The sequence below is a fragment of the Triturus cristatus genome, chromosome 2_2 (assembly GCF_964204655.1).
Source record: "Triturus cristatus chromosome 2_2, aTriCri1.1, whole genome shotgun sequence".
In the NCBI taxonomy this organism is placed as follows: Eukaryota; Metazoa; Chordata; class Amphibia; order Caudata; family Salamandridae; genus Triturus; species Triturus cristatus.
In genome coordinates, this window is record NC_140582.1 from 26,522,821 (window position 1) to 26,594,909 (window position 72,089).

A 72,089-nucleotide genomic window follows, 5' to 3' on the forward strand; every position below is an offset into this window, starting at 1 on the left:
TTTGCTGCTAATCTTTTTGCGCATTTTGCATGATTTTAGAAATCTTTTAATGAATGTTGTGACTTAATCTGTCTTTTAAACGAAACTTCCGTTTTTCACTGCTGCCTGAAAACTGTTTCCGCTCATTTTTAAATACTTTCTTTGTATTCCTGACTTGTAGGAACTGGGGAATTTCGTTTTTATGCTGGGGAATTGTTTGGAGAGGGTGGGGGAATCGAACCCTGACCTGTGAGGCTGCTAGTATTGACCACCGCTATTTTTCCTCGACGGTGCGGTCTAGTTCTTTTCACCCTGGCCTCATTTAAATGGGACGCTGCGCAAGCGCGCCAGATCCCGTAATTGCCCAGAACGCTATACTCTCCCTGCCAAATTTGGTGCTAATCCTTTTGCGCATTTTGCACGATTTTAGAAATCTTTTAATGAATGTTGTGACTTAATCTGTCTTTTAAATGAAACTTCCGTTTTTCACTGCTGCCTGAAAACTGTTTCCGCTCATTTTTAAATACTTTCTTTGTATTTCTGACTTGTGGGAACTGGGGAATTTCGTTTTTATGCTGGGGAATTGTTTGGAGAGGGTGGGGGAATCGAACCCTGACCTGTGAGGCTGCTAATACCGACCACCGCCATTTATCCCTGACAGTGCGTTCTAGTTCTTTTCACCCTGGCCTCATTTAAACGGGATGCTACGCAAGCGCGCGGCAGATGCGCACAGCGGGCGCGCCGCTGGTGCGCCAAAGGCGCGCCTAAGGCAAGCCCGTCAGCGTCCCAGAGGCGACCGGCGCCCGGAATGCTGCTTGCGTACCATCAGGTCAGGATACATTTGTCTCCTACAGTAGAGATAGTCTCTACTCCATTGGTAGGAGTTTAAGCTGCAGGCCCCACTTTCTTGTGCAGGGGAAACATAACCGCCTGTCTTGCGATCAGTGGTGGCTGGTGACATTTGAAAGTGGTGGGGCGTAAAAAAAGGGTCTAAATGTGTTTTGTGTCATAGCGAGCCTGATTGACTAAAGGGGAACTGCAGGACCCTCACGCCAAGGAAATTTTGAAGAACAAAAAAAAAAGGCCCAAAGGATGCAGGTTAAACCACATTTCAGAAAGCAAGAATATTTATAAAAGTAGGTAGGATATGTAGACTTGAAATAATTAAACACATTTAAAACTGTCCCATATCGTGCTTCATTCCTGCTTGCACCCGTGCCATCCATTTAGCCTGACTGCATTATTTTAAAAGAATAGGGAACATTGGCGTTAGCCGCCTGACCTTATTGCCAAAGAAAGATGAACTATATGTCACCTCAAGTCTCCATTAGGGCCAAAGATTGGGTGGCGAAAACAGTGACCAAGTCTCCATAACCACACTCTCTCAGATGCATTGAATTAGTTATATAGCGCCACTCATACCAGTGCAGGGTGTCTGAGCACTTTGCATCACACGCATATTACACACAGACATTCAATCATACATGTGTAAATCACTGTGTAGGAAATGTTACGTAAGCCAAAGGACTAAAAGTGTAGGAGTCACATGTCATCCATACTGGTAGGCAGCATAGTTTAAGAGTGCTTGGTGTGGAGAAGCACAAACTCAGAGTCGAAAAAGAAACAGCATAGTTGGGAGTTTTCTTTAATATTAAGAATCGATTTCTAGCCAAATTAACCCTTTTTGCAACATTGTTTCTGCCTTCTCGCACTGCGAGAAAGCAGGGGGGCGGCGCCCAAACGCCCGTATGCAGGAGCCGCCACTGCACGAGTTATCTTGACATTTATGTGAGGCCTGGTAATTGCGGGGTGAAAGAAACGCTGCAGCAGGTGCTTCAAAGGCATAATAAACTTTCAAACACGGCGCCCCCAGGATTCCAGCACCCGGTGCGGTGGCACCGATCGCACCGCCCTAAAGCCGGCCCTGACTGGCATTGATACGGCACCGGAGGGTCTAAAATAGTAATGAATGTACATAACTATTTTAGGCCTAAGGAGGGCCTAAAATAGTTTTGTACATTCATAACTTCACTGTAACGGCCGGCATGATGGGGGTGGGGGTCGTCACGGGGGGTGGAGGCGGGTGGGTAAATGAAAGAATATTATAAAACTTACCATCCTCGTCCTGCAACATCTTCTGGATGCGTTCCAACTCCTGCTCCGTCCTGCAACACCGCAGCTTCTGGATGCGTCCAAACTGCCGCTCCCGCCGTCCTGAAGCTCTCGTCGTCATGTCGTCATGAATGAAAGGCAGCCTCCCTCCCTCCGCTCTGCCAATCACAACGCTGAGGCGCAGTAGAGAGCGCCCCAGCCGGGACCATTTTCGCTATGTAGAGTGGGCGCCGTGGGCGGTGCTGCTCGAGGGCATGGGGGGAGTGGCTTGCCCAGTGTTGTGCATACGGACTGTTTGATCGGCCCCAGGGCCGGCCAAACAGTCCCTATGCACAACACTGGGCAAGCCACTCCCCCCTGCCCTCAAGCAGGACCGCCCACCCCCGATCAGGCACTTCTGCTTTCTCGCAGTGCGAGAAGGCAGAAACATAAATGGTAGTTATTACCATTTATGTTTCTGCCTTCTCGCACTGCGAGAAAGCAGGGGGGCGGCGCCCAAACGCCCGTATGCAGGAGCCGCCACTGCTTGCGATCACTGTGAGTGGAGACCCCCTCCTTATTCCAGGAAACACAGCACTACCCTTAACATGTGCACTTACAGCACTAGGCGGGACGGTGTTGGCAGTTATGTGAAGGCATTCCTACTAAATACTCGCTCGGTTAAACAACATGAACTTCAACTCCATGACCTCTTAGTTGATTCTACCCCTGATCTGCTGATCCTAACGGAGACGTGGCTGACTGAAGCATCCAATCCTACGATTGCCAGTGCAAACCCCCTGGTTACCTTATTCTGAGAAAAGACCAAGTCGAAGGTAGAGGAGGGGGGGTAGCCTTGATTTACCGGAGTTCCTTTAACTGTGCTGTGTTACCCACTCTGGAGTTAGTAGGAGCTGAGAGCTTGGGCTTTCTTCTAACTATCTCAACACAATAGTCTATTGCTGGCCTAGTTATCTATCGTCCTCCGGGGCCAGCCAGAAAATTTCTAGAATCACTCAGCCATGTTATTTCCCCCATAGCTGCTAAATATAGCCATTGTCTAGTTCTGGGGGACTTCAATATACACATGGATAATAATTCTGATCCAGAGTCAGTAAGCTTGTATGAATGTATGGAGATACTGAATATGACCCCGTATGTCTATCTCCCTACCCATGAGAAGGGGCATACGTTAGATCAGATTTTTTCATCTAAACAAATTGAAATTGACGCTCCCCTTCCCTTAGTCTAGTCAGACCATTGCTTGTTAGGTTTTAGAGTTTACAGAGAGCCTGACAAACATCTCTCTTTAGGCCAGGCCCATGTTAACAACTACAGACCTTTCCAATTAATTTCCCCAGAGGCTATGCAGAAAGCACTAAGTCAATATCCTATTCTTCTGACTGGGAACCTAGAGGATGATGTGCTCGCCTTAGAACATTGGCTCCAACTACGCGCCTTGGAAATGGCTCCCCCTACTATGAGGCCAACTAAAACTAACCGAGTCACTGCCCCTTGGTTCTTGGCGGCCCTGAAGGCAAGTAAAAGTGGGTGCAAACGCCTTGAAAGGAAATGGCGGGCGAATTATAATTCCATAGACAAAGGCATTTACAAGCAGGCCCTGAGAGAGCATTACAGAAATGTTCACGAGGGAAGGAAACTTTTCTTCTCCACTAAAATCAATGATGCTAGTAATAAAAGCAGAGAACTGTTTAACATCGTAAAACATTTTGCAGCTCCTAAGTCCACAGGCAGCCTGTTTACGCCGACTAACAAATGGACTGATTTGTTGGCATGTTTCTTCCATGCTAAAATCAAAACTATCCAAGACTTTTTTGAAACAGAGCCACTAGCTCCCGTTGCGGCCACTGTTCTAGCGCCTGTAGCTAGGCGTTGCACTGACACATCTTGGTCGCAGTTCCCTGCTATTTCTCTGGATAACTCCCTCTCAATTATGAAGTCCCTCAAATCTGGTTCACCCTCTAACCCCTGCACGGCTAAAATACTATCGTCGACTCCAGAGGTACTCAACCCTGCAGTAAATTCTATTCTTAATACTGCTCTTCGAGAGGGCCTTATGCCTCAGTCCTGGAAACACGCCAAAATACTCCCGCTGCTGAAAAAACCATTGGCGGACCCTGCTGCAGCCTGCAATTACAGGCCCATTTCTCTGCTGCCTTTTTTCTCCAAGGTCTTGGAGAAATATGTCAATATGATCACCACAGAGTATGTGGAGTCCAATCATCTACTTCATTCCAGTCAGAACGGTTTCAGGGCTAACTTCAGCACAAAAATTGCACTATTGGAAGTTGCTGAAGCTATTAAAACCCAATTGGATAAAGGAGGCAATGTGGTACTGGTGTTGTTGGACCTCTCTGCTGCCTTCGACACCGTACCCCATAACAGACTGCTAAGCAGACTTGAGGAGTGCGGTGTCGGAGGCACTGTATTGAGCTGGTTCACCTCCTTTCTTAAAAAACATAAACAAAGTATTTGGTCCCCTCCTTTCACCACCGATATACTGCCTATGAACGTCAGAGTTCCTCAGGGCTCAATTTTGAGCCCTACTCTGTTTAATTTGTATATGGCCCCTCTCGCACTCATAGCCGAGAAGCATAGTGCTAAAATAATTTCATATGCGTACGATACCCAACTGTTGTTCACATGTGAGAAGGGGTCCGAGTTCAATGGCATGCTATTAAAAACTGTTTATCCGAGGTTTTTTCCTGGCTCAGAATTAACCAACTGAAATGTAACTCAGACAAATCTGAGATTATCTTCTTTGGCTCCAGTCCCTGCGATGCTTGGCTTTATTGGTGGCCGCAAGATATGTCCCCCCCTTCAGCACCAGTGACTACGGCTAAACATGTAGGGGTTAAACTGGATTCTACCCTCTCAATGAAGTCCCAGATACAATCAGTGGCTGTAACCTGCTTTGGGTTGTTGACAATGCTGCGAAACTTCCTCCCCCTACTTCCTGTCTCGCACAGAAAGACGGTCGTACAGGCCTTGGTGATCTCTAGGCTGGATTATGTCAACTCCCTCTACCTAGGCCTTCCTGCGTATCTGGTCGGCCGTCTTCAAATGATCCAAAACGATGAGGCCAGAGCCATTTTTCTGCTAGGTCCCAGGACACACACGACCCTTTTGCTGGTCTCCCTGCATTGGATCCCGGTTCAGAAACTGATCCATTTTAAATCATTGGTGCTGGTCTTTAAAGCCTTCCATAAGATTGGGGCTCCTTATCTCAATGAAAGATTTCAACATTACATTCCCCAACGCACTCTGAGGTCTTCCGCTCAGCTTCTGACCTTCACTCCTAAGGTCAGGCTGTTGAGGATTGGGGGCAGATCCTTTCAAGTGGCAGCTTCTTGTTTATGGAACTCTCTGCCACTCGGTCTCAGACAGGCCAAAGACCTCCTCATGTTTAGGCGGAAATTAAAGACCTGGCTGTTTCCACTGTAAATCTTTCGGATTACTTTTCGCAAGCAAAGTTTCTCTTTCTGTTAGTTGTTGCATGGTCTTTGTTTCAGCGCCGGGACACTCCTGGGAGTAGCCGCGCGCTTTATAAGTGCCATATAACATAACATAACATTGGTAAGTTAGCTGCACCATACTATGACATGCAGTAACTTACCCTAAAACCATTTCATCTTCTCTAGATATGTTAAAGGAATGTTAAACAGAATTTCATGAAGCTATACATTGGTCTGCCTTTGGGTGCCCCTGCCTGCTTCTTTTGTAGCACCCTTTGCCTTCAATGCCTCCTTGTTCACATTTAGGCTGATTTCTTGAAGTCTGGCATGACTAGAGGACATAATTGTATGTGAGTGACTCTAAACTATTCCCAATACACTATTACATAGCCCAATACCACTTTGTATATTGTTCAAGCCACCCAGCTATACCACATATGCCCCCAGTGCCGTTACCTGTTATCTAGTGTGCTACCTTGCGCCTTAGCAGTTTCTCAACTCTGCATGTATCACCTTTTGCTTCCCTTACTCCTTGTCACTTTGATGCTTGATCCTGTGTCTGTGTCCTGGCTTGTGTCTCCACTGCACTTTTTATGTCCTCACTACACCCCCTGCGTCCTCCTGTGCCTTTCAACTCCTGATTCTACTAGGCCTCAATGCCTTTGCCTCCTCAACCTCTCTATCTATGCCACTGTCTTCCACCATGCCTCTGCACTGTTTTTCTCATTGTCAATAATTGTGGCTCCCTGTTGCCACGTATTACTTTCAGTCAAAGCCTCCTAGCCACCATATAACCCTGAACCCAGCTGCAATATGATCCTAACCCACTACATGTGTCTAATACCTCTTTGTAACCTGTCCTGTCTATTAAGTTTAGCCCCTGTGCATTTTTGTCCTCTTCCTCTCGATTTGGTGCTATAGATATGACTTCTCAAGTTCCTGTGCTTCAGTCTTGGGATCATGGATATAATATCAATGCATACAATATTGAAACGCAAAAATATCAGAAAATAAAGACTTTTAACAAAAATATCAACTTCCTGTACTTAACTAATAAAACCACAAATTTAGAGAACACAAATATCGTTGTTAAATATATAAATTTTTATTTATTTAGAAAACACAAACATCCGGACCAGAAATATCACCACCTTCAAAAAAATAGATAAAGTGTCACAAATAATAATTCATAAAATATTGCCTACAATATCACCAAAATAATTACATTTCATGAATAAATATTAAAAAACACTTTTCACATAAAACAATTATTTAAAATAAAACTAAAACATTTTATACAAATGTTTCATTTAAAAATAAATATATCACGCCACCGAAATCTTTCCAATTCACCCCAATAAATACATAACTAAAATCATAACAACATAACCAAAAAATATTAGAATTAACTACAAACATTTAGATAGCAAGCTAAATATCAATAAACATAAATATTTTAAATAACATGATATTAACACTATATATCATATATTATAAATAAAACCTAAATTAGGGGGTCATTAGGGTGGCGATCCACTCGCCATCGCAACTTGATTTACCCCCCCCGCCAAATTATTATGGCAGGGGGTATCGCGACGGACCCAAAGTGTGTCCGCCGCTTTTCCGCCGGTTGGCAATCGTTCCGATTGCCGGCCAGAGGAGCTGGGGAAAGAATATGGTGGTGGTGTCTAGAAGGCACCGCCATCCATATTATGATGCCTGGTGTCAAAGGCCTTTCAATGGCGGCGATACCGCCATGGAAAGGCTGGCGGGGATGTGCTTTGAGGGGGCGTGGGGGTGCACTTGGGCGGTACCCATGGTACCCACCTGCATTCCCAAGCACAAACTGGCATTGCCGCGGGTGCTGCTTACAAATGTCAAATATGCAGAATATCGCATCCTAATCAGTGGTGCGGGACCGCCGCATATCTGGCGGCCGGGCCAAGCACCGCGAGGATGGCGGGCGGACTGCAGTCCGCCCGCCTTCCTAATGGGCCCCTTAGTAATTACCCTAAAATGACATACATGATTAAAAAAAATCAAACCAAAACTAAGCTTACCAATAAAATCAATCTATCTATAAATAACCTTAAGTAATAAAATCAGACAAACAATTAAATTATTAATATAAAAGGCATACTAATTTTATTAACTAAATAGCTCAAAAACCAAACCTAACAACTTCAATCTCTACAAACTACCAACAGACATTTTAAATGAAACTGATGCTTTTTTTCCAACAGAAAAGAAAGCATCTGCTCCACATTAGAACAGCCCCAACAGAAAAGCAGTGAAAGTGTGAAACTTTTAAAAAGAACATAAATGTAAGTATATAAAGTAGAAGTAATTACATAATTTTAAATGTAAATAACAAACTTATAAAAAAATACAAAATGTATATATTTATACTCTTACACTACTTTCAGAAACAATTACAGAGACAAATATATAGCATCCCAGAAAGGAAACCAGTTACTGTCACATGGGCTACATCTACAACCAAGAAGGTTAATCGACAGAAAATGTAAATTGGAAATGCACCAAATATTATTGTAATGCATGCTATGTGAAAGCCACTAAAAATATGATGTAATTCATGCAAGAGATCACAACCATCCCCCAAAGTGACAGAAATGGAAGTAAGGGAGCTAGTGTAGAATATAAGAGAGGCAATTACTTGCTCCCAGCAACCCACAACCAAAATCCTAAAAGATATGCTGCCTAAAGTCCCCAAGCACATCACCAGTCAACTTCCACCTATAACCACTTTTAAAATGTTTAATTGCACAAACAAAAAAGCCAACAGTTATACTCCTCCTGCACCTAAATTATACTAAGACATAGAAATACAAAACCATTTAACAGTGACACATAATGAGGAACCTTTCCTTTTATAGGAGAACCTAAACAATGATAAACAAATCCTCATATTCTTTACAGCAAATAAACTACTAAGCCATTGTCAAAACTGGATGATGCATGGGACCTTCAAAATGTGTACAAAACCATTCACTCGGATATACATCATACATGGTGAAAATAAAAAGTCATATATCCCTTTAATATAAGCTCTGCTACCAAATAAACAAAGCAGCACTCACTACGCCCTCTTAGACCACTTTAAACATAAAACAAATAATTACTACCCGCAAAAAATAATCATAGGTTTTGAGCAAGCCATGATTCAAAAATTACTTCTTTTTTTACCCCAACACAGTCATACAAGGCTGCTACTAATATTTCAATTAAAGCATCCAGAGACACCTCCAAGAATCTGCACTGAGGGCCTCCTTACGAGTTTAGCAGAACACTGTTGCGGACCGAGTGCAGTGAGCTTAGCAGTCCAACCGTTGTATTACAAGTTGGGCAGATTGGCTTTGCGAAGAACACCGCTGAACTGCCAAACGCTCTAGCAGACCGCCGGGTTCACGGTTGAGTAAAGGCAGCCGCCAGCTAGCAGTATGGGGAGCTGCATCGCCATCCGTATTACGAGTTGCCTGGTCCATGAGTGGACCACAGCGGTCCAACCGCCTACTTCAAAGTGGCAGCGATAAAGAATTTGGGGTGCGTACTCACCCCTTTCTTGTTCTTCCAGGTTGATTCCAGCGTGAATCCTTTTCTCTGGGTCCCCCTTCAAAGCAGGATCTTCACACCAAGGATTACGAACCTTTTTGCAGTGATCTACAGGTGGGCCCTTTTCGAACCATATGCCCATTGCCAGACTGCCCACATATAGGCTGAACCCCGGTAATGGGTATATGGTATTTTCCCACATATATAATGCAAATATGTGCATTTTACACATCTGCAGTCGAAATTCAGACACAGGCATCAATATATCTATGAAAAGTACTCACCACCACTGCAAGATCCCTGCCTCCATTCCACCGGCCCTGTGGTCAACTCGTAATAAAGTGGTCTTGGGACCACTAGCACTGTGGGCTGCTTGCGGGAGTGGACGCAGTTGTCTGGCAGTCGGACCGCCAAACTCATATTAAGGCCCTGAGTGTAGAATATTCTACAAACAGCCAATTTACCTTTGAAATAAAAAAAATAATAGCATTAGCCTGTGTCCCTGTCACATAATTTACTAATAGAAAGCCCTTTCTGGCAACAAAATGAAGACAAACGAATCCCCCTAATACACTTGGTTTCACAAACTTCATTGCTCTGGGCACAGACACCAACCCAAATTCCAAATACCATTGTAGAATGTCTGTGACAGCACCTTGACACAGGAAGGCAAAAAAAAGAAGTGAAGTATATATGAAGGATAGACCAATGCCTTCCTGTCCACTCTAGGTAGAATCTACCATACACTCCGGTATGCATTACAAAAAGAGCGAAGCTACCAACATCTACGAGTGGAGCAATCTGTTACCCAAAGTGCACCTACACTTAGCGAACAAACCAAAAGAATGTACAACATGCTACAATTAAAGTCAAACTCTTCACAAACAACAAATGAGAGGCTTAATTAGATTTAATAGTCAAAAGCACATTATAAAATAAATAGTAATGTATTGCAGCTCTCAAACTGTCACAAAATCTAAGGTAACATGACATATCATGTCTCGCCCTATTCACTGATAATTTCTTTACAATTCCCCTAAGCCAAGCCTTATATAGGTCCCATACAACATGCATGGGAGCTGATGTCAGATTCCAGGATCTATCAAGATTATTATCAAATACGATTTTAAAATCCCCACTTAAAATGATGGGAGCCTCAAAGTCTACCAGATTAGAGTTGAGTCAGCCGAGTAACATCATCAATATTTGGGCCATAATAGGTTTCTAGTGTATAGGGAGTATGGATGACTTTTATTTCAGCAATTATCCAACGACCTCCCTTATCGGCTCTCTACCTAACTAGCTCCACCCCTGATTTTGATCTCAATAAGACTATGTCTTTAGTACAGTGCATTTGATCTGTGGTGACCCATCTCTCTATCCATCTTTGTTTTAAGAAGAGATCCTTGCATTCTTGTCTAAAAAGATGAGTTTCTTGATGCATGATTATTTGGGAGTTATGGTCTTTCAAATATTGTAGGATTCCTCGCTGCCTCTTTTTTACCTGTAACCCGTTTACATTCCAACATAAAATGGCTAAAGACTCCTTTTTATTCATATTTCCTGCTCCCTCTGCTTCTGAGCTCCTCATTTAAAGCATACTTAATATTTCTGGTTGGTGCTTTCCTTATAAGTTTTACTTTTTGACTTGATGACATAACTTTTTTTTCCCCTATGCTCCCCACCACAAGGAGCTTTTGAGTAAACTTATCACAAAAGATTTAATATCTGACCCTTCCAACCCTTATGCCCCTCCCAAAATTCTGATGTTCCTCCTAGCATTATTTTCCAACTTTTCAAGTTTTTCCGTTACTGCCTTTTCTCTGTGCTTCAGATGTACCACCTCTTGGGTATTCTCTTGGACTTTTACCCGTAAATCTTGCATTCCGCATTCTAGCTCCTCTGTACCCTGGGTTAGGTCTTCTATCCAGACCCCCCAGGATTTCGCGATTTGCAAAAAAATCCAGCAGCAGACAGCAGATCACGCGCCTCTCTTCCTCTTCTATTGTTCTATTGGGCCAGTGGCTCTTTCCACGGGTCCAATAGACCAATAGAAGGGGGTTAAGGGGGGGTCCTCACAGCAGGCAGTGCTGACGACTGGATGACGACGCGACTCACCTGGTCTGGAGCGGCGCTGCTGGTCTGGATCGTCATTGTATCGTTGTCTGGCTGGTTGTGGATCGTCGGATCGTCGTCGTCGTCTCGGGAGGCCCAGAGGCCCAGGTAAGCTGCTGTGAGCTGGGAGGCGTCTCTCGCCCTTAACATTTGCTTCCACAGGCAATAAAAGTGAAGGATCGACCCGTGCTGGCCGCCGCAGCAGAAGGGCTATAGATTGTATATAGTTATACGTTGCACTCTGATTCAGGGCCGGCTTTAGGGTGCTGGCTTCCTGGGGGCTCCGTCAATTAAAGTTTATAATAAATTATTAAGCTTTTGAAGCACCTGCCGTAGCGTTTCTTTCCGCGGGCAATGGCCAGGCCTCACATAAATGTCAAGATAACTCCTGTGATTAATTATCTTCCCGGATAGAGATCAGCATTTTGTGTAGTTCAGGGTTTGACTTGGGTGAAGTTAGTGCAGAGGGTTAATGTGCCTGCTGCAAAGAACGTGTACCAAGTAGATTACAGAATGCGTAGGATGTAAAGAGATCAGCAGGTTACTGCTTTCAAAAGAGACATCCTTTTGTTACTTGCAATTTATAACTTAAAGTCCTAATATAGAACAGCGAGCTATTACCTTTCATCCCAGAACTGCATACACACCGCAAAGTATACATTATTAGAACATTGATTGATCCACTTATTTTAACTTTACAAATATCTTTAAAATATCTGTGTGTATATAAACATGGACCTGACCCATTAAGGCTACCTGACCAGCATGTAAACCCCCCACTTTTAATCAGCATCACCACAAAAGGCCCTAAGCCATGCCCATTTCTTATAGCCATTTACAAAAACCTAAGGCCTACCAACAGGTCTGGCTCGCTACCCACCTTTCGCTGAAGAGGCCCTATATCCTCTTGGCCTAGCCCTAAATGTCACTTTACCCTGCCCCGTCTTAAACCACAACCAATCAAACCCTGTTTTAATCTGGCACCCAGGGCCGGCTCTAGGGCGGTGCGAGCGGTGCCACCGCACCGGGTGCTGGCTTCCTGGGGGCACCATACTTGCAAGTTTATTATGTTTTTAAAGCACCTGCTGCCGGGTTCCTTTTCTCCGGCAATTACCAGGCCTCACAAAAATGTAAAGTTAACTCTTGTGATTAATGTTCTTCGTGGAGAGAGATTAAAGTTTTGTATAGTTAATGTTTTGACTTATGTGAAGGTAGTGCAGAGTGTTAATATGCCTGCTGCAGAAACGTGTACCATGTAGATTACAGAGTGCATATAACGTAAATAGATCAGCAGGTTTTCTGCTTTTAAAAGAGATGTCCTTTTGTTCTTTGCAATTGTTAACTTAAAGTCCTAATATAGAACAACGAGGTATTAACTTTAATCAAAGAGCTGCATACACACTGCAAAGCAAACATTAGAGCATAGATTAATGTTGCAAAAAGGGTTTCTTTGGGTAGAAATCGATTCTTTTTATTAAAGAAAACTCCCAACTATGCTGTTTCATTTTCGACTCTGCGTTTGTGCTTCTCCGCACCAAGCACTCTTAAACTATACTGCCTACGAGTATGGATGACATGTGACTCCTACACTTTTAGTCCTTTGGCTTATGTAACATTTCTTATACACTGATTTACACACGTATGATTGATTGTCTCTGTGTGATGTAAAGTGCTCGGACACCCTACACTGGTATGAGTGGCGCTATATAACTAATTCAATGCATCTGAGAGAGTGTGGTTATGGTGACTTGATCACTGTTAAAGGGTGCTAGTGAAATAATCTTACACATTTTATGATTTTATAATATATAATTCCACTTATATCTCTCTCTTTTTTTTCATTTTTATCCCTTATGCCCACACAGGGAGGGCAGGTAGGATAATGTTAGCCTCGGTGTCTTAAATAGAATTCAGATTCTCATGGCACTTTATTTGGAAAATCGCCATTTCATTACAAGACGGAGATTATCATGCATGCTGGTAGCCCCGCATTCTTTTAGAGCATAATTTAACAATGGAATTGGGCCCTTCAGCAGATGGTTCGTTGTCTCTTTCTACAGGTTTACGCATCCACAGATTGTAGGCTATCGCAAAATAACTATTCACTAACTTCCTAAAACGCTGCACGAAAATGTAACCTTGACTTAAATTTTCAACTTTCTCCTATTTAATTTATTTTGAATGGCTCTCTCCTTCCCTTCTACATGCCTTCTACCTAACAATATCTATTAATTTGTATACACCATTTGTTAAGAAACTGGAAGAGATGCATGGAATGGTTTCTTTGAGAGCATAAAACGAATCCCAATATAAGCAATGAATGGACTAACCGCTACATTTTGGATCTGGAGTAGCTTGGTACTTGCCGCAAAGCACTTAAATGCCTGGTATGGGGCAGTAAGCGCTGTATACATGCAATTTCAATTTCAAGGAGAAAAAATAATCAGGAAAGAGAGAAGCTGCCCTAAACGGGCTGCGCCTTTTCAAAACTTAAATTTTAATTAATACAGTATAATAAGACTAATGGCCCTCTTGCACCCTACGCTGACTTATGACTTCCATGATGAAGTTTCACTTGGCTTGTGTTTTTATGACCTGGGAGTGTTTTTGCCCTCTCTGACGCAGGTGCAGGAGACAGCGAGGAGCGAGTGAGGTCGTGTGAGAACAAAGACGGACAGAAGCAGCCGCAGGTGAGATAAGATGCGACCTCTTTTTAGAACATTTCAAATGATGACTAGTTTTTCTCTTTCCTATATTCATAATAAATCATGTTTATATATTTATGTGCTTATGCAGTTATGTATATAGATGTCAGTAAAAAGTCACCAGTGGTCACGGTCGGTGGCGGCTGGTGACATTTGAAAGTGGTGTGGCGTAAAACAATTGTTGTATTTTATTGCGGCCAGCGAGAATAGCGAGCGCGCCTGACCCACCTAAGGAGGGCTGGGGGGGGAGAAGTGGGTATTTTTGTCGTTGGGGGCCCGCCGCGCACAAGGTGTGCGGCAGGTCCAGGTGCCATTCTTTTGAGGCCAGCTGGTTATGCGGGCCCAGGGGCACAAGGGGGTGCTGTGGTTTTCAGAGCAGCGTAGTGGGGGGTGTGCCATGGGAAGGGCTAGCAAATCCAGCTGTAACTCCCTTTTCTTCTTTTGTAGAGTCCCGGAGGCAAGGAGCTGCTGGTTCAAGAGTCATTGGGCAGTCTGGCAACTAACATCTGCTTCCTGCTGCACAGAACTGGTAAGACTACGTTTTGGTTTCTGTATACTTCCGGGGAGATGCTCCTGCAACTAAACTTGTACAAATTTGTTTCGCGCGGTTAGGTTTCACTTTCTTTGCAGGTGGCTCCTTCCCCTTCTTCCCATTTTTGCCCAACAGTGATACTTATGTTTTTTATGTTTACCTCGCACCCCCACTGCCCTCCACAGACTAAAAGTTGCCGAGCGGGACCACACAAGTGTGCCATTTCCCTTCGAAGGACCTCTGCCTACCTGTATGTTAACGCGCCATGTATGCAACTTTGCTTCAGAGTCCCATGCATTTCTAACCACGTTTACCCTATGCTTGCTTAACTTTCCACCCAACAACTGCAATGTCGTTTTCCCCTTGGGGACACATCTAGTAACAACAAATATATTTGTAGGTGAGTAACGCGAGTGTGCCACAAGCCAGAGATCTTTTGCATTCCAAGCGGCCAGGAAGCCACCACAACAAAAGCCCGATGGAGAAGTTTATGCAGCCTTTGAAGAATGTGAAGCACCGATCACATCTACCCACCCATATAACTGCAGCAGATCGGGCCAAAGAGTACAGCGCTGTGATGCATGCGGATGGTGGTGTGCTGTTTTGCAGTGTGTGCAATGTGGCGGTGGATCACATCCGGAAACACACTGTTGATATGCATGTGAAGTCCCAAAAACACTTGAAGCGCTGTTCAGATGATCCAGACCCTCACTCTTCGCCTAAACGTGCCCGTCAGATGACTGTCAATGCACTTTTCACAAAGAGTACAGCTGCCGGTGCCTCAAACCAGGAAATTATAGGTGAGTGGGTCAATGTCTGCACAGCGCTGAACATTCCGCTGAGCAAAACCGACCACCCTGTGCTGCGCAAGTTTCTCCATGAGCGAGTGCGAAATGGTGGAGCAATACCTGGAAGTCATCAGCTTCAAGAGCGGTATCTCCCAGAGAGATATATAGTAGCCAAGAACGAGCTGAAAGAACACTTGCAAGATCAGAAGATCAGTGTTATATTTGATGAAACACCTGATGTTGAAGGGCGGTGTGTATTGAATGTGTTATTTGCAGTGGTCTCTGCGCAGGGTGGCCGTAAGATCCACACCCACCTAGCAGACACAGTGTTCCTCTCACAGTGCAACCATGGGACTGTAGCGCAAGCAGTTGTGAAGGTGCTCACAGAGTACAACATAGCCTTTCAGGACATTATTTCCTTTAACACTGACAATGCGGCATACATGCTCAAGGCATACAACACTGTTTTGAGAAATCTGTACACAAACTCCATACATATCACCTGCTTGGCACACATAATGAACCTTATTGGAGAGTCATTTAGGAAGCCTTTTGTGGAGCTAAATGCTTTCCTCCTGTACTTCTCGCGCATCTTTTACATGGCCGGGAGCAGAAAGAGAAGGTACCTGCACCATCTTGCTGAGAACCATGGGATGAAACCACGGATGGCGCCTGATCCTTGCAGTACCCGGTGGAATTCTTGGTTTGCTGCTGTCCAGTACCATTGCAAGCATTTTGAGGCCTATGCTGGGTTTGTTGAGTCTGAGATGCAACTCAGCAAGTCCCCCCCAGATTCCCTTGAAAATCTGCAAAGGATTTTGAACAGCGACGAAAGAAACTGCATAAAAGTGCAATTGGACATTGTGGCCGAAAAATGCCAAAACATTTTGCATTTGATGGACTTATTCCAGAGTCAGACACCAGTGACAATGAAGGTGTATGATTATTTGGAGGACCTTCACATAGACCTAACAAACAATTCAGTCCTCACTTTGGAGTCACTACAACCATTTCTGCAGACGACTGCAGGGGCTAAATTAACTCTGACACAGAAAAAAAAGATAACAGCCCAGCTCAATGAAGCTTTTGAAAATTCTCTGGAAAAGGCGGGCAAATACATGGGGGAGGCCCAACCGGGCATTGGGTTCTTGAAGCAAGTGCGCCTTTTCAATCCTGCACGACTCTGCATCCTGCCTAAGGACAAGAGTGCATATTCTGCCATCCCTGGTTTCAGCGAAGTCCCCGATCAGGAGCTTTGCCTCTACTTTGAACATGCAGGCCCAGAAGCAGTACAGGCATCTGTTTCTGGGGTGATTGACACTGACCTTTTTTGGTGTGGGATGGCTGACCGCATTCCAGTCCTTTCACAGCTTGCAGCTGTGTACAAGGACTGTGTGACCAGTTCTGCAGATGCTGAAAGGAGCAACAGCATCTACAAAATTATTTTGTCAGCCAGACGACGGTCCCTCTCAGAGCAATCCATCCGGGCATTATTGTTCCTGCATTATAATCAGCAGCACAATATTGGGCTGCATTTGGACTGCTCAGAAGAACTGCAAGATTAACACGACAAGCATACAGGTACCCTGGGCATTTATTCAGTAACAGGTTTATGTCCTATTCGTAGTCTTGAAGACAAACAAAGTCTCTACATTGTAAATAAACCAAATATACATAGCTTCATGGTGTTAAATAACTCAAAAAACAAAGAGATCTGTGTTTGTTGTAGGATAAACTGCCAAATAAAACGCCGCTAAATTGCCGCTAAATTCCCATATTTGTGCCGCTAAATTTCCATATGTGTGCCGCTAAATTTGCTAATCCATGCCGCTATATCCTGGGGGGTCTGTCTATCTTCCCTTCCAAGCTAGAACAAGCTAGAATTTCTTTTTGATTTGCCTCAGAGGTTGAAAAGCACTCTGCTTTTCTGAGTTAGTTGGCCATGCATCTCCTGCAGCACATAAAACCCTTTAGAGCTGCTAGCTCCCAGACCGACACCCTCTGAAATAGGAGTACCGTCTAATCTGCTGGCCCCCAGTGGCTCCTCCTGCCCCCATATTTGGCTCTTTAACAGTCAGGCCCAAAAATCTATTTTGTATAGGAACAGCAGGGTGCACTGAGGGGACACCAAGGTCTCCCAAGTCTGCGCTCCTTCTTTCACTCATTGTACTAACCCTACCTTCTAAAGACATTTGTTTTGAGGTAACACTGCTGTCTTCCATAACTTCCTCCAAACTTTTCCTTGAGTCAGTCCTGACTTTAAAGTATGATCTCTGTGAAGGTGTAATTTTGTTTGCTGAGAAACCTTGTTTCTCCTATGACAGATACATTTGCTTGCTTTGTTAGCGGTTTTCTAGAGTGAGGTTCTTTAACCCCTTCAGTGCCACGCCCTTTCCCCGCCCTGTGCCGGGCGTTACATTAGCGGGCGGGGTTCATGACGAGATAGTCTCGTCATGGGCACAGCGCAACCGTGCTCCATGACGAGACCATCTCGTCATGGGCACTGAAGAGGTTAACCGGGCAGGTATTGCCTCGGGTCTTATTCTGCTTAACTTGCAACTTCACTGGTAACTGAGAGCTCTTTTTACCACCTACACAACTGTCCTCCTCTACCACGCAAAGGGGGCAAATATGGGATTGTAATGTATACCGGTTACCAGTCCGCAACTGCTCCTCTGCCCTTCCTATACTTTTCACTCTAGATTGTCTGTACCCCTCAAGTGATCCTCTGTGACTCTTGCGCCTTGAGAAACAGCTCACCCTTATCCTTCTCCTGAGATCCTGTCTACTGGCTGTCAAAATCCATCAAAACGCCATGCATACTGTATTCTTCCTGGTTTTTCACTTTGCTGTTGGCCGCCGTCTCCAGCTTTCTCAGTTTCCCCTCCTGGCCCCCCTCCTGATAAGGCTAAAGTACTGTGCTGAGCAATAATGGACTGGTCCAGGTCTGCTGACAGGAAGACTAAGACTTAAACATCGTTCTCCGACCTCTATGGCTGAAGGTACATCATGTAAAGAGAACAATCCTTCAACAGATGCACCCGATGAGATGTCATAACATTTATTTTGCTCACACACCAATGTATGCTTTCCACATGAGACTTTCAAGGATCAAGCAATAAGCAGGAATAGGGATTATCTCAGCAGGATTCAAGTCACTGAGAGCTCCCCACTCTATTGAGAGAGCACTGCGGCAGAATGCAGCCACCGCATATATGCGGCTGTGCACATCCAGAAATTATAACTGCAAGTAAAGAATCTAATAATATAGCTACTGTTTCTCTAAATAAACTGGAAAAAATGCACTAACGGTCTGCATTTTTGTCAACTCATGAAATTAATTCTCTGAGAGATGAGTTTTTGATAAAACACGTTCTTTGCTGTTTTCTTAGGTCAGAAGAATGTTCCTGACTTTCCAGTGATATGTTCATCATAAGAAGACAAGGTAATGTCAAAGGTACATGGAAGCTGCAAATTCACTACCGCAGGTATTCTGCCAATTCTTAATGCCACATAAAACCAGATGTCAATATTGTCTGTGATATGTGATTAAGAAGCAGAAGACAAACAATTTATAATAGGGTTGTGGTTAGGCTGCAGGTCTGGTCTCTGTGCCTCTTACTCCAAATCTCAGATTTAAGAGTCATCACACAGATTTATGCTCATGTGCCTAATTCTCAAACCTACCCTTATTATGAGTGGTCAGACCCCACTGGCCTTTATGAGAGGTCCCCACATCAGCAAAGCTCATGGTCTGCTTTTCTAAGTGCCGAAGAGATTTCAGAAAGGACTTAAGCCCCACAGCTTCAATGAGAGGAGAAAAAACACCCTCTGATGTTCTTAAAAACCACACTCCCGGGGGGCGTGGCTTGGCGCCGAACCGGATGGACGGACGCGGGTGAAGCTCCGCGATCCGATCGGGAGACTCGGCGTTTGGAGGCGGCATACAGACTTTTTGAAGACATGCCTGGGCCCATGAAGGCTTCAGGAGAGCTTGGAGGCTCTTAAGGACTTTCTTTCTGATGGCAAATTTGCTTTTTCACTCTGTGGTGAGTTCTTTTGCGGCTCGTTTTTATTGCGGCCGCCATTTTGAATTTATTGCGCGAATGCGCGTTATTGTGGAATGATGCTGCAACAATATTGGAACACTCCCCCCTTCTTGTAATGCTAATTTTTATTTACATCTACGCTGGAGCTTCTTTTTTAATGCCTTTTGAGCAATTAATACTGCAGTCTTACGAGCTACTTAGTGAGCAGGTTCCTATCTGAAGTTTCCTCACAGCATTCCCTGCAGCGGCCATTTTGTGCTCTACTACCATCTCTACAACGTTCCTCTGCTCTGTGGTGCTCCCTATTTTTGGACTGCCTTGTTCATTTATGCTCACATTAACCGGCAATTTTCTGCAACTATATTATTTAATGCTGCACTTCTTCAATTGTATCCTGTTCAGCAAGGTCTAATTAAATGTAGTACCATCATTTGGGACTTACAGTGCCTCTCAGACTCACATTCTGCTTTGCCGACGCCTCACTTATACGCACTTTCGCTCTGGCGTGAAGTGTACTGCTGTGATTTATGGGCAGAACTAAGCCAATACACATTTCATCGTCCCAGTCTAGGAACAATTTTGTAAAAAATTCTAAGATTTTTTCTGCGCTGTCCAGGCTTGAAGATTCTTTGACATCCTCCTCTATGTGTTTAACAATGGAGCCCTCTCCTGCAGCTTCAGGAAAATCCAACACTAAACGTCTTAAAAAGGACCCTCCGTCTCCTCCAAAGTCCACATCACCGGTGTCGATGGAACTATTATTGGAAGAAATTAGGGCTCTCAGACCTTTCATGGAAGAGACTAACACTAAATTGCAGGTCCTGACGGATAATTGGTCTCAACTTGAAACCAGAGTCTCATCAGTCAAACAGAATGTTTCCTCTTTAACGGAGACCTGTGCCGGCGTTTCTCACCTTCATTCTCAAATTTCCACGCTTCAGCAACAGGTTGAGGATTTGGAAAACCGCAACAGGCGAAACAATTTGCGTATTTACGGCCTGGAGGAGGGCCTTGAAGGGAATGACTCGCTGGCTTTTTTCAAGTCCTTTCTTCCTAAACTACTTCACATGCCAGAGGGAACGGTACTTAATATTCAACGAGCACATCGGTTAGGTCGCGCTCCATACTTTTTAGAATACACGGACTTATTGAAAGTTCTCTCAGCGGTCAAAGCTTCTCCAAGGCTCACATGGTCCGGCTCCTCTCTTTTCTTTGCATAAGATTATGCTAAGGCTACTGCTAACCGGCGAAAGGCTTTTTTAAATATGCGAGCGGTTCTTCGTTCCATCGGTGCCAGATATGGTCTGTTCCATCCTTGTCTTTTTAAGGTCACTTATAACAACAGAACGACCACATATGACAATCCTATGCGTCTTCAAAGCTTTATTAACTCCTGCAAGCCATCTGCAATGGACTCCTCACACCCCTCTTCTTCTTTTAATGGTTGATATTGTTGTTCATTGATTCTGCTGTCTGAGTTTGTTTGAGTCATGCTCACTTTATTATTATATGGTTAAGCAATTTATTACCTGTTTTTCTTGTTCTCGTTCTGTCTATTTTTATTTCTTAATAGAACTTATTCTTGTAAATCTGTTTACTGTCCTATTTGGCTATCATTGTCGTTCTTATTTTACATGATTTTAATGTCTTGTTTTGCTTCCCTCCTGCAGCGTCGTTATTCTTCTTTCATGATGTCTTCCTGGTCTTTCGCTCGGTTGACCCTGACTGTCTTGTCCATTCCATGTGGTGCCACACTCTCTCTCATGTTCACTTGGTCCCCCTTCATATAGGTATGTTATCTTCCCATCTTTCTGTCCTTTTGCTGTTCCTTTTCCCTTTCCTCCCTTCCTTTTTGCACATTTCCCCTTCTCTCTCTCTGAGTGTTGTTTATTTCCTTTCCCTTAATGCATTTGTTTATTCACAAATGTTTACTTCTTGGTCATTGTTCTTTTCTCCTATTGAGCTTCTTAATGTTCTTATCTTTTATCTTTTCTTCTTTTACCTTCTCTTCTTTTACCTTCTTATTGGCACGCTCCTAAATTTTCATTTACTTATTCGTTTTAATTTTATAACTGTTTCTCGCATTGTATGTTCATGGTTTAATGATTTTATTCATATTCAGTCAAGTTCAGAGTTACTACATGGAACGTTAAGGGATTGAACAACCCTATTAAAAGACAACGAGTTTTATCCCATTTAGCTAGATTAAAAACGGATGTTGCTTTTCTTCAAGAAACCCACCTATCTGATGCTGAAGCATCTAAATTAAAGAAATGTTGGGTGGGCAATGTTTTTTCTTCCCCAGCTTTGGGTAAGAGGAATGGTGTTCTTATTCTTTCTCACAAAAAATTTAATGTCTCGATTATTTCTCAAGAAACTGACTCTGAAGGTCGTTGGGTTATTGTCAAATTACTTATTGATAAAATACCGTTGGTTTTCTTTAATGTTTATGATCCAGTCTCTGTTGATAATATGTTTTGGCTGCAAATCTCTAATAAGTTACTTTCATTGGATGATGAGTATATTGTTTTTGGTGGTGACTGTAATCAAATTTGTGATCCCATTTTGGACAGGAACTCCCCAGTCAGATTTGTTAATCATAAAATGCACTCACAATTTACTCCTGCCATTTGTCAAAAATATTTAGTTGATGTTTGGAGACTGTGTCATCCTGATCTTTGAGAATACAGCTTTTTCTCTCCCTCACACAAATCACAATCTCGCATTGATTATCTCTTTTTAAGTAAATCTTTAACGCAGCATGTACTCCACTCCGAGATAGTGTCCATTTTAATTTCTGAGCATGCCCCGGTTTTTGTTGATTTTGACCTACTTCCTTATAGCCCGTCTACTGGACGTTGGCGTTTCAATAATTCATTGCTTCTGGATCCTAATTTCTCTAGCCAATTTAGTTCTTTTACTTCGGAATTTTTTAACATAAACACAACTCGTGATTCTTCTCCTGTTATAATTTGGGATTCTTTCAAGGCGGCGGCCAGAGGCTTCATTATCAATTTTGTTTCTCAGAAGAAAAAACATTTTGAGAAACACTCGGCTCAATTGCTTGCCCAAATTAAAAAACTAGAATATGCTTATTATCATTCTTATTCTGAACCTTCTTTGAAAGATCTTATTACCGCTAAGATTACTTTTAATAAATTATCCACGGAAGCGGCCTCTTCTTATCTTCTGAAGAGTAGTGCTCGTTACTATGGGGGTCAGAATAAAATGGGGAAATTATTGGCTAATTACTTAAAAACACGTCGGGACAGAATTGGGATAGATTCTCTGACTGATTCTAATGGTGACACTCTTCTTAAAGATGAAGAAATTTTAACTGAATTTGTCACCTTTTATACAAATCTTTACACTCCAGAAACTCAGCCACTTCATTCTGATCTATCTTCTTACTTTCAATCCATAAGTCCCCCCCCTTCACAACACATTGACGCCGATTCGCTGCAGGTAGATATTACATTGACAGAAATTTCCCATGCTGTGTCGGTTTTGCGACGAGGTAAGACCCCTGGCCCTGATGGATTTACTATTGAATTTTATGAGCATTTTTCGACGCTTCTTCTCCCACAACTTCTTCTCTTATTTACCTCTTTTATTGAGAGTGGATCGTCTAAGGGCACCTTTCAAGATGCTATGATTTGCTTAATTCCTAAGGAAGGTCATATCCACATCTGTTTGTGACAAAATTAGTTGAAAATTCTCTGCTACAAGTCAAGAATAGAGTATTGAAATTCGAAAGTACCTGGCAAGGTAATACCCCATCACAGATGCTACAGATGTTACAATATCACCACAATAGAATTAGAGAAGAACAAGAACACGAACAAAGACGTATGAAAGATACGAAAATGAAAATGCTTGTTGCACAATCAGTTCCAGCCGATAGTCATCAAAAGGGTGATCCCGCAAGTCCTGCGAAAGGGACATGCAACTATTGTAAACAACCAGGTCATTATATACACGATTGTCCAGTCCTGAAACATAATATTGCCACAGGTAGAACGCATGAAAGACCACGTCCACCTAGACAGGATCAGAATCAACAACAAATCCCTCAGAATGCACAACCTAGGTTAGCTCCGCAACAATTAGCTCCGCAACAGGCAGCTCCACAACAGATCGTAGCACCACCACAAGCGCAGCCTATTGCTGCAACTCAAGCAACAACACAACAAATGTATCAGTATGCACAAACAGATTATCCCGATTATCAGCGATACTCATGAGATAGCCTAGAGAGGGAAGTTGGCTTACCCCTTATAGAGGTTCCTGTAGACCAAGAGGGACCTTATGTACATAGTGAACTATTAGGGGAAGACAGAAAGTTTTTACTTGATACAGGGGCAAGCAGAACAACTATAAGACGCAGTGAAGTTCCAGGGGCACCCCTCTCAGGCTCACAAAATATTTCCCTTGGATTCTCAGGAAAACCGATAATAAATGACGTAACACAACCTCTTCCACTTACAGTCGGTCCATTAACACGTACTACAGATTTATTGCTTACTAAATCATGTCCAGAAAACTTGTTAGGTATAAAAACATTGAAAGCTCTAGGAGCCATAATATGTTGCTCTCCGGAAGGAGTACGACTATTTTTACGTGACTTTAAAGGTCACTACGTATCCAGAGACATAGATTACCGGCTGCAGAATTTACCTACACATTTATGGGCACAAGGCCCCACTGATGTTGGTTGCATGAACATTACACCATATCGAGTCACACTAAAGACAGGAGTGGTACTACCACGAATGCGACAATACAAGTTACCTCCAGATGCTGTAGTGGCTTTACTGCAAATCATTGACGAGCTTATTGCCCAAGGAGTGGTTGTGGAAACTGACTCCAATGTATGTAAGTCCCCGATAATTCCGATCCTTAAAAGAACGGATCCAAAAGCACCACCAGTATATCGATTAGTTATTGATCTGCGCGAATTAAATAAATGTATTGTACCACAATACCCTGTGGTCCCAGATATCTCCTCATTACTCACAGCTATTGACTCAGAAGCAACGTTTTTCACTGTAATTGATCTCAAGAATGCTTTCTTTAGTGTCCCAATTGATCCGGAAAGTCAATATCTTTTCGGTTTTAGTTTAAATGGACGAAGTTTTAAATTCAACCGCGCACCTCAAGGATTTACAGAAAGCCCCAGCATCTATAGCCAAGCACTGAAACGAGAACTTGACAGTATACACATGCCAGCTAACACTGCCTTGCTTCAATATGTCGATGATCTGCTGATCACTGCCCGAAGCGAACATGAATGTGAAACAGCGTCACTGACGGTTTTGAAATTTCTGGCTGACAAGGGGCACAAGGTGTCCCCTTCCAAGCTGCAATTCTGTGTCCAACGAGTTGTTTATCTTGGGCACTCGCTGTCCAAGGAGGGAAGGCAGCTTACACCCGATCGCATCCAGTTAATTGCTAACATGCCACCACCCAAGACACAAAAGGAGGTGCGGGCTTTTATAGGCCTCACTTCATACTGTAGGCAGTGGATCCCTCAATATGCATTTATAGCAAAACCACTCATCCAGTTGACAACACAGGAGGCAGCCACATCGACTGTCCTCCCTTGGACTCCAGAACATACACATGCCTTTGAAAGCTTAAAGAAAGCTTTATGTCAAGCACCTGTCCTAGCAACACCATGTTACAGTAAACAGTTTACACTCTTTGTTACAGAACGCGAAGGTACTGCTTTGTCAGTACTCACTCAGGAACAAGCAGGATCACACAAACCATGTGCTTATTTCTCTAGTACATTAGATCCAGTAGCTCAGGCTCTTCCAGCGTGCCTGAAATCAGTGGCAGCAACAGCTTTAGCAATCAGACAAAGCGATGCCATAGTGTTAGGACATCAATTGACAGTACAAGTACCACACGCAGTAGAGGTTCTCTTGAACCGCACACAAACACAACACTTGACTATAGCAAGACTCACCGGTTACGAATTAACATTGTTTCAGCCACATATAGAAATCAGACGTTGTAATACGTTAAATCCTGCCACACTGTTACCAGTAGGCGGAACAGATCCATTGGCACATGATTGTGTCGAAGTCATTACTATCACGACGAAACCCAGACAAGACTTGACAGACATCCCTTTGTCAGATCCAGACTTGACATTATATGTAGATGGGTCATGTATGAGAACAAGTACAGGAGAGTTAGTGGCCGCTTACGCAGTCACAACAGACACTGAAGTCATTGAAACAAATTGTATTAACACTTTGTCAGCTCAAGCAGCAGAGCTCATCGCTCTGACACAAGCCTGTATTCAAGCCACAAATAAAAAAGTCAACATATACACAGATTCACGTTATGCATTCGGAGTCGTCCATGACTTCGGCGTACTGTGGCGAGAGAGAGGTTATTTGACTTCTCACGGTGCCCACATCCAACACGGACCCCTCATTCAAGCCCTATTAGACGCCATTCATTTACCTACTGCAATATCGATTATGAAATGCAAAGCCCACACAAAAGTTACCGATATCATTTCTCAGGGTAATGACCTAGCTGACAGAACAGCTAAACAGACTGCTCAGAATCAGACTCACACAACTGACATGACAAAGACAATAGTCCTGACACCAACACATTGCATGACAGTTAAGGATCCCGCCCTTGATGTAATTGACATACAGACACATGCTACACCAGAAGAAATAAAGAAATGGACTGAATTAGGAGGGATCCAAACAGATCAAGGATGGATGACGAAGGAAAAATCTATATGGTTTCTTCCCGACTCAATGGTCCAAGTCATCATTAACACTATACATAGTCCAGCGCACCTAGGAGAAAAAGCTATGCTAGACAGCATTCAACACATTTGGTTTAACAAACACTTGCGAGCCGCAGCGAAACAAAAAGTTCGTACCTGTATGATATGTTGTCAGTTCAATCCAGGTAAAAGCATCCCTGTAGAACAGGGTGGATTCCAAACTCCCGATCATGCTTTTGAAGTCCTCCAGATGGATTATATCCAGATGGAACGATGTCGAGGATTCAAATATGTTCTCGTAGTTGTCTGTGCCCTTTCCCGTTGGACAGAAGCATACCCGGTTTCAGATTACACTGCCCCGACTACTGCCAAACAGTTAGTTCGAGAATTCTTCCCACGGTACGGTTTACCACGTGTTGTCTACTCAGATAACGGTCAGCCGTTCTCATCCGAACTAATGAAACACGTTTCCCTTCTATTAGGCTACCAATGGAAATTCCACTGTGTCCGACATCCCGAGGCGGCAGGTCTCGTGGAACGTCATAATCAAACTCTGAAAATTAGATTGTCCAAAATATGTAGAGAAAAAGGAGTTGATTGGATAGTAGCCTTACCAGTTGCGCTCTTTTACATGAGAATGGTAGCACATTCTCGAACAGGGCTATCCCCGTATGAGGTGATCTTCGGTAGACCACCAAATATGTGGGGGACGCCTATACCTCGTAAAATCACTGATGTTGACTGTAATATGCTGACAGATTACCTGGCTTCCTTGATGTCTGCACTACAATCTTGTCGTTCACAGGTATCCGCAGCTTTTCCCGACAATACTGAGGTGAAACCCCATGACGTGGTTCCTGGGGACCTGGTGCTGGTCAGGAATTTTGACCGGAAGACCCAACTGGATCCTAGGTGGAAGTCACCGAAGTTGGTTCTACTCACCACAAGGACAGCTGTGAAAATCGAGGGAAGGAAAGGGTGGTTGCACTCGAGTCATATCAAGAAATTTTATGGACTACCATCCAGTGTAGATACTCAACCCTGTATTCCCTCACAGACAGACTCAAAGCTTCCCTTGGCTGAATTAACAAAACCAGAACTTTATAAACTAAAATTGAGGTCTAGTAAGTCAGACAATTTGATTGTTTAAGTCCTCTCCAAGGTGAATCGGTTGAATTTGTCTCTGACATTTATCCTCTAGACCGGAATAGAGAAAGAAATCATCAAATGCTGCTCAAGAAGCATGCGTATTGTAAATCATTTCGTAGTCACTGCACAGTAACATTATTAATTTTGTTTTTTCTAAGTCTTCTGATCATCATTGTCAGTATCCTATTGCACATGTATTACCCTATTCCTAAGCGTGCTTCTAATATAACTGCAGAACATTCTTTTAGTGAATTACCTCCACATGAATTGTCTTATAGATTTGCGCTGCGCAATACCACTTTCATTAGTATGCTACATCATTCCCATCAAACCAGCAATGCCACAAATTGTTGGATATGTGGCCGACTCCCTCCCTAACAGAACTATAAGGGAGTTTTGCCCCTCTTTCCCTATCCGTTCACACACAATGGCTCCTGTGGAGCATGGTTTAGTTTGATTAATTCCCTAGATTCAAATTCCGCAGTTTATCAAGACAACTGGGTATGGAGAAACCTGAACTTAGTTTTGCTTAAAGTCTGCTACCCTAACAAGGAGGGACTTCCCAAAAGAACAGGAACTGATCTAGAAAATGAAGTATATGGATTAGGTAATTTTACACTTAACCTCATGATCCTGAACGTTGAATCTGAAGCTCCACCAATCTTGCCCGCCATGTCAGTATTCCCAGTAAAAGGGGAATTATGTATAAGAAAGAATGGTTCCATACACATGGGCCATAGTAAATGCACCACTGTAATAAAATTCAGTGATCAAGGCAAGTCTACATTTAGAGCTTCCCGTCATTCCTACTTTATATGTGGCCAGACCGCATATATACGTCTACCTTTAGATTGGGATGGTACCTGTTACATAGCATTCCTTCTACCACCTGTTTTCCTAGCCCCTCCTGATTATCACAGAAATACCCATTTAGTACACAATAGACAGCAGAGAGATCTCCCAATTGTCGATTACACTGAAACAGCATGGGAAAAATACACAGATTTCAATAAAGGTTTCTTTCCCTATATAGGTACAGTCACTAATAGTAAGCTGATACGTAGACTAACCAGAACCCTTGAAGCAGTAGTGAACGAAACTATTTCCGCCTTAGGCAATTTAACAGAAGAGCAGTCTGCTATGCGGATTGTTGTGCTTCAAAATCGTCTTGTCCTTGACGTCATCCTGGCCGATAGGGGCGGAGCTTGTAGGGTCATCGGATCAAGTTGTTGCATTTTCATACCAGAAAATTCGCCGTCAGTATATAAAGCCATAACCCGCCTTCATAAGATTGTAAGCCAGATACACCAGAGTCCAGGCACCTGGACTTGGTCCGGTTGGTTCTGGGGCGTGTTGTCAGCCTGGGGATGGAGAATGCTCTCCTTCCTAGGTATTGGCTTTCTCATACTATTCAGTTGCTGCTTATGTCTACAATGTGGGCCAGCGATTTGAGGTCTGTGTGCCACCTCGTGTATCCCACATCCAAGTTTTCGTTCGAGATCCCGGAAGAAGAAAGTAGAACAAATGATGCTATATGAACAGATCGATGGATTGATGAAGATCGATATCTCCTGAGGGTCCGTAGGGGACAAGGAGGGAATGAGGAAATATGAATTTTGTGATCAGTTATGTCCCCTATCGTAGACCCCAACGGCTCCATGTACATGCTATAAGTACATGTATGTTCCCTCCTGCTCCAGTTTTAAAGACGCAAATATATGTGCGTCCACCGTCAACATGTCCTCTTTCAGATCCACCATGAATGGGTCAGATATTCCTTTCCTAAGTATGAAAGGCCACCGACTTTATGTGGTTCACTTTCCACATTTTACAGATTCAGGCGAGTAGGCCCGAATTCTGTCATCAAGCCTTTTCCTGCCTTCTGCCTCTGAAAGCTCCAGTCTGAGCCTGCATCTGTGACCATGAACTTTGTCTTACTCCCTGTGCGGCTAACGGTGCCTGATCCAGCCCTTCGCCTGCCAAAAACTGTATTTCACCTTTAAGATTATCTCCTCCGCCCCTCATCCGATGCATTCCTGTCTAGCTGTTTAGGTAAACATTCCTCCAGCTACCGTGCAAAGGGCCAGGCCTCGCTGTTCTCATACAAGTAATTCATAGCCCTGTTACCATGGAATATTCCTACCCCCTCGCATCTAGTGTAGACACTTAGACGCTTGTACACGCACTAACAGTCAGTATAGTCAGTATAGAATAAGATTCTATCCTAAGAGACCTCTCTTTTTGGATAACACAGTTCTTCAAACATAGGATATTAGATATGATTTGGGATTAGGTTGACATAACCCCAGACTTCTGTCTCCACATGTAGAGCTAAATGTCAAGTCCCCTTCACCCTCTAGTTGCACGTCAATCACACGTCATGCGGCTGCGCGCGCATCTCTGCCAAATATTTCTGCTGACATTGCAGGATTCCCTTATGGATCCACCCACTTGTGACATCATGTATAATGACGTTTTCTAGTTACGCCTATTCTAGTTACGCATGCATATTTTATTTTGTTTTATCAGTTGTTACGCCTACTACATCTGTTTCACTGTAATGCCTTTTCTATAAAAATGATTACCTGTCAATAATATATGCCCTTCCTTCCTGAACTTTCGTGGTGATGGAATAGAATGCCTACAATTCGAATTGTATTCCTTTGTATAGGAATAAAGCCTTTTAAAACCTCTAATACCACGGATTCTGCCTCTTATATTTACTGAGTTATTTTTGATACTTTACCGCATAAAAAATAGTACCGGTAATGAAATATAAAAATATTTCATTACCGGTACTATTTTTTATGCGGTAAAGTATCAAAAATAACTCAGTAAATATAAGAGGCAGAATCCGTGGTATTAGAGGTTTTAAAAGGCTTTATTCCTATACAAAGGAATACAATTCGAATTGTAGGCATTCTATTCCATCACCACGAAAGTTCAGGAAGGAAGGGCATATATTATTGACAGGTAATCATTTTTATAGAAAAGGCATTACAGTGAAACAGATGTAGTAGGCGTAACAACTGATAAAACAAAATAAAATATGCATGCGTAACTAGAATAGGCGTAACTAGAAAACGTCATTATACATGATGTCACAAGTGGGTGGATCCATAAGGGAATCCTGCAATGTCAGCAGAAATATTTGGCAGAGATGCGCGCGCAGCCGCATGACGTGTGATTGACGTGCAACTAGAGGGTGAAGGGGACTTGACATTTAGCTCTACATGTGGAGACAGAAGTCTGGGGTTATGTCAACCTAATCCCAAATCATATCTAATATCCTATGTTTGAAGAACTGTGTTATCCAAAAAGAGAGGTCTCTTAGGATAGAATCTTATTCTATACTGACTATACTGACTGTTAGTGCGTGTACAAGCGTCTAAGTGTCTACACTAGATGCGAGGGGGTAGGAATATTCCATGGTAACAGGGCTATGAATTACTTGTATGAGAACAGCGAGGCCTGGCCCTTTGCACGGTAGCTGGAGGAATGTTTACCTAAACAGCTAGACAGGAATGCATCGGATGAGGGGCGGAGGAGATAATCTTAAAGGTGAAATACAGTTTTTGGCAGGCGACGGGCTGAATCAGGCACCGTTAGCCGCACAGGGAGTAAGACAAAGTTCATGGTCACAGATGCAGGCTCAGACTGGAGCTTTCAGAGGCAGAAGGCAGGAAAAGGCTTGATGACAGAATTCGGGCCTACTCGCCTGAATCTGTAAAATGTGGAAAGTGAACCACATAAAGTCGGTGGCCTTTCATACTTAGGAAAGGAATATCTGACCCATTCATGGTGGATCTGAAAGAGGACATGTTGACGGTGGACGCACATATATTTGCGTCTTTAAAACTGGAGCAGGAGGGAACATACATGTACTTATAGCATGTACATGGAGCCGTTGGGGTCTACGATAGGGGACATAACTGATCACAAAATTCATATTTCCTCATTCCCTCCTTGTCCCCTACGGACCCTCAGGAGATATCGATCTTCATCAATCCATCGATCTGTTCATATAGCATCATTTGTTCTTCTTTCTTCTTCCGGGATCTCGAACGAAAACTTGGATGTGGGATACACGAGGTGGCACACAGACCACAAATCGCTGGCCCACATTGTAGACATAAGCAGCAACTGTATAGTATGAGAAAGCCAATACCTAGGAAGGAGAGCATTCTCCATCCCCAGGCTGACAACACGCCCCAGAACCAACCGGACCAAGTCCAGGTGCCTGGACTCTGGTGTATCTGGCTTACAATCTTATGAAGGCGGGTTATGGCTTTATATACTGACGGCGAATTTTCTGGTATGAAAATGCAACAACTTGATCCGATGACCCTACAAGCTCCGCCCCTATCGGCCAGGATGACGTCAAGGACAAGACGATTTTGAAGCACAACAATCCGCATAGCAGACTGCTCTTCTGTTAAATTGCCTAAGGCGGAAATAGTTTCGTTCACTACTGCTTCAAGGGTTCTGGTTAGTCTACGTATCAGCTTACTATTAGTGACTGTACCTATATAGGGAAAGAAACCTTTATTGAAATCTGTGTATTTTTCCCATGCTGTTTCAGTGTAATCGACAATTGGGAGATCTCTCTGCTGTCTATTGTGTACTAAATGGGTATTTCTGTGATACTCAGGAGGGGCTAGGAAAACAGGTGGTAGAAGGAATGCTATGTAACAGGTACCATCCCAATCTAAAGGTAGACGTATATATGCGGTCTGGCCACATATAAAGTAGGAATGACGGGAAGCTCTAAATGTAGACTTGCCTTGATCACTGAATTTTATTACAGTGGTGCATTTACTATGGCCCATGTGTATGGAACCATTCTTTCTTATACATAATTCCCCTTTTACTGGGAATACTGACATGGCGGGCAAGATTGGTGGAGCTTCAGATTCAACGTTCAGGATCATGAGGTTAAGTGTAAAATTACCTAATCCATATACTTCATTTTCTAGATCAGTTCCTGTTCTTTTGGGAAGTCCCTCCTTGTTAGGGTAGCAGACTTTAAGCAAAACTAAGTTCAGGTTTCCCCATACCCAGTTGTCTTGATAAACTGCGGAATTTGAATCTAGGGAATTAATCAAACTAAACCATGCTCCACAGGAGCCATTGTGTGTGAACGGATAGGGAAAGAGGGGCAAAACTCCCTTATAGTTCTGTTAGGGAGGGAGTCGGCCACATATCCAACAATTTGTGGCATTGCTGGTTTGATGGGAATGATGTAGCATACTAATGAAAGTGTTATTGCGCAGCGCAAATCTATAAGACAATTCATGTGGAGGTAATTCACTAAAAGAATGTTCTGCAGTTATATTATAAGCACGCTTAGGAATAGGGTAATACATGTGCAATAGGATACTGACAATGATGATCAGAAGACTTAGAAAAAACAAAATTAATAATGTTACTGTGCAGTGACTACGAAATGATTTACAATACGCATGCTTCTTGAGCAGCATTTGATGATTTCTTTCTCTATTCCGGTCTAGAGGATACATGTCAGAGACAAATTCAACCGATTCACCTTGGAGAGGACTTAAACAATCAAATTGTCTGACTTACTAGACCTCAATTTTAGTTTATAAAGTTCTGGTTTTGTTAATTCAGCCAAGGGAAGCTTTGAGTCTGTCTGTGAGGGAATACAGGGTTGAGTATCTACACTGGATGGTAGTCCATAAAATTTCTTGATATGACTCGAGTGCAACCACCCTTTCCTTCCCTCGATTTTCACAGCTGTCCTTGTGGTGAGTAGAACCAACTTCGGTGACTTCCACCTAGGATCCAGTTGGGTCTTCCGGTCAAAATTCCTGACCAGCACCAGGTCCCCAGGAACCACGTCATGGGGTTTCACCTCAGTATTGTCGGGAAAAGCTGCGGATACCTGTGAACGACAAGATTGTAGTGCAGACATCAAGGAAGCCAGGTAATCTGTCAGCATATTACAGTCAACATCAGTGATTTTACGAGGTATAGGCGTCCCCCACATATTTGGTGGTCTACCGAAGATCACCTCATACGGGGATAGCCCTGTTCGAGAATGTGCTACCATTCTCATGTAAAAGAGCGCAACTGGTAAGGCTACTATCCAATCAACTCCTTTTTCTCTACATATTTTGGACAATCTAATTTTCAGAGTTTGATTATGACGTTCCACGAGACCTGCCGCCTCGGGATGTCGGACACAGTGGAATTTCCATTGGTAGCCTAATAGAAGGGAAACGTGTTTCATTAGTTCGGATGAGAACGGCTGACCGTTATCTGAGTAGACAACACGTGGTAAACCGTACCGTGGGAAGAATTCTCGAACTAACTGTTTGGCAGTAGTCGGGGCAGTGTAATCTGAAACCGGGTATGCTTCTGTCCAACGGGAAAGGGCACAGACAACTACGAGAACATATTTGAATCCTCGGCATCGTTCCATCTGGATATAATCCATCTGGAGGACTTCAAAAGCATGATCGGGAGTTTGGAATCCACCCTGTTCTACGGGGATGCTTTTACCTGGATTAAACTGACAACATATCATACAGGTACGAACTTTTTGTTTCGCTGCGGCTCGCAAGTGTTTGTTGAACCAAATGTGTTGAATGCTGTCTAGCATAGCTTTTTCTCCTAGGTGCGCTGGACTATGTATAGTGTTAATGATGACTTGGACCATTGAGTCGGGAAGAAACCATATAGATTTTTCCTTCGTCATCCATCCTTGATCTGTTTGGATCCCTCCTAATTCAGTCCATTTCTTTATTTCTTCTGGTGTAGCATGTGTCTGTATGTCAATTACATCAAGGGCGGGATCCTTAACTGTCATGCAATGTGTTGGTGTCAGGACTATTGTCTTTGTCATGTCAGTTGTGTGAGTCTGATTCTGAGCAGTCTGTTTAGCTGTTCTGTCAGCTAGGTCATTACCCTGAGAAATGATATCGGTAACTTTTGTGTGGGCTTTGCATTTCATAATCGATATTGCAGTAGGTAAATGAATGGCGTCTAATAGGGCTTGAATGAGGGGTCCGTGTTGGATGTGGGCACCGTGAGAAGTCAAATAACCTCTCTCTCGCCACAGTACGCCGAAGTCATGGACGACTCCGAATGCATAACGTGAATCTGTGTATATGTTGACTTTTTTATTTGTGGCTTGAATACAGGCTTGTGTCAGAGCGATGAGCTCTGCTGCTTGAGCTGACAAAGTGTTAATACAATTTGTTTCAATGACTTCAGTGTCTGTTGTGACTGCGTAAGCGGCCACTAACTCTCCTGTACTTGTTCTCATACATGACCCATCTACATATAATGTCAAGTCTGGATCTGACAAAGGGATGTCTGTCAAGTCTTGTCTGGGTTTCGTCGTGATAGTAATGACTTCGACACAATCATGTGCCAATGGATCTGTTCCGCCTACTGGTAACAGTGTGGCAGGATTTAACGTATTACAACGTCTGATTTCTATATGTGGCTGAAACAATGTTAATTCGTAACCGGTGAGTCTTGCTATAGTCAAGTGTTGTGTTTGTGTGCGGTTCAAGAGAACCTCTACTGCGTGTGGTACTTGTACTGTCAATTGATGTCCTAACACTATGGCATCGCTTTGTCTGATTGCTAAAGCTGTTGCTGCCACTGATTTCAGGCACGCTGGAAGAGCCTGAGCTACTGGATCTAATGTACTAGAGAAATAAGCACATGGTTTGTGTGATCCTGCTTGTTCCTGAGTGAGTACTGACAAAGCAGTACCTTCGCGTTCTGTAACAAAGAGTGTAAACTGTTTACTGTAACATGGTGTTGCTAGGACAGGTGCTTGACATAAAGCTTTCTTTAAGCTTTCAAAGGCATGTGTATGTTCTGGAGTCCAAGGGAGGACAGTCGATGTGGCTGCCTCCTGTGTTGTCAACTGGATGAGTGGTTTTGCTATAAATGCATATTGAGGGATCCACTGCCTACAGTATGAAGTGAGGCCTATAAAAGCCCGCACCTCCTTTTGTGTCTTGGGTGGTGGCATGTTAGCAATTAACTGGATGCGATCGGGTGTAAGCTGCCTTCCCTCCTTGGACAGCGAGTGCCCAAGATAAACAACTCGTTGGACACAGAATTGCAGCTTGGAAGGGGACACCTTGTGCCCCTTGTCAGCCAGAAATTTCAAAACCGTCAGTGACGCTGTTTCACATTCATGTTCACTTCGGGCAGTGATCAGCAGATCATCGACATATTGAAGCAAGGCAGTGTTAGCTGGCATGTGTATACTGTCAAGTTCTCGTTTCAGTGCTTGGCTATAGATGCTGGGGCTTTCTGTAAATCCTTGAGGTGCGCGGGTGAATTTAAAACTTCGTCCATTTAAACTAAAACCGAAAAGATATTGACTTTCCGGATCAATTGGGACACTAAAGAAAGCATTCTTGAGATCAATTACAGTGAAAAACGTTGCTTCTGAGTCAATAGCTGTGAGTAATGAGGAGATATCTGGGACCACAGGGTATTGTGGTACAATACATTTATTTAATTCGCGCAGATCAATAACTAATCGATATACTGGTGGTGCTTTTGGATCCGTTCTTTTAAGGATCGGAATTATCGGGGAATTACATACATTGGAGTCAGTTTCCACAACCACTCCTTGGGCAATAAGCTCGTCAATGATTTGCAGTAAAGCCACTACAGCATCTGGAGGTAACTTGTATTGTCGCATTCGTGGTAGTACCACTCCTGTCTTTAGTGTGACTCGATATGGTGTAATGTTCATGCAACCAACATCAGTGGGGCCTTGTGCCCATAAATGTGTAGGTAAATTCTGCAGCCGGTAATCTATGTCTCTGGATACGTAGTGACCTTTAAAGTCACGTAAAAATAGTCGTACTCCTTCCGGAGAGCAACATATTATGGCTCCTAGAGCTTTCAATGTTTTTATACCTAACAAGTTTTCTGGACATGATTTAGTAAGCAATAAATCTGTAGTACGTGTTAATGGACCGACTGTAAGTGGAAGAGGTTGTGTTACGTCATTTATTATCGGTTTTCCTGAGAATCCAAGGGAAATATTTTGTGAGCCTGAGAGGGGTGCCCCTGGAACTTCACTGCGTCTTATAGTTGTTCTGCTTGCCCCTGTATCAAGTAAAAACTTTCTGTCTTCCCCTAATAGTTCACTATGTACATAAGGTCCCTCTTGGTCTACAGGAACCTCTATAAGGGGTAAGCCAACTTCCCTCTCTAGGCTATCTCATGAGTATCGCTGATAATCGGGATAATCTGTTTGTGCATACTGATACATTTGTTGTGTTGTTGCTTGAGTTGCAGCAATAGGCTGCGCTTGTGGTGGTGCTACGATCTGTTGTGGAGCTGCCTGTTGCGGAGCTAATTGTTGCGGAGCTAACCTAGGTTGTGCATTCTGAGGGATTTGTTGTTGATTCTGATCCTGTCTAGGTGGACGTGGTCTTTCATGCGTTCTACCTGTGGCAATATTATGTTTCAGGACTGGACAATCGTGTATATAATGACCTGGTTGTTTACAATAGTTGCATGTCCCTTTCGCAGGACTTGCGGGATCACCCTTTTGATGACTATCGGCTGGAACTGATTGTGCAACAAGCATTTTCATTTTCGTATCTTTCATACGTCTTTGTTCGTGTTCTTGTTCTTCTCTAATTCTATTGTGGTGATATTGTAACATCTGTAGCATCTGTGATGGGGTATTACCTTGCCAGGTACTTTCGAATTTCAATACTCTATTCTTGACTTGTAGCAGAGAATTTTCAACTAATTTTGTCACAAACAGATGTGGATATGACTCACTACTGGCTTTTATGCCACTATTTATACTAAAACATTTTTCAAATCGGGAATAGAAATCACTAGTGTCTTCATCTGGTTTTTGTTTACAGGCTGAGATTGCACCCCAGTCTTCCTTTTTCGTAGTTAATAAACGTGGCAGTACCTGTATTAGTAATCCTGCTAGTGCTGTAGTCTTTTCCCCAAGCCCTGCTCCTGCAGCTCGGGCTTTTTCTTCGTTTTCTAATGCTGTCCAATCTATCTTTTGGTCTCCCACCTCCCATTCTTTTTCTTTGAGTTTCTCATAAACACCGGCGGGTAATAGGACTTTTAATATTTTCATAATATCGGGGTAGGTATACTCTCCCATCAGTAACATGTCTTTTATCTCACGGTGGAAACCTGCTGGGTCCTTGTCATGGCTCGGTACTACTTTCTTCATTTCTAATAATTCCAGTTTAGTTATAGGCGTGTACACAAACACGCGTATAAAATTATCACCGGCACCTCTAATTGGGTGCACTTCGCGTAACGGGTTCTGTCTATCTATGTGATACATTTTTCTTTCCATGATGGGAACTGGAACGTGTTCTGGGCATACGAAATTTAAATATTGGTTTCGGGATTCTAGAATTTCCTTAATCAAATCAGTACCTGACCCTCTCCATATATTTTTGAGTAGTTCTGTCAATATGTCAGGTAAGGGTCCTGGATCGGAGTGTTGGCCTTTATATAATATAAGGAGGTGTTGAATCATGTATATACTAGCTAATCGCTGTTCATATGGGTCTAGATTCAGAAACGTGTGTGCAAGTACATCGTCATTGTATTCGCCGGGACTGTCAGCCCATTGTACTGCTGACCTGGCTAATTCTTGTTCGTCCATGGAATCGAGCACGTGGTACCCCCTTCGATCTCGGAGTAATTTATCAGCGGCTTGGAATAAGTGTTCGGGGGAGTTTGTATTTAGCATAGGGTTTGGAAAATGTCTATTATATTCCGGACGTATTAGACGTATTGGGTCGTTAAAACCTCTGGTATTATTATGGGATCTTCCTTTACCTACATAAGCTATCGTGTCTAATTGCTCTGATTCTTGCTCCTCCTCCTCTCTGTTTAGGTCAGTGGCGTCTACCTCTAATCTTTCTTCGTGTATTCGTTCTACTTCTTTGCGGATCTTTCGGTACATAGCTACTATACATAACTGTTTATCATGTCTCCCTTCTGATATATTCTGGCCCCAAGTGACAAGTTTTTGCATTTCTTCCGGATTTACCCCAGGCCGGTCTTGATTTCTGATTACACAGTTTATGAGGAAACGTAACAGTTGTCCCTGTACCTCCGCTTTCTGGTACTCCATGGCTCTGCTAATACTTTCAGGACCTCGTCCTGACTGGACAAAATGATATATATTTTCTAAATGTGTAGCCATTCCTGGTAGCTTCGTTAAATATATTGCAGCTCGTCGAATACGTAATGATGACAGCAGCATTTCGTCCCGTTTACCGGGTACAGGATCATATCTACAATCTACTAGAAGTTCCTTGAGCATGTCGGGAGTTGCTAGTTTGGGCGTACGTTGGTGTGCTAATTCTCTAAGGGAAAATTTATTTCCTCTCGGTGGCGTAGAAAAAATGTCTGTCGTACCTCCTGTAGCACCGTCTGGGGTGCTGGACGTGAAAGGATTTGTTGAAGGTGAGACAGCAACCGTCGCTGCGGGAAAAGCTGTAGAAACAGATGTGCTTGTCGGAATGTGTGTCAGAGCTTGTTGTTGCGGAGGTACAGACGGAGGGTCTTGGCGATGAGCACCATCGGTAAGCGGTCTATGTGGTGCGGTATTAGCATACTCGGGAGCTGCGTCGTCTAAATAAGAGGAAAGGAAAACATCTTCTGCGGTTCTGGGATGCCCCTTGGGATGTGCTTTTATCGGAAACAATGGAGGTGGCAAGTCTTTTGGTATTTCCGGAGTAGCCTTAGGTAACCCTTCGGCCAGAAGCGGATACATACCATTCATAAGGGCGTTTCTTTGCCTGTCTATTTGTTCTGATTTTACTCGGGTACCTTCCTCAAGTAATAGATTTTCTCGGGTTTTATTGGAATTCTCTCTACCTTTCTCTTCCTGTCTGAGTGCTTTTTCCGTACGTCTATATGATTCTTTACGCCATAATTCAATGGCATCTTTCTGTGACTGTCTGGCTTTCTTTTTCCATAATTCTTCTTCTACTCGCATGATGCAATCTGCATCCCAGGTCCCCGCTGCGGGCCATCTCTGACTCTCTGGTAATTCTTTGGTGTAGTCCACCCATAAATCAAGAAATAATACGGCATCTAGGCCATGCTTATGATACATAAAGTACCCTGGAGTGTCCCTTGGTGGGATGGGAACAGCTTCTTCGAGTACACCTTTTCTAGTTTTGATCTGTCTTAGTTTCGAAAAGAGCGGCATTTTTAAACCTTATTACTAGAACACACTTTATACAAGAAAATACAATAATGAACAGTCATTCACACCACAATATATAGAACGTATTTAAAACATTTAACACTTAACAGTTTTACGAACAATGATAACTAATAGAAAACTAATTACTGACATAATACTGACACTAGATAATACTTATTTATATTTATTTATATGCAAAACATACTATATATACTGCTAAACAGTACAGATACACTGCTAAAACAGTGCAGACCGGGTTTGTGTACCCAAACCCGTCTTGACCGGCACAGACTATGTGCACGTTAAATGCCTCCCCGGTAATGGTACTCACCGGGTAGCTCGGAACGGAAGGCCTCGGAACGGAACTGAAACTGGACCGGACTGGACTCGACTCGACTGGACTCGGAACTTCGGAACCTGGCGGGTCTCTGTATACCTCGGATCTTGCTCTCTCAGCTAGGCTCTGGTCGGGATACTTCGCACTTCTCACCGCCTCGTCTGGGTGTTGATCGCAGCCTCAGTCGTCCCCGCTTAGCCGGAGGGAGATACAGGAGATCCTGCAGGTACGCGTTTTTGTCCGTTCAGCTGTGGCAGGAGACCGGGCCTGCAACGCACCACCGGCGCGTGAGATGAGAAAGTGTCCCTATTCGGGCGCCAATTTATGTGGTAAATATTTCATTACCGGTACTATTTTTTATGCGGTAAAGTATCAAAAATAACTCAGTAAATATAAGAGGCAGAATCCGTGGTATTAGAGGTTTTAAAAGGCTTTATTCCTATACAAAGGAATACAATTCGAATTGTAGGCATTCTATTCCATCACCACGAAAGTTCAGGAAGGAAGGGCATATATTATTGACAGGTAATCATTTTTATAGAAAAGGCATTACAGTGAAACAGATGTAGTAGGCGTAACAACTGATAAAACAAAATAAAATATGCATGCGTAACTAGAATAGGCGTAACTAGAAAACGTCATTATACATGATGTCACAAGTGGGTGGATCCATAAGGGAATCTTGCAATGTCAGCAGAAATATTTGGCAGAGATGCGCGCGCAGCCGCATGACGTGTGATTGACGTGCAACTAGAGGGTGAAGGGGACTTGACATTTAGCTCTACATGTGGAGACAGAAGTCTGGGGTTATGTCAACCTAATCCCAAATCATATCTAATATCCTATGTTTGAAGAACTGTGTTATCCAAAAAGAGAGGTCTCTTAGGATAGAATCTTATTCTATACTGACTATACTGACTGTTAGTGCGTGTACAAGCGTCTAAGTGTCTACACTAGATGCGAGGGGGTAGGAATATTCCATGGTAACAGGGCTATGAATTACTTGTATGAGAACAGCGAGGCCTGGCCCTTTGCACAGTAGCTGGAGGAATGTTTACCTAAACAGCTAGACAGGAATGCATCGGATGAGGGGCGGAGGAGATAATCTTAAAGGTGAAATACAGTTTTTGGCAGGCGACGGGCTGGATCAGGCACCGTTAGCCGCACAGGGAGTAAGACAAAGTTCATGGTCACAGATGCAGGCTCAGACTGGAGCTTTCAGAGGCAGAAGGCAGGAAAAGGCTTGATGACAGAATTCGGGCCTACTCGCCTGAATCTGTAAAATGTGGAAAGTGAACCACATAAATTCGGTGGCCTTTCATACTTAGGAAAGGAATATCTGACCCATTCATGGTGGATCTGAAAGAGGACATGTTGACGGTGGACGCACATATATTTGCGTCTTTAAAACTGGAGCAGGAGGGAACATACATGTACTTATAGCATGTACATGGAGCCGTTGGGGTCTACGATAGGGGACATAACTGATCACAAAATTCATATTTCCTCACTTGCAAAAACTATCGCCCTATATCTTTAGTTAATACAGATTACAACATTTTCGCTAAAATTCTTGCCTTACGTATTGATCCAGTCTTGCCTGAACTTCTTGGACCGGAACAATCGGGCTTTGTTAAAGGTCGTTTATCCTCTGATAATTCTAGAGTCTTTTTCAATATTATCAGCAAGGCCCCTTCCATAAACTATCCGCTTGCTGCCATAGCTTTGGACGCTGAAAAAGCCTTCGACAGGATTGGCTGGGACTTTATGTTCCATGCTCTCAAATGGATAGGGTTTCCTCCTAAATTAATTTCCTTGATTTCTCTTTTATATTCTGGTCCCAAAGCGTCTATTTTTGCTAACGGTAAGGTTTCCGACTATTTTTCTCTTACCAGGGGTGTACGTCAGGATTGCCCCCTATCCCCCCTATTATTTGTAGTCGCATTAGAACCTTTTCTCACTAAAATTAGGCAGGATACTCAGATTACTGGTTTTCATTTGGGCTCCCAACAAGTCAAAATGTCTGTTTATGCAGATGATATTATTTTATATTGCTCCAACCCAGACACTTCTCTCCCCTCTTTTCTCTCTCAGGTAGATGCGCTTTCAAAACTATCAGGGTATCGCCTAAATCGAGATAAGTGTGAAGTTCTGCCCCTTAATGTCTTGTGTCTCAAACACTATTTTGTTCAAACTGGTTTTTCCTGGCAACCCTCAAAATTGAAATATTTAGGATTATGGTTTTCCCCAACTATTTCGGAAACTTTAAAACTGAATTTTGATTATCTAATTAAGAAATTAAATTAATCAATTTTTAAATGGCACCCTCTTTTTCTCTCTTGTTGGGGTAGATTAGATTCTATTAAGATGATGCTTGCTCCCATTATTTTATACTCTCTTTCAATGATTCCTGTACATATTCCATATTCCATTTTAAGAGAATAGATCATATTTTATTAAAATTTCTTTGGAAGGGCAAACCCTGTCGGATAGCTTTATCTACTCTTAAGAAAGATAAATCAAATGGCGGACTTAAGATCCCTGCCTTTAAATCTTATCACTATGCATTTTCAATGAAACAAGCCTCTTGCTGGCTTTCTTCTGACTCTCCTACCTATCCTCCGATTTGGCTGCGCATAGAAAAATTCTTCATTTCTCCCTTTAGCTTCCTAGAATCCCTTGCTTTCTCTGCTAATACCTCTTCTTTACTTCATTCTGTCGTTTCTTATACACATAAACTCTTGGTTCCTCTTCTGCCATCTTCTTATCCTTCGCTTATCTCACTTTCTCAACAATCCATGTGGCACAATAAATTGTTGCGCATTAAGAATCGGGCTTTCTATTGGAAGACATGGCAATCTAAAGGACTGGTATGGATTTCTCAACTCCTGTCTGGTAACAAACCCGTGTCTTTCTCAGACCTTAAAGCTACCTTTGCCCATCCTAACTCTTTTAAGAAGCAATATGATCTTCTACTCCCTTCTCTCCATCAATATCTTTCTTTGCTTCCACCTTCTCCTGACCTCCCTATAGCATTTTCTACATTATTTCCATTATTAAATACCTCCCCTTCTGCATCTTCCCTTTACAAATGTCTATTATCTCCTTCGGTAAGATGCAAAACGAAGGCTGAATTGGCATGGGAAAGGGATCTATCGCAATGCTGGTCTGTTTCCTTATGGGATAAATTATGGTCAAAAATCCACAAAACCTCACGGGCGGCTAATACTACTCAAACTCTTTATTTTGTGTATCAACGTTCACTATATTCACCTGCAAACTTAGCTTCCTTTTTCTCTACTACTTCATCACAATGCTGGTCTTGTCCCTTTTTAAGGGCTGATTTGAAACACATATTCTTTGAGTGTCTCAATATTGACACATTTTGGCATTTAGTTTGGTCTCAAATTAACAAAATATTTAACACTAAGGTTCCCTTTTCTCTCCCAAATATTTTCCTTGGTTCTTTATCCCCTTCTTGGCCTCAATCCCCAATGCACTTTCAGTTAATTGATTTGTTACTTGCCATAGCCTTACATTTAATCACTTCCAATTGGAAACATGCAGATAAAATCACTTACAGAGCCTGGTGGAATGCCCTCTGTTTTCATCATAGACTTGATACTAATTATGTTACCCCTGTATCATTAGCAGTTAAAAGAGATTTGCTATGGCTCCCTCTCTCTACCTATTTATCTGCTTCCGCCATCTCAAATACCTCAGTTACTACTCTTGTGAGAATGTCGGATGATGTCCGTAAACCACCCTGATTTTATTTTGTTGTCTTTTTGTCGAACATTTAATGCTGTATTAAATATTCTATTTGTACGATTATATAATTATATCTTGTTCGGTGTTTTAATTACATGCAATGTTTTACTTTACTATTAGAATTTTGTCTCGAATTCTTTCCAATGACATTTATATTGCTTCCCCTCCCCTCCTCTTTTTCCCTTTTTTATTCTAGGATACCGTGTTTATTGTAACCAGTATACTTTTTATCCTTCAGTATATATATTATGGTCACTTATGTTCTCTTACTGATTTTTGATTGCATATTGTAATGTCTTTATGGTTTAAATAAACTCAAACTTAAACAAATAAAAAAAACACACTCCCAATGAGCACTGATATCTGATGTATTTATTTAAGCGCATTGATATATCTAACAACATTGTGGTGCACGAGGACAATGACGGCACATGTCACGACAGGTAAGGTGGAAGATAAAGCCAGTAAAAGGTTTTCTTGTAGACACTGCTGTGGGTGAGAAAAACTGTGTAACCACAGTGACACTGCCACACGGACCTCTGAAGCGATTTACAGGAGTTTATTTTACACCAGGACGAAAGCAAGCAGAGTCTGTGGTGTGCATGTTTCCTCCAATAAGCACACTCCCAGCAAGGGCGAGCTGAGACCTCCAAGTAAAGCCTAAGCTACTGGAGCACAAACTTTACAACTGGAAAAACTGAGATGTTGACACTACTACAAATACGCCACTTAGCTGGATACATCGCCAATGATGCCCGAACAACCCCTGCACTTTCCAGAGTACCTCCCTCCACCATGTTATCCTCTATCACACTACTCTTCAACATCCAGGGTATCGCCTACTTGTGACTCAGCTCACTTCCTTTGATCAGCTTGAGAACATTTTTTTAAAGTCTCTGACAATTTGAATGTGTTCTCACTGAGGGTTTGAAAGTCTAGAAACATTGAATGGGACATGTTATATGGGTAAAAAGGGCAGGGTCCCACAAGTGGTGTGTGCTGAAGTGGCCGCCGTTGTGAAACACATAATAATAAAATTGAAAGCACACACAATGTGCAGAAAATACAAGCAGTGACGAGCGATGGAGGGTAAAAAAAAAAGAGTTCTCCCACACAACAACTGAACAACCAAAGAATAAGGAAACTGTAATTTACCGGAGCACCTAAACCTTGAACGGAAGTGACGTGTCGGCAAAGCCAACAAGTTAGAAGGCAGCAAAGAAGAGCGACAGTGGAGTGAACCAATGGTAAGTAGCAGGCGGAAAAAAAGTTGTATTAATGATTACAGCAGGTCTTGCAGACAGTACATGCATGCTGTATCTTGACCTAAAAATGGAAAAGTTAAAGCCTCTTAGTAAAATGAGAACAGTGAGAAAAACCGACACATACATAGCAGACCTGACTCAGTGCCCCCAAACCAAGAATGCATTTGAGGGGTGTCACACCCCAAGTACTCGCCCTAAAGATACGCCCCTGCCCATCTCATCTGAGCCTCATAGATCTCCCTGGGATCTCATAACTGCGGTCACATACAACTCAATAGTATGAAGTCCCCACCCTGGATCACTTATTTTAAATGTATTTTTACTTCATGTACTCTCCTTTTTCTCTGTTACAAGAAGACTTGATGGTGGAGTTGTCAAATCAGTTAATGTGAGCAAGACTCCATGTTTCTAGTCCTAGCCTTTTACAAATTATTTTATTAAGTGATTGATGGCCCCATGTGCTAAGTTCGAGTCACAAACAGAGGAGGGTGTGCTGACAAATTAATAGGGCAAGCCAGAGCCGAGCCATAGGTCTGACTTGGCTCTAAGAGTCTGAGCGCGAGCCGAGCCATGAAAACATATACTATGCAACAAACATAATGTAAAAATATGATTCAATCTCTTCAAAATTAAAAAAAAATCTATTTCTTTAACATGCGGTCATTTATTAAAAATTATAGTTTTTAGAAGCATTTATGGCTCGCCCCCAAAAACCATACCATTAATGAACCGAGAGGCAACTCAGTTGTTATGTAAACCCTAAATGTGGCCTATATTCTTAATATAGACTATTAAATCACGTATAAGAGATGCTTACCCTGAGCTTAAGTATTTAAAGGTGCACTCATGTGATAATAAAGAAGAAGGTGGCTCTTTGAAATAAAATATGTGCCTAGGATCACAAAATGTGGACGAGCAGGGAAGCTGGTGTTGATTCCAGATTATCTGGTATCAGATTTTGGAGTTGAGACACCAGATAGTTATCTCTTGCTCTCTCTCGCGTTTACTTCAATGGTCACTGTTTTATCCTTCATACTTGGCTCACAATGAGAACAGTAGACAAAGAGATAACAGACCAACTCAGGGCCCCTCAGACCCAAATACTAGGCCAATAATGCACTTTTTAGCAGGTGCCACACTCCAAACACCCCTCTGAAGCTACATCCCTGGTACTGAGTGGGGAGAAGAGAAGAGCAGACCGGCACAATTTTTTTTAATGGTTCTTTATTGTACGTTTTTGGATGTATGACGTAACGAGTCATTACAACGCGTGCAGTTACATCGCATGCGTTACAACGCATGCGATGTTACAACGCTATGCCATTAATATGCAAGTCTTTACATCGACTTGCGCTAGATGGCGTGATAACATTAGAAAAGTGTAATTTACTATTCCAACTCCAGTCCACTTAACAGTAGGGAAGGTGTTGGGATAGTAAACTACACTATTTGTAATGTTAGCACGCCATCTAGCGCAAGTCGATGTAAAGACTTGCGTTGTAATGGCATAGCGTTGTAACATCGCATGCGTTGTAACGCATGCGATGTAATGGCTACGCGTGGTAAAAACCGCGTTGTAATGGCTGTTCCCCTATGTTTTTACATATACAAAGAACACAAGCTTATCCACAGTGTACATCGATGCATAATTTTGGCAAACCTTACTGTGGTGATCAAAATAATCAATGCAACAACCGGGTCAAGCACAGGCGAACAGCACATTACAAACTACAATGCAGATAGATATTGCAGGGATGCACTGAAAAACAGCTTGGAAAGCTCTCTCACATAGTGATGATGGGCTCAGAACAAAGCCTGGTAAGGGAGAGAACAGATAGCTAAAAGGGTATCTGGTTAAGCACATGAGTTCAACTGCAAACAAACATGAGGAGAATATAAGTGCAGTAGAACTATGAGGGACTGGGGAAGGTCCCAACTTACGATGGTTGTAAATTTGAGCCAAGTTCCAGAGCCAGGAGTATTGTATCCCGAACCAGCCAGCACAAAAGAGTTTCAGTCTGTCCTTCAGGATGACTGGCACAATCGGGCCTTCCGAGTGCCTGGAGCATATGTCCATTTCTGCTCAAGTGGACTGTCACCTAAGTGCTGCGGGGTGAGAGATAAGCCTCAATGTTTAGGACAAGGGTCTGTAGGTGGTATTGCAGTGACGGAAAATGAGAAGAACGTTACCAAAGATAGCAAACTAGCACACACTAGATTAGGAAGAGGCACGCGGAAACATCACACTCAAACTGGGAAGAAGTCACAAAATAATCACCCTTGAGAAACTCATACTGATAAGAAGCCCCGCCTGAGAAACCCATAATGAGGGGCGAGAAGTTGAGATGGCAATATCTGGAAGAAAACACCACCATGGGATAGATCTCCCTGAAACAATCGTACTAAGGAGATACTCCACCACACCAGACTGCCTTCCTAGGTAACCCAACATACGAGAGACCAATATATACCAAGAAGAGCCTCTGCTTGACACCACAGAGACTAACTTGATTACCTTTTTCAAAGAGAGAGAACCACTCACATCAGGACTACTGCACCCGATGTGTGGTCTGTTGTTGGTTGTGGTTTTGATGCTCGGTGGACGTGAGGAAAGCCTGAACCACTTCTGCTTCACATGCTGTATCTGGTCTGTGTAAGTGGGGGGAAACTGGCATTGTTGTTGGCCTTTCTAAACTCGAGACAAATCTGCCAATGAATTTTGAGTATTTTTTCACTGCCCAGTAGGCAAAAGGATTGCCACAGCTAGTGGGATTTCATATTCAGATATATAGAAAATGCATTGCTGCTCTTCAGCAGATTTAACATATGAAAGTGTTAAGGGTTTAGTTTAATTTAGGCCTATTGCTGACTTTCTTTCTTTCTAGATTTATGTTTGCCTTCTGGTCTTTAATTTTGTGGGTAGGTGGATTCTTCCAAATTGAAGGGACAGGAGTTTTTAATGGTTATGGGTCTCCTATCTCAAGAGAACATTTTACAGCAGAAGAGATAAAGTAAACCTTTCCACGTAAGGTTATGAATGCGGAACTCTGGTGTTTATTGTTGAACTTTAAGTTTGATAAACGAAGAAAGGTGAGAGAAAAAATAAAACCCTAAATCGGTGCTAACCAATTCTATAACGACCAAACATCCAAAAGCTACTGGAAAGCGTCTGGATGGCAACCTGCATAGTAAGAATCTCACTCGTGAAATATCACTTTTCCTTTTAGCTTGACTCTGCTTTGAGAAGACTGCAGAAACAAAAGGTAATGAAAGAAACAGATAAACTATCGGCGACAAATGTATTCTGGTATCATCGACATCACGTGAAGCTCATTGAGTGTCAAAAGCTCGTGCGACCTTCCAAACCACTTCTGGACGTGTGCACGTGCAGCTTCCGCTACTGAACAATGAACCTGTTATGTACTCCCACGTGTATCTGTCGAGCACTCTATACAAGGCTCAGCTAAGTGTAACTGTACTATTATTATTTTATTTTTATAAAAAGCTCGTGCGACCTTCCAAACCACTTCTGGACGTGTGCACGTGCCGCTTCCGCTACTGAACTAACCTGTTATGTACTCCCACGTGTATCTGTCGACCACTCTAAACAAGGCTCAGCTAAGTGTAACTGTACTATTATTATTATTAATTTTATAAAAAGCATTTGCGTTTTTAATAATGCCACCTAGCACTCGTATGCCATGTTACAGACCTATGGAATTAATGGGATTAGCTTTAAATACTAGACGGATAAACGTCTACATTGATTTACTTTCAATCTTAGAGGTAACATGCGCACAAAAGTATATTTAGTAATCCGCTGAGCTATTCCACTAACCTATAATAATGTTTTTCCTGCACGTGATCTTTAAATATTTAATTGAACATTTACGAGAAAAACGTTTGAAGGGGAGACATACAATACACATTATAATGACGCAGCGGCATCCTACATAAGGAATCCCCTTCATTTATTTGACAGGGGTGCACATATCAAATCTAAAACTCTGTTATTTAATGTGATTTTTTTCATACCTGCAGGCTATTAGCACAGAGTCATAACCTAGCACTGCCACTCACTGCTCCCGCAACAACTGCAATTTATATGAAAATTAAGCGCAGGAATTAATGTCAGACCATCCTGGAGTTTTCCACTTCATCAGACATCCAATAAACATGATGTTGAGCCTTTATGCACAATTCCCTGCAGATTACTTCGCCCCTATAGCTTATCTCTGCCCTGATATCAAAGATCTCTATCCACTCTTGTTGAATACAGAGCTAACATCATAATCCCAATATTGAGGTATAATCTTCATTGCCTTCTAAAGATTAGTTTAGGTTATTTTGTTCTATATTGTTTCAGATTCATTTAATTTATATTCACAATGTGTTTACTTGAGTTTCAATAAGATTATACACTGAAAGGAAAAGTCGTACAAGCATTGTAATCTGATGATTAAAACTCGAATCAGTGCAGATCAAATGTTGATTCCTGCTCTGAAATATTGAACACAGTAGTGGTCAAAAGAATGGACTGTTACATTTTTCCAATCATGCCTTGGGCCCACGTTATTTCTGATTTAAAATCAGCGCCTGTTCCCTATAGAAATAATGCACCTGGGAAGTGCACCAAGTAAGGGGCAGTTACAAATTGTGAAAGGTATGTATAGAAATGGTGTAAATGTCTTACACATAAAATTGGACTTTATTAAAATCCCTTCTGGACATGATTGTTACAAAGGAAAACCACCCACATAACTGTAGAAAGGTTCGTTGCAGAAAGGTAGCGAAATCTGCCGCATCGCCTGCCTCTGCCCATCCTGTAGTGCTTTTCTGTTCGCTTGAGAATTGTTAATGAATTGTTTGTAAGCAGTTTCATAGCCTCAGGTTCTGCCTGAGGCTGTTTTCTAGCAAACTAATATTTAAGTAATCATCAAAACGGTGTCTCCGAAAACATCAGCTGTGCTCTACATTAAAAAAATAAAACTGCTAAGCTGGAAATGTAAAAGATGAATCATACACTTTCTTGCAAAATGCTTCCATGGAATTCTGTAAGGTGGTGCTGGTCTGCTTCTTTACCCTACAGTCTTTTACACTATTTTGGATTAAAAGAGTGGAGTATCGTGTTTACAATAGGGCTGTATGTTTGGGATTACTTACTTTATCATTTCATAAATTGTTTGTTGTCTTTCAACCTTTTTATTGTGCATTCTTAACGCAATCACTTATCAATCAAAAAATCCATGGACCAAATGTACAAAACTATTTTGAGGTTGGAAATCGTGTGATTCACAAAATCATAGGTTTTGCCACCACAAAATGGTATCTTGCATTGTATAAAGAGTACTTTGGGAGTGAGAAATGGCTTTTAGAATTGTAAAGTACATTTTGTGGCCCATTCTGAAGTGAGAGAAAGCCAGTGAGAATTGTTCCGCGGAGGAATATTTGAAAAAATGGTGCAAAATGTTAAAAGTACATGGCCAAATGGCATTAACCACTATTGACTTCTTTATTTTTTTCCTTTTTACATCTTTTTTCTCTCCTTTTATTAGTCTTTAAGCTAGCCCTTCTTTCCATCTGTCCTGCTTTCTATTATTTATTTTATTCTTACTATTCTTTCTTTTTTCTCTTTTTTTTTAATTCAGTCCATCCTTCTATCATCGCATCTCTCATTCTATCTACTTTTCTGCCCTCTGTTAAATTCCTATTTAATTTTCTGTCATTTCCATCTTTTCTTCCCATTCTTTCATTCTTTTCTTATTTACACCTTTCTTCTTATCACCCTCTTGTCCTTCCTTTTCCCATTCTTTCTATCCGTGTTTCTTTCAGTAATCCTTCCATTCGTGAAGTCACTATGTTCTTTTCTTCCATTATCCTTCTCCCATCCCTCATTTCTTCTTTAGATTATTTCATTTTATTTTATTGCTTTCCTAATTTCTCTCCCTCCTTCCGTTTTCTTTTTTATTACTCTGCTCTTCCATCTTCTCTTCTTGCTGCACTTCTTTCCATTCATTATTTCTTTCTTTCCTTGCTTCATCCTTTTCTATCCTTCGTTCCTTATTCCCATTCTTTTTCTTCTATGCCTTCTTTCGATCCTGCTTCATTTTTTATCTATCTTAATCCCCTCATTTGCATTTTTCTCTCCATCTTTTGTGCGCTCTCCCTCCATTTCCTTCTCACTTATTTTTCATTGGCCTTTTAATACATTTATTTCGCTTTGTCACAGTTTTTGGCTTTTTTGGCACCCACCCCGCATCTTGGGAGGACCTTGAAGCCACAGATACATTTAGGAAGGACAATAGCACAATGTAATCTGCCCAGGTAGTATTCCATTCAAGCTGAAGTAGCAAATACGTCACTATGCTACTGCTATCAATGATTTGCAGCAACAACTGCGGCTGCAAAGCATTGATGTGCTACCGAGATGTGAAGGACGTGATATCATGTGTACAAAGTGGAAGCTGACAAGGAGGGGCAGCTTTCACATGTGAGTGATGGTGGCTGCCATTAGGGAGGGGCAGCACATTGGTCCAGGAGGAAGAAGTGTGTGCGCCCCTGACATTATTCACTGCATGGAAACTTTGTATTTGTGGGATAGGTGATGGGTTGAAAAATATCATCATGCAGTGAATGCAAATGAAACGATCGAGATCTGATGTCCGTCGCCGGCCGCCATCCCTGGATCTGCAGCCATTCCAAGGGTGGCAGCAAAGGAAATTCTGCCTCATACATAATAATGAGGCAGGAGTGTTTGCAATCTCCTTGAATGGGCATTTTGCGCTGTGACTGATTACTGCATCAGTCTCCGTGCATAATGAAGGTCACGTTAAAAATCAGTCTATGTGCAGAAAACATACTGACCTGCAAGGTTTTCAGTTCTTAATTTGAGCCAGTGGTTTCAGGTATGCCCACCGGCACTCATTTTTGATGATGGCCACTTATTTTTCTGCAACAGAATTTGATTCGGAGCAAGAAAGCGAAAAACACACAAGGGTAAAGAAGGGGGCAGAGGCAGAGTAGGACAGAAAAGTATGGCAAAGGGAGATAGCAGGAACCTGCAGGAGTGAGATAAAGGGACAGGAGTATCTATTTCTGGATTAAAGAAACATGAGTTGAAACCAAGATTACACAGCCTGTGTACCAGGTACACTGCCAGGCAGCAGCGCCGGCTACGGGCCTCAGAGCAAAAGTCACTGAACATGACCCTAGTACATCATGCCTCGTGCAATATTTCTGTTTAAGAATAGCATAGGCCTATTGGCAGGCTCCCTAATAGGCCCCCAATTTATGGTTCCTACAGAGTCTTGACCCCCGTCACCACCAGATATTTATTTATATAATTTATTAATTGGAACTGATTTGTAGGGTGTATACCTGTCCCGTAGGGCATCTCGGCGCTAGAAGGTCGGAGATACAACTAACATTGATGAGAAGTAAATTGCAGGCTGATCAACAAAGAGATGTTTTCATAAGGTTTACAATCTTGACATAGTAAAACATGCTCTCAATATGGAAGCTGTACAAAACAAGCATCTGCAATGCAATAGGTCTAGCTATTGGCATTGTAAATGACAATGCCTTTTAATTATGTTTTGGTTTTTATAACATAAGTAAAAGCCATTGTCATTTACAATGCTAATAGCGCAAACTCGTGTAAAAGCGAGACCTATTGCACTCCAAATGATTGACCCTCCTGCAGTAAGAGAAACTCATTATAAAAAAATAGTGCTTACAGACTAAAGACATACCAAAGTAAAAGGGCCAGTCTTCATGGGAGGTACAAATAAATACAAGCTGGTACTAAGTAGGGACTACAAAGCCTAATAACTAATCAGAAGCTAGCATTTACGAAGGACAATGACAAAAGCAAATGACAAATATGGGTGGGGCTTCAAGTGCATACTCCAATACAGCATGGCTCACAGAGCAGTGCATGCGCTGCCCAGAATCGACCTAAAATGATGTGAGTAGGTTCTTCAACCCCTTGATAGAAGGTTGAAGCAAAAGCCAGTAATTAGACCAGAAAAAAACACAGAGGGAGAACACAACACCACACCAGCCACGAGCAGAAATCTTGCCCATGCACTATCTTCACTTCTGATGTTCTCCCTGGAGATCATTCCACATCAGTATCACTAGGTCTCACGGATGGCATCCTCCATTACAGTTATCACAGACACACCAACATTACCGTGGTGTATCCCTAACCTAAAGGACAGCTTTTCTGCCATCTTTAGACACATTGCGTTACACCATTAAGGTTAAAAATGTAATGCCAAAAGCTATGCATTACCGAGTGAGTAACAACATCATGTCCTCACAAGTTGGACAGAGTGGCCTAAATTTACTTTAGCATAGTACTGGCACTTGCACAACTCAAAGCTATAGAGGTTGGTGCACAAGGCAGTTCCATCACCTCACCAGGGTGAAAGATGGGGGAATTTAGTCTTGTGTTTCCATACAGGGTGGCGGACGCAATAGGGACTGGAAAACAGTCACTGGGGTCAAAGTAGCTTAACTAAGGGATGAGAAAGCTTACATCTGCACTGGAGTCTCCAAGTTTCACAGCTCTGTGCTGCACTGTGACAGGCTTTTTACTGCCACCTCTTTCAACAAATTTGAAAAGTTTAAACGTCTATGTGTGCTCCCTCACAGAGAAGAAATGTACGTATGGACCCAAAAATGTATGTGGTAGCTAATTATAGCTAATTAGATGATCGTAGGGTATGAAACTTTCTCTGTTTACCCCAACACCGGCTCAATACCAGAGAATATGTATAACTGGGCCGGCAGACAAGAAAGTAGCAAAGAAATGTCCCTGTTTACCTGGCTGGTTGATAAAAAGCACAGTTTATTTAATATTGCGCAGTTGTCGCATATCAAGAACACCAGGCAAGGTGCCTGGAGGGCCTACTTTAACTTACTCTAAAGCAACAAAAATTATGCAATTTTGCAGCTGTGGTGTTTTCTGCATAGTTATGGATTTGCCATATTTGCCGCATAATAATCTGCTGCATAATCCTCAGATTTTGACAAAAATATTGCCTTACACTCAAACTGATTAAAAGTTATTGAAAATTCAGTGACGCATTTTGCCTACAGTAGAAGTCTCTTTGCAAAGATTAACTGGTCACCTTCTGTAATAAGGTAAGAAACGCTGGGAAGGTAGTTAAAACCAGCGACACTTTAATGTCAACCCCATCCATCCTGGAGTCACGTCAACTGTCACAGGCAGAACCCTCAACAGCCCAGGTTCTACGTGGAATGTGGAACTAAGCCACATCACACTTCTTTCCCTTTGCATTTGATGCAAGTTTCAATGAAATCCCACACGCCACACCCTTTCTTCTCTAAAACATGAAAAGATCCCCCCACAACATTAATCAAGATGTGAGGAACCTACCAGAAAACAGTTTTATATTTAAATGCATGAAACACAAAATTACTTTCTCACAAAATCCTTGAGAAATGCTGGGCTTCTGCAAACTCTAACACTGCTTCTGGTGGGATTCAAACACCCCAAATGAGAAGAAACACCAGCAGAAGATTCAGAACCACATGCACAGACATCTTTTGGCTTAATAAGAACCACACGGCTGTGATTCCAGATCCGACCATCATTGGTTTCGACTGCATTTTGTAACAATTTCACCACACTCTTTACACAAGTGAATTTAGACCAGTTTTGACAGTCCACTGGTGCTTTGATCTTGACTTTGTCTCCAACCTGGAACACGGCTGTCTTAGCCGATTTGTGAGAGTCAAAATAGACCTTCCTTTTCTGTTGTAAAGCCAGCTCTTTTGACCTCCACTGACCAATACCATTATCCTTGAGACCTTTGTCCACACACATTATGGTGTTAGGAGATCTTCCTTTGAATAACTCAAAAGGAGACTTCCCCGTTGAGGAGTGAGGTGCAAATCTGTAAGCTGCAATCCTTTTTTGTAACTCGTCCTTCCAATTGAAACTGTTCACGCTCGCCAATTGTATTCCTTCCTTCAAAGTCTTGTTCAATCTCTCGTGGCTCCATTAGTCTCGAGATGATAAAGAGAAGTCTTTTTATGTTGAATCCCACACTTTTCCAAATACTCCTCCATTTCACAAGAACAAAACTGTGGACCTTTGTCAGACAACAAAGAACAAGGAAAGCTCTCATGCTTGAAATTGCATCTAGGAACTTTATAACACATTGTGAGGTAATGTCACTCACAGAACTTACTTCAATCCAACGTGAATACAAATCTAACAGATTGATTAAATACGGTGTCTGATGTTCACCGTGAAGAGGTCCAGCAATATCAATGGCTACTTCTTCCCACGGATAAATGGGTAATTTCCTACATACCATGGGAGATTGTCTTGGCTTGAGAATCATGTCGCTCAACGAACAAGGTATGCAATCACGCACTATACATTCCACCATGAGATCCATACCCGGCCACCAACAATCTTGCCTGATGCGTTCTTTAATCTTAGAAATGTTCATGTGCCCTTCATGAGCCAATTGAATAATGTTGTTCCTCAGACTCGCCGGAGGAACTAACCTCGTCCCTCCAGTTAGCATCTCATTATTGATTGCCAACTCATCACATACCAAAGACCAAGTTTTCTCAAGCCTGTTTCCTTTATCCTGTAGCAACTATTCCATCACTCTCAAGATTTCAGAATCTTTCCTTAATTCCTCCTTCCATTCTTCCTCTTTAATTGTTCCTAAAGTGATTTCACACACCCTCACATCAAAATCGTCCACAACGTCAACATCACCCTTCAAATCGCCAGAGTCCACACTGTCAACCAAACATGAGAGACAGTCAGCCGAAAATTAGTGGCACCAGGGACTTATTCTATGACAAAATTAAATTCCTGAAAAGAGATAATACATCTCCTAATCCTAGAAGAGATAGAGTCCAAACCTTTTTTCTCAAAAATTTCCTTTAGAGGCTTGTGATCAGACCTGACAATGAAGGGAGTGCCCCAGACAAATTCTTTGAATTTTTGTACTGTCCAAAAAATTGCAAGGGCCTCTTTCTCGATGACTGAGTAATTTATCTCGGCACCTCTTAGACATCTTGAGGTACATGCGACCAAATGTTCATGACCATCCCTCTGCTGGACCAGAAACGCACCCACTCCCTTCTTACTCGCATCGGTTATGATATACGTCAACTCTCCGGGTTTAAAAGCCTGCAGATCAGGGGTACCCTTGAGAGCCATCTTAACTCTTGCAAATTCTTCCTTGCACACATCATTCCACACAAATTCAGCTTTTTTACATAACAAGCTTCTGAGATGACAAGTTTTATCCGCAAAGGTTTTCACAAATTTGCTGTAAAACTCAGCCATGCCCAAAAACGAGGCGAGGTCTTCCTTTGAACAAGGATCCTTCAAATTCGTTATGGTATCAACCAACTCTTTCTTTGGCGTCACACCACTGCTAGATATGTGGTGCCCAAGATAATCAACCTCTGTCACTCCAAATCTACACTTGTCACGATGAAGAGTCAAACCAGCTTTGAGTAGACGCTCTAAAACCTTCAACACTCTGCCATAATGCTCTCTAACAGTTTTTAAAAAAATCAACATATCATCCTGGTAATACCTGACACCTGGGATACCCTTGACAACATCATTCATAATCCTCTGAAACACGGAGGCCACTGAGACCAAACCGAAAGGCATTCTTAAAAACTTAAACGCTCCCATGGGTGTTATGAACGCAGTCAACTCCTGCGAGCACTTATGTAAAGGCACCTGGTGGTAGGGTCGAGACCATTTTGTCAATATTTGGAAGCGGACATTTGTCCACCACAACTTCCTTATTAAGTGCACGAAGATCCACACACAAACAAATCTCATTATTACTCTTCCTTGCCACTACTATTAGAGCCAACCACTCTGTAGCTTCCACAGGCTCAATCACTTCAGAATCTAGTAATCTGTTAATTTCTTTCTGTACCGTCTCTTGTACAGTCAAAGGAGTCCTCCTCAACTTGGCCCCAATAGGCTTAGCACCCTATTTCAACTTAATCTAGTGACTATAACCTTTCAAGCGCCCCAATGTATCCTTGAACAACTTCTCAAGCATCTTCATAAACTTGTTATCAGCATACTCAACTGTCTGTACCTGCACAGGGGGATCACTATTAGGATTAGGAATGATGCCACGGTGTACCTGGTGTTTCCAACTCAGAAGATTATCACCTCTCTCTACCACGTAAATTTTCGCCTCAGCAAACCTCCCATTGCACTCAACACATCTTTGAAAATATCATTTTAATAGGAGTGCCACCATAACCTGTTTGTCTCACATCCAACTTCATTAATTTGACTTTACTACCAAAATCTCTCTCAAACACCTCTTTAGAAATAAAGGTGAGGTGAGAGCAGGAATCAAATTTCATTTTATCTTAACATCACCTACTTTGACCCACTCTGAAGGATGTCCCACACCACACTCATTCACCTGAAAACGGACTTCTTTCCCTCGCCAAACTAGCAACTGGAAGCTAATTTCCTGGGAGCAGTCACAAACTCCTCCACTGTTTCTTCTTTCCCTTGCTCTCTTAATCCCCAAAATATCTTTCCAAGATGTTGCTCAATTTTGGCAAATAATGCACATCTAACTGTTTAATACACACCTCATATTCATTTAACCCTCTTTGAACCACAGGACTCAAGTGTGGCAAATTGTCTAACACCCCACCTAAACAGTGGAGCAAAAGTGCTTGTTTTCTCTCTGCACTCAAGTTCGTACCACAAACCCTGGCATAATTCTCAAATATTTTCTTCCACTTCTGCCACTTCACAGGGGGCTCCCCCGGACCTATTTAAAAAAAGGGAGGAGAAGTTCCATTTTGCATTCTCCCTTATTTTAAACAACACTAGATCAATATTCAAAAATAAAAATTACACCCCAACAATTTGTGTTTCTTTAAAAAAAAATAATAATAATAATAATTACAAATGTATGTTGTACTGTCTTTCAATACCTAAATGTAGACACCAATCTATACCAGCCAAGGAAGAATGTACTGAATAGGTGTGCTTGTCACCGTGATGACAAACTTAAAAGTAAATCAAAGTTTACCAATCCTCTGTAGATCTTCCTAATAAACTCCAAAAGCGATTTTTCTCATGAGAAAAACTGGCAAACCTCTTTGATTTTTCCCTCAAAATGGCCGCCGACATAGCTGCGTAAGCATTAGCTCCTATTTCTGCACATAATGAGCTTGTTTTTCAATCGCCAAAGAAGGAAAGTCCTCAGGCTCTTTTCTATGGCCGTTAGTGCTCACACACAGCCAAACGGACACTTGCATCACCTGAGGTGCTGCACGGAGAACCGCAGACGAGCTCTGCGTGTTAGTAGACACCACCTTTCTTCTTCTGGTCCAATTGACGACTTTCACACATTTAATTTGAGTAGGAGTGCACCACGCAACACTTGCTGCGCCACGCCTACCTGCAGGGTGGTTTTCTAAGCTCTCCTCACAGCAGGGTGGTTTTCTCTGCATTCTGACGTTCCTCCTCTTGGCTTCGGTTCAACACCGCTCCAAAGCTTTTCCTCTCAGCCTCTGGATGTTGGGGTTAAGTCAGCCTTCCTTCAGACACGATCTTCGACAGTGTAATAAGGTAAGAAACGCTGGGAAGGTAGTTCAAACAAGCAAGACTTTAATGTCAACCCCATCCATTCTAGAGTCGCGTCAACTGTCACAGGCAGAACCCTCAACAGCAAACAAACAACAAACAAATGATGGACGGAATGCTGACAATGCAGACATTCTCCCCCAGTCAAGAGATCTGGGTTAAATCCATCGTTCTTTTGCCCACTACGCCACCCCAGTTCAGACATGGCCATATGCAAATCAGTCTTGACCCTGTGCCTCATGGGAACAGTCCAGCCCGAACTGCCAAGCCATGTCTTCCCTGGACCGGAATCAAGCATCCTAGGACCGGTTTCTGGCTATCAGCCGTCATCAGCCAGGATAGCTTGACTCCAGTGGCGTAGTGAGCACGGGTCCCACGTCTGGGAATACCCATCCCACTAGGGCGAAAAGCGTTACAACAAACAAATGATGGACGGAATGCTGACAATGCAGACATTCTCCCCCAGTCAAGAGATCTGGGTTAAATCCATCGTTCTTTTGCCCACTGGTATGGCATGGTGAGCAACAAAATGATGGATTTAGGCCCAGATCTCTGTACTGGGGTGAATGTATGACATTGTTCTGCATTCTGTCCATCAATTGTTGTTTTTGCATTTGTCACCCCGAGTGGGAAGGGTATGCTCAGACGTGAGTCCCTTGCTCTCCATGCCACTGGAATCAAGCTATCCTGGCTGACGAGGGCTGAAAGCCCGAAACCGGTCCTAGGATGCTTGTTTCCAGTCCAGGGAGGACCTGGCTTGGCAGTTCGGGCTGGACTGTTCCCATGGGGCACAGGGTCAAGACTGATTTGCATATGGCTGGGTTCAAACTGGAATGGCATGGTGAGCAATAAAATGATGGATTTAGGCCCAGATCTCTGTACTGGGGTGAATGTATGACATTGTTCTGCATTCTGTCCATCAATTGTTGTTTTTGCATTTGTCACCCCGAGTGGGAAGGGTATGCTCAGACGTGAGTCCCTTGCTCTCCATGCCACTGGAATCAAGCTATCCTGGCTGACGAGGGCTGAAAGCCCGAAACCGGTCCTAGGATGCTTGTTTCCAGTCCAGGGAGGACCTGGCTTGGCAGTTCGGGCTGGACTGTTCCCATGGGGCACAGGGTCAAGACTGATTTGCATATGGCTGGGTTCATACTGGAATGGCATGGTGAGCAAAAAAATGATGGATTTAGGCCCAGATCTCTGTACTGGGGTGAATGTATGACATTGTTCTGCATTCTGTCCATCAATTGTTGTTTTTGCATTTGTCACCCCGAGTGGGAAGGGTATGCTCAGACGTGAGTCCCTTGCTCTCCATGCCACTGGAATCAAGCTATCCTGGCTGACAAGGGCTGAAAGCCCGAAACCGGTCCTAGGATGCTTGTTTCCAGTCCAGGGAGGACCTGGCTTGGCAGTTCGGGCTGGACTGTTCCCATGGGGCACAGGGTCAAGACTGATTTGCATATGGCTGGGTTCAAACTGGAATGGCATGGTGAGCAAAAAAATGATGGATTTAGGCCCAGATCTCTGTACTGGGGTGAATGTATGACATTGTTCTGCATTCTGTCCATCAATTGTTGTTTTTGCATTTGTCACCCCGAGTGGGAAGGGTATGCTCAGACGTGAGTCCCTTGCTCTCCATGCCACTGGAATCAAGCTATCCTGGCTGACGAGGGCTGAAAGCCCGAAACCGGTCCTAGGATGCTTGTTTCCAGTCCAGGGAGGACCTGGCTTGGCAGTTCGGGCTGGACTGTTCCCATGGGGCACAGGGTCAAGACTGATTTGCATATGGCTGGGTTCAAACTGGAATGGCATGGTGAGCAAAAAAATGATGGATTTAGGCCCAGATCTCTGTACTGGGGTGAATGTATGACATCGTTCTGCATTCTGTCCATCAATTGTTGTTTTTGCATTTGTCACCCCGAGTGGGAAGGGTATGCTCAGACGTGAGTCCCTTGCTCTCCATGCCACTGGAATCAAGCTATCCTGGCTGACGAGGGCTGAAAGCCCGAAACCGGTCCTAGGATGCTTGTTTCCAGTCCAGGGAGGACCTGGCTTGGCAGTTCGGGCTGGACTGTTCCCATGGGGCACAGGGTCAAGACTGATTTGCATATGGCTGGGTTCAAACTGGAATGGCATGGTGAGCAAAAAAATGATGGATTTAGGCCCAGATCTCTGTACTGGGGTGAATGTATGACATTGTTCTGCATTCTGTCCATCAATTGTTGTTTTTGCATTTGTCACCCCGAGTGGGAAGGGTATGCTCAGACGTGAGTCCCTTGCTCTCCATGCCACTGGAATCAAGCTATCCTGGCTGACGAGGGCTGAAAGCCCGAAACCGGTCCTAGGATGCTTGTTTCCAGTCCAGGGAGGACCTGGCTTGGCAGTTCGGGCTGGACTGTTCCCATGGGGCACAGGGTCAAGACTGATTTGCATATGGCTGGGTTCAAACTGGAATGGCATGGTGAGCAAAAAAATGATGGATTTAGGCCCAGATCTCTGTACTGGGGTCAATGTATGACATTGTTCTGCATTCTGTCCATCAATTGTTGTTTTTGCATTTGTCACCCCGAGTGGGAAGGGTATGCTCAGACGTGAGTCCCTTGCTCTCCATGCCACTGGAATCAAGCTATCCTGGCTGACGAGGGCTGAAAGCCCGAAACCGGTCCTAGGATGCTTGTTTCCAGTCCAGGGAGGACCTGGCTTGGCAGTTCGGGCTGGACTGTTCCCATGGGGCACAGGGTCAAGACTGATTTGCATATGGCTGGGTTCAAACTGGAATGGCATGGTGAGCAATAAAATGATGGATTTAGGCCCAGATCTCTGTACTGGGGTGAATGTATGACATTGTTCTGCATTCTGTCCATCAATTGTTGTTTTTGCATTTGTCACCCCGAGTGGGAAGGGTATGCTCAGACGTGAGTCCCTTGCTCTCCATGCCACTGGAATCAAGCTATCCTGGCTGACGAGGGCTGAAAGCCCGAAACCGGTCCTAGGATGCTTGTTTCCAGTCCAGGGAGGACCTGGCTTGGCAGTTCGGGCTGGACTGTTCCCATGGGGCACAGGGTCAAGACTGATTTGCATATTGCTGGGTTCATACTGGAATGGCATGGTGAGCAAAACAATGATGGATTTAGGCCCAGATCTCTGTACTGGGGAGAATGTATGACATTGTTCTGCATTCTGTCCATCAATTGTTGTTTTTGCATTTGTCACCCCGAGTGGGAAGGGTATGCTCAGACGTGAGTCCCTTGCTCTCCATGCCACTGGAATCAAGCTATCCTGGCTGACGAGGGCTGAAAGCCCGAAACCGGTCCTAGGATGCTTGTTTCCAGTCCAGGGAGGACCTGGCTTGGCAGTTCGGGCTGGACTGTTCCCATGGGGCACAGGGTCAAGACTGATTTGCATATGGCTGGGTTCAAACTGGAATGGCATGGTGAGCAAAAAAATGATGGATTTAGGCCCAGATCTCTGTACTGGGGTGAATGTATGACATTGTTCTGCATTCTGTCCATCAATTGTTGTTTTTGCATTTGTCACCCCGAGTGGGAAGGGTATGCTCAGACGTGAGTCCCTTGCTCTCCATGCCACTGGAATCAAGCTATCCTGGCTGACGAGGGCTGAAAGCCCGAAACCGGTCCTAGGATGCTTGTTTCCAGTCCAGGGAGGACCTGGCTTGGCAGTTCGGGCTGGACTGTTCCCATGGGGCACAGGGTCAAGACTGATTTGCATATGGCTGGGTTCAAACTGGAATGGCATGGTGAGCAAAAAAATGATGGATTTAGGCCCAGATCTCTGTACTGGGGTGAATGTATGACATTGTTCTGCATTCTGTCCATCAATTGTTGTTTTTGCATTTGTCACCCCGAGTGGGAAGGGTATGCTCAGACGTGAGTCCCTTGCTCTCCATGCCACTGGAATCAAGCTATCCTGGCTGACGAGGGCTGAAAGCCCGAAAACGGTCCTAGGATGCTTGTTTCCAGTCCAGGGAGGACCTGGCTTGGCAGTTCGGGCTGGACTGTTCCCATGGGGCACAGGGTCAAGACTGATTTGCATGTGGCTGGGTTCAAACTGGAATGGCATGGTGAGCAAAAAAATGATGGATTTAGGCCCAGATCTCTGTACTGGGGTGAATGTATGACATTGTTCTGCATTCTGTCCATCAATTGTTGTTTTTGCATTTGTCACCCCGAGTGGGAAGGGTATGCTCAGACGTGAGTCCCTTGCTCTCCATGCCACTGGAATCAAGCTATCCTGGCTGACGAGGGCTGAAAGCCCGAAACCGGTCCTAGGATGCTTGTTTCCAGTCCAGGGAGGACCTGGCTTGGCAGTTCGGGCTGGACTGTTCCCATGGGGCACAGGGTCAAGACTGATTTGCATATGGCTGGGTTCAAACTGGAATGGCATGGTGAGCAAAAAAATGATGGATTTAGGCCCAGATCTCTGTACTGGGGTGAATGTATGACATCGTTCTGCATTCTGTCCATCAATTGTTGTTTTTGCATTTGTCACCCCGAGTGGGAAGGGTATGCTCAGACGTGAGTCCCTTGCTCTCCATGCCACTGGAATCAAGCTATCCTGGCTGACGAGGGCTGAAAGCCCGAAACCGGTCCTAGGATGCTTGTTTCCAGTCCAGGGAGGACCTGGCTTGGCAGTTCGGGCTGGACTGTTCCCATGGGGCACAGGGTCAAGACTGATTTGCATATGGCTGGGTTCAAACTGGAATGGCATGGTGAGCAAAAAAATGATGGATTTAGGCCCAGATCTCTGTACTGGGGTGAATGTATGACATTGTTCTGCATTCTGTCCATCAATTGTTGTTTTTGCATTTGTCACCCCGAGTGGGAAGGGTATGCTCAGACGTGAGTCCCTTGCTCTCCATGCCACTGGAATCAAGCTATCCTGGCTGACGAGGGCTGAAAGCCCGAAACCGGTCCTAGGATGCTTGTTTCCAGTCCAGGGAGGACCTGGCTTGGCAGTTCGGGCTGGACTGTTCCCATGGGGCACAGGGTCAAGACTGATTTGCATATGGCTGGGTTCAAACTGGAATGGCATGGTGAGCAAAAAAATGATGGATTTAGGCCCAGATCTCTGTACTGGGGTCAATGTATGACATTGTTCTGCATTCTGTCCATCAATTGTTGTTTTTGCATTTGTCACCCCGAGTGGGAAGGGTATGCTCAGACGTGAGTCCCTTGCTCTCCATGCCACTGGAATCAAGCTATCCTGGCTGACGAGGGCTGAAAGCCCGAAACCGGTCCTAGGATGCTTGTTTCCAGTCCAGGGAGGACCTGGCTTGGCAGTTCGGGCTGGACTGTTCCCATGGGGCACAGGGTCAAGACTGATTTGCATATGGCTGGGTTCAAACTGGAATGGCATGGTGAGCAATAAAATGATGGATTTAGGCCCAGATCTCTGTACTGGGGTGAATGTATGACATTGTTCTGCATTCTGTCCATCAATTGTTGTTTTTGCATTTGTCACCCCGAGTGGGAAGGGTATGCTCAGACGTGAGTCCCTTGCTCTCCATGCCACTGGAATCAAGCTATCCTGGCTGACGAGGGCTGAAAGCCCGAAACCGGTCCTAGGATGCTTGTTTCCAGTCCAGGGAGGACCTGGCTTGGCAGTTCGGGCTGGACTGTTCCCATGGGGCACAGGGTCAAGACTGATTTGCATATGGCTGGGTTCATACTGGAATGGCATGGTGAGCAAAACAATGATGGATTTAGGCCCAGATCTCTGTACTGGGGAGAATGTATGACATTGTTCTGCATTCTGTCCATCAATTGTTGTTTTTGCATTTGTCACCCCGAGTGGGAAGGGTATGCTCAGACGTGAGTCCCTTGCTCTCCATGCCACTGGAATCAAGCTATCCTGGCTGACGAGGGCTGAAAGCCCGAAACCGGTCCTAGGATGCTTGTTTCCAGTCCAGGGAGGACCTGGCTTGGCAGTTCGGGCTGGACTGTTCCCATGGGGCACAGGGTCAAGACTGATTTGCATATGGCTGGGTTCAAACTGGAATGGCATGGTGAGCAAAAAAATGATGGATTTAGGCCCAGATCTCTGTACTGGGGTGAATGTATGACATTGTTCTGCATGCTGTCCATCAATTGTTGTTTTTGCATTTGTCACCCCGAGTGGGAAGGGTATGCTCAGACGTGAGTCCCTTGCTCTCCATGCCACTGGAATCAAGCTATCCTGGCTGACGAGGGCTGAAAGCCCGAAACCGGTCCTAGGATGCTTGTTTCCAGTCCAGGGAGGACCTGGCTTGGCAGTTCGGGCTGGACTGTTCCCATGGGGCACAGGGTCAAGACTGATTTGCATATGGCTGGGTTCAAACTGGAATGGCATGGTGAGCAAAAAAATGATGGATTTAGGCCCAGATCTCTGTACTGGGGTGAATGTATGACATCGTTCTGCATTCTGTCCATCAATTGTTGTTTTTGCATTTGTCACCCCGAGTGGGAAGGGTATGCTCAGACGTGAGTCCCTTGCTCTCCATGCCACTGGAATCAAGCTATCCTGGCTGACGAGGGCTGAAAGCCCGAAAACGGTCCTAGGATGCTTGTTTCCAGTCCAGGGAGGACCTGGCTTGGCAGTTCGGGCTGGACTGTTCCCATGGGGCACAGGGTCAAGACTGATTTGCATATGGCTGGGTTCAAACTGGAATGGCATGGTGAGCAAAAAAATGATGGATTTAGGCCCAGATCTCTGTACTGGGGTGAATGTATGACATTGTTCTGCATTCTGTCCATCAATTGTTGTTTTTGCATTTGTCACCTCGAGTGGGAAGGGTATGCTCAGACGTGAGTCCCTTGCTCTCCATGCCACTGGAATCAAGCTATCCTGGCTGACGAGGGCTGAAAGCCCGAAACCGGTCCTAGGATGCTTGTTTCCAGTCCAGGGAGGACCTGGCTTGGCAGTTCGGGCTGGACTGTTCCCATGGGGCACAGGGTCAAGACTGATTTGCATATGGCTGGGTTCAAACTGGAATGGCATGGTGAGCAAAAAAATGATGGATTTAGGCCCAGATCTCTGTACTGGGGTGAATGTATGACATTGTTCTGCATTCTGTCCATCAATTGTTGTTTTTGCATTTGTCACCCCGAGTGGGAAGGGTATGCTCAGACGTGAGTCCCTTGCTCTCCATGCCACTGGAATCAAGCTATCCTGGCTGACGAGGGCTGAAAGCCCGAAACCGGTCCTAGGATGCTTGTTTCCAGTCCAGGGAGGACCTGGCTTGGCAGTTCGGGCTGGACTGTTCCCATGGGGCACAGGGTCAAGACTGATTTGCATATGGCTGGGTTCAAACTGGAATGGCATGGTGAGCAAAAAAATGATGGATTTAGGCCCAGATCTCTGTACTGGGGTGAATGTATGACATTGTTCTGCACTCTGTCCATCAATTGTTGTTTTTGCATTCGTCACCCCGAGTGGGAAGGGTATGCTCAGACGTGAGTCCCTTGCTCTCCATGCCACTGGAATCAAGCTATCCTGGCTGACGAGGGCTGAAAGCCCGAAACCGGTCCTAGGATGCTTGTTTCCAGTCCAGGGAGGACCTGGCTTGGCAGTTCGGGCTGGACTGTTCCCATGGGGCACAGGGTCAAGACTGATTTGCATATGGCTGGGTTCAAACTGGAATGGCATGGTGAGCAAAAAAATGATGGATTTAGGCCCAGATCTCTGTACTGGGGTGAATGTATGACATTGTTCTGCATTCTGTCCATCAATTGTTGTTTTTGCATTTGTCACCCCGAGTGGGAAGGGTATGCTCAGACGTGAGTCCCTTGCTCTCCATGCCACTGGAATCAAGCTATCCTGGCTGACGAGGGCTGAAAGCCCGAAACCGGTCCTAGGATGCTTGTTTCCAGTCCAGGGAGGACCTGGCTTGGCAGTTCGGGCTGGACTGTTCCCATGGGGCACAGGGTCAAGACTGATTTGCATTTGGCTGGTTTCAAACTGGAATGGCATGGTGAGCAAAAAAATGATGGATTTAGGCCCAGATCTCTGTACTGGGGTGAATGTATGACATTGTTCTGCATTCTGTCCATCAATTGTTGTTTTTGCATTAGAACCCTCAACAGCCCAGGTCCCACGTGGAACATGGAACTAAACCACATCACACCTTCCAGTTGCTTATTGCTGTATTTGGGTGGTAAATTGGCACTGATTAGGTGAAAAATTTTCCCAGTGTTAACATGTAAAAATGACAAAATAATTAAGTTATACTATCACAAAATGAGCTGTATAATTCCACATATTTTGCCCTTCCTTGCTGCATAATTTAATCAACCCTCCCACATAATTTGGTCGTGTACGGCCACATAATTCCAGTGGCCTTGATTGCTCCTTTTATTTTCACTTCCGTGTTTACTGCTCATGACGTGCCCCTAATAGTCCTTTTCGATTAAGACTATTTGGAACATAAGAGTGTGATTTGTATGGGGGTGGGCTGGTGTTCCCACAACATGGAACAGGTTAACTGTCAGTGACAGAAATACAACACAATAAAGAGAGTTATAGGGTTTGTTTTTTGTTCCCATGTCAGACAACATTTTGGCAGCGCTTAAATATCTTTCTGCACTTGACTCTTTAAACCAGACACAGCTGCTTAGCTTAGGGTCGTATAAACATCCATGGAATGTCCCCAGGGTCTCTGAATACCATTAATTCGAAGTTCTGCCACCGAATACCAAAATGCCTCCTACACGCTTGTGTCCAAACCCTATTGTGTGCATATTTCTCATTCAACAAAAACACTGTGGGTGCATGCGTCCAGGGAAAGTGTTCTCTTTCTTATGCTTGGTGCTCTGAGAGTTGAAAACACGAGAATTGGAGCACCACTAACTCTCAGGCAACTCACAGGGAAAGAAAAAAAGGAGGGTTTATTACCAAGACAGTTGTTACTGGTTGCGAACTGTATACTCCAAAGACAACTGCTGCGTTCTGTCTTAGACAACAACACTTACAAGCTCGCATCCAACAGTGACGCCACTGCTGTGTTACAACAAACAGAAGCAGCAGTAATTACAGACAGAAGGAAGCATCACCACTCTGCGCTGCAGAGGCGCTGCTTTGTCTGGGATAGGAGGGAGCACGAATTCAACAACAAAATATGCAAAAGTGTTAAACAAATAAAGTTCTTACCTGTCTCAAGTCTGCGGGGGGTCTTTCCAGACCCCTGGCTTCCAGCCTGCCTGACAGGACACTCACGTGGTGCTCTACAACTGGCACTTCACAGGGAAACAGCAGAAAAGCCTGGGACAAAATGGGGTAGCCCGTGGAAAAACAGCCCATGGCTACCCGGTCGGGTCCCTTGTTTGCAAGGACCCTGCTGGGTAAAGCTTAAAATAAAATACAGAGTGCGGTGTCCCTGAAGTGGGTGCAACGCTCAACATCAAACTTTTAAAAATAACATTTTAACTGTGCCCGGTGTCTGAAAAGCAGGCGCCGCACTGAGCCTGCAAAAACAACAAAAAAACAGTCCCCATTGTCCCCATTAGTGCCAATGAACAAAATATTTCTCAATCACTAGATAAAGCAGACCGTGCAATGAGCCAAGTAAAAGGTCCAGTCCTTATGGGTGGTAACAAATAAAGACAAAGAGGTACCAAGGAGGGACTAACAAGCCTCACAATGAATCGGAAGCCAGCATTTATAAAGGACAATGACACAAGCCAATGACTAATATGGGCAGAGAGTGGGCGGGGCTTCCACTGCATACCCTAATACAGCATGTCTCACAGAGCGAACAGCACATGCGCACTGCCACTAGGCTCGACCTAAAAAAGACAAAGCACACCCAACTGCTCTTAATTTGCTCATTCAAATCTCTTTCATACTAATGAACAGTGACATTTGAGCCTACTTTGATTTAAAATCATGAGTCATTGCAGAAACATCAGTTGTGAAGAAATAGAATCACTGCATTACAGGCCTACCACCAATCTGACTGCAGATTTTTGTGTTATTTGAAACTTTCTGTTCCAGTGGTGAGAGAGATTTATGTATAGTGAGATGCAATGGTCCAATTGAGAAACAATGTTTCTGCAATCTTTAGGAAGGCCAAGTAGAATCTCCCCGAGGGCATTGCATTGATGCACTCTGTCTCATAGGTACGTTGAGAAGGTTAGTTTGTTATCTATCAGCTGTCAGCACCAGGATCAAACTGCCTGAATTTCTGTAAACCGATCACACACCAACATTTCATAGTTCATCTGTGGATATGGCCTCATCTGCTTATAGATATACATCAGAACAACAATTCCCTTCACGTATGAATACATTAATACAACAACAATATACAACATTGCAGAAGGAAGCATGGCATGTGATACATCCAAGAAAAAAACAAAGGGCAAAATGAATCATCACATAATCTTCTGGCCTTTTTTGACAACCTTTACATTTGGGTCTTACAGACTGTTCTTGTTTTCTGCTGTCACCTTCCACCTCATTGTGTATCTTTTCACCAGATGGTTCACCATCTACCTTGACAAAGCTGTTCATATTCCATCACTCATTACCACTGTACTTGACAGCATTGCCTTTCACCACCTTAACTCTCACAGGACTTCTGAATTTAGAATTTCCCTTGGGTGCATGCAATGTTTCCTTGATCTGTGCACAATCTTTCTTTATTTATGCTATATAAGAGATGTGACCCATGGGTTGATTGCAGGATTTGTCTCTTCAGATACCAAATGAATCTGGACTTGCGTTCTTGCTTTTAATATCATTCCAAACAACCCTTTGTAGTACCATCCCAGAATGTTTAGCTCCTTCCTGGCTACATATACCTTACCATATATATACTTTTTAGAAATCTAATGGCACATGCAAAAAATGTTATCTTGATTGCCCAAATATTTATCACTTTCATCTTGTTCATGTACACTACTAGCTTTGCTTTTATTGCTTTAACAAACCTTGGCAAACTATCCAGATTTCCCAAAATTTCTGCATGTTGCATTTGTGGCATGGACGTTCCTATGCTGGATACTTGGGGAAGCCACTGCTAGTTTTTTCAACTCCTCTAGTAAAATTTTTTTGGCATGCTACCTGACCAAAGAGGTGCACTATTGTTCACAGCACTTACTTCTGCTTGCTCCCTTTTTATCAATTATTTTTAATATGTTTGAGAAATGTTTTTACTTTCACAACGTCAATCAAAGAAGAGATTTTCACAGTTAACAAATTTTACTGCACGTAAGTGACCTATCACCAAACAACTATCTGATCTCTGACAAGTTGTATTGTAAAAATTTCAAATTCACACACTGCAGCCAAAATGCATAAAGTTGCAACATATGAGTCACTCAATTCACCCTAGTGCTGTTCTCAGGTAAAGAATTTATGTCAGATTAAAATCCGATTAAAATCAAACTTGCTTGCAAAAAAGTTAGTGGGTAAACTTGAAGTGAATTGAGAACATGGCAGACAGCTAGCAACTGCCCGCGTGTCTTTAGAGAGAGAGAGCAAGCTAGGAGGAGCAGGAGGAGGCAAGATGAGTGTCCTGCGGTGGCAAATATTGTTATACGCTGCAAAGCCGGCATGTAACCAACTGTTCTGAAAACAACTTTTATGCGGCAATAGCATCAGGTGAATCAGTAGCTCTTACCGGAGGGATAAGCTGGGTCAGCGAAGTGGCTTGGCGAAGCAGTGAGGCAGTGTCGAGGGTAGGCGGAGCTCCAGAATTAATGGGAGCCTTCCCTCAGCAGAGTGTCTCAGATGACTGCTCGTTTTGGGAAAGAGCAGCTCGTGAAGTCATGAGGGCTCGGAGAGTCACGCCGAGGATTGCTGGAAGCAGCATAAGTGCTGGAGTGTGGCCCTTCTCACTGTTGGGAGGACGAGACTTCTCGAGGTACATGTTAGGACAGGACTGGTAACGGACAGGAGGGGCCAGGAGCAAGTCAACTGAGCTCGCAAAGTAGGGCAGCGAGTGGCTGGGCCCCCACAACACCCCCCGACAGAATATTCCCTAGGTAGGAATGAAAACCCTTTCTGGCTAATGAGGGGGAAAAACCAAAAGGCAAATAAGCCTAATAGATACTGGTTAAGAAGTGCAGAAGCCTTTGGGGTGACCCTCAATCACCGGCAGGGCAGGGAATTCGGCGAGAATGAGACAGAGGTACCCCGGGTTAAGCTTAAGGCAAAAATTAAAGGCAAAGATAGTACCAAGGAGCACACTAATATCTATAGCAATTCAAATGTCAAGTACAATATAATATTTTAAATCATGACATTAATGAAACAAATATAGACGGGATTCTTGATAGTTCTTGAATTCAGTTTTGTTGCTTTTATTTTCACAATAGGAAGAATGAATACATGCATCATCCCAGCCAACGCGTATCATTCATAAAAGGACTTCATCAGAGCTGTAAAAACAATTAAATAAACACTTTTTAGTATCAACTAAATAACTTCAAAATTAAAGCACAAAACTTAAATAAAGACACAAGATAGACAAGACAACTATCAGCAAGACTAGTGCATCCTGTCCCTAATTCTTTGACCAAAAGAGCATCCGTTAATCATTACACAGTCAAAATTGCATAAGCGCCCCCCTGCCTATATACACTTTAATTTACAACAATGATAACAGTTATTTTCACAATCATTTTATGCTAATTTTATAATAGATCTACGTAGATCATGACATCAAGAAAAAACACAATGCACAAAGAATCTATACAATCTTATAAATTCTGGCTAAGTTGACTTGTTCTCAATGCACTAAGCAGGATGGTAACCAGTTTTCTTTAAATGTCACCTTTGACGCTAAAAAGAAGATAGGTCAATCATGTTTGTTATCATCTACATCTTATTTCCACGTTTCTCCAATCCCCCATGAACATATGTTATAGTCTTCTAAAAATCAAGTTTATTTTACTTGGCTAAATTTAATAATGAATCAGCTATTCATGGGTAGATAGTTTGTCAATACTTGTGGTTTAAGCTAACCATAAACACTTTGGTATTGCTATTTGAACCAGACTTTTATGGTGTGAGCTTTTTCTTGCTGACACACCTCGATCTTCCAAGTGCAGATTAGGAAGAACTTACACTGTCTTTCGGTTAATTTTATCTTTAAGCAAATTAGCTCAGGGGTACACTGGTGACTCATATTGTAGATACTAGATACATCAGAGTGTATATTCGGGCAATGAGTATTATGATGATATCTTACTATTGCTCTTTGTTCATAGACCTTACCTTCTTTAAGCTACGGGAAATCCCAGAGAGTATATATTAATCAAGAAGGATTTTTTCTGATAAGATTCAACTGCATCTATTTATCAATAAAGAATCACTCCATTCTTGGAAATTCTTATCTCAGTGAGTATGATTAGATGTTTATCCCTTTCTTAGATTTTTTTATAATGGGATTCCGGACTGGGCTCACTTTGTATTTTCAATTTTTATAGACTGAAGAACTGAGGCTTTAATTTGGGTGATTGATAACACGCTACAGTGGATTCACAACATGAAATATAGCTATTCTCCATTGGAAGGCCTGCTCAATTGGTACTGATACCACGTCATGTTTTAAGTGAGTCAATTGTGTTTAGCTATGAATATTATTCAGCGAAAAATGAAGATGTAGAGACCTTACAACTTATTATAGTGATGGTTCA

At 43.2% G+C, this 72,089-nt stretch overlaps 1 protein-coding gene across 1 annotated transcript; it reads left to right on the forward strand.

Annotated features, from left to right (window-relative positions):
* The first annotated feature begins 13,857 nt into the window (after positions 1–13,857).
* On the forward strand, positions 13,858–48,208 carry LOC146861779 (uncharacterized). Its single transcript, XM_085643032.1, has 5 exons — positions 13,858–13,924; positions 14,387–14,468; positions 14,872–16,592; positions 19,925–20,390; positions 48,032–48,208. The coding sequence occupies exons 3-5, from the start codon at positions 14,950–14,952 to the stop codon at positions 48,206–48,208; spliced, it is 2,286 nt and encodes a 761-aa protein (XP_085499158.1). The 5' UTR covers positions 13,858–13,924; positions 14,387–14,468; positions 14,872–14,949.
* The last annotated feature ends 23,881 nt before the right edge of the window (positions 48,209–72,089 follow it).

Coding starts and splice junctions, on each gene's coding strand:
- LOC146861779 (XM_085643032.1), top strand. CDS start 14,950: ATGGAGAAGTTTATGCAGCCTTTGAAGAATGTGAAGCACCGATCACAT. Junction 16,593..19,924: donor ATTGACACTGACCTTTTTTG/GTGTGGGATGGC, acceptor TGCGCTGTCCAG/GCTTGAAGATTCTTTGACAT. Junction 20,391..48,031: donor TTCACATGCCAGAGGGAACG/GTACTTAATATT, acceptor TTTTCCTTTTAG/CTTGACTCTGCTTTGAGAAG.